The 72,089-nt window shown below is 37.0% G+C and overlaps 4 protein-coding genes across 7 annotated transcripts; 1 reads left to right on the top strand and 3 right to left on the bottom strand.

The window, feature by feature from the left end:
• The first annotated feature begins 22,569 nt into the window (after window positions 1–22,569).
• On the top strand, window positions 22,570–28,753 carry LOC107793768 (uncharacterized). Of its 3 annotated transcripts, none has more exons than XM_016616201.2 (9): window positions 22,570–22,709; window positions 23,681–24,006; window positions 24,820–24,945; window positions 25,025–25,064; window positions 25,154–25,236; window positions 25,835–25,903; window positions 26,014–26,067; window positions 26,308–26,436; window positions 26,590–28,753. In XM_016616201.2, the coding sequence occupies exons 2-9, from the start codon at window positions 23,722–23,724 to the stop codon at window positions 28,213–28,215; spliced, it is 2,412 nt and encodes an 803-aa protein (XP_016471687.1). In that variant the 5' UTR covers window positions 22,570–22,709; window positions 23,681–23,721; the 3' UTR covers window positions 28,216–28,753. The 3 variants fall into 3 exon arrangements, with proteins under 3 accessions (XP_016471687.1, XP_016471688.1, XP_016471689.1); XM_016616202.2 differs by lacking the exon at window positions 22,570–22,709 and adding an exon at window positions 22,743–22,880; XM_016616203.2 differs by lacking the exon at window positions 22,570–22,709 and adding an exon at window positions 23,155–23,292.
• A 1,237-nt stretch (window positions 28,754–29,990) lies between these two features.
• On the bottom strand, window positions 29,991–33,324 carry LOC107793769 (uncharacterized). 2 transcript variants are annotated; one of them, XM_016616204.2, is made up of 4 exons: window positions 32,948–33,324; window positions 31,790–31,858; window positions 30,418–30,590; window positions 29,991–30,330 (listed from the first exon to the last, which is right to left on the bottom strand). In XM_016616204.2, exons 1-4 carry the CDS (start codon window positions 33,255–33,257, stop codon window positions 30,136–30,138), a joined length of 747 nt encoding a protein of 248 aa, XP_016471690.1. In that variant the 5' UTR covers window positions 33,258–33,324; the 3' UTR covers window positions 29,991–30,135. The 2 variants fall into 2 exon arrangements, with proteins under 2 accessions (XP_016471690.1, XP_016471692.1); XM_016616206.2 differs by having other exon boundaries at window positions 33,020–33,324.
• A 1,737-nt stretch (window positions 33,325–35,061) lies between these two features.
• LOC107793770 (E3 ubiquitin-protein ligase BRE1-like 2) lies at window positions 35,062–47,340 on the bottom strand. The gene is made up of 19 exons (XM_016616207.2): window positions 46,896–47,340; window positions 41,951–42,112; window positions 41,765–41,852; window positions 41,413–41,643; window positions 41,067–41,234; window positions 40,410–40,603; window positions 40,251–40,334; window positions 40,014–40,133; window positions 39,747–39,933; window positions 39,507–39,667; window positions 38,837–38,908; window positions 38,674–38,750; window positions 37,996–38,190; window positions 37,470–37,542; window positions 37,303–37,389; window positions 37,051–37,188; window positions 36,765–36,967; window positions 35,915–36,077; window positions 35,062–35,574 (listed from the first exon to the last, which is right to left on the bottom strand). The coding sequence occupies exons 1-19, from the start codon at window positions 47,013–47,015 to the stop codon at window positions 35,443–35,445; spliced, it is 2,655 nt and encodes an 884-aa protein (XP_016471693.1). The 5' UTR covers window positions 47,016–47,340; the 3' UTR covers window positions 35,062–35,442.
• A 19,702-nt stretch (window positions 47,341–67,042) lies between these two features.
• LOC107790791 (uncharacterized) lies at window positions 67,043–68,488 on the bottom strand. Its single transcript, XM_075237559.1, has one exon. It carries the CDS (start codon window positions 68,349–68,351, stop codon window positions 67,398–67,400), a length of 954 nt encoding a protein of 317 aa, XP_075093660.1. The 5' UTR covers window positions 68,352–68,488; the 3' UTR covers window positions 67,043–67,397.
• Between the last annotated feature and the right edge of the window lie 3,601 nt (window positions 68,489–72,089).

Raw genomic sequence — 72,089 nt, 5'->3', positions numbered from 1 at the left:
GGTCGGAGGGGTAGTTTGGGAATTGAACATTTTGAATAATTCTTTATGTTAATCATGGGGGACAAAATGTAATGGGGTATGGGTGATATAATTGTTTAATATAATGGGGGACAAGACATAAGGTAGTGGAGGGGAATATTGTATTTGTTTATGTTAGGCATGGGGAACAAGATGTAATGGGGTGGGGTTGATATATTTGTTTAATGTAGTGGGGGATGAGTGGGAAGATAATGGGTTTGGTAGGAGAAAGTGGTTGATTTATTAATTGATTAAAGGGTTTTGGGATGGGATATAAATAAAAGACTTGAATCATATTTTGAGGGGACAGAAAAAAGAGGAGAGATATAGAGAGAAAAAAAAAGAGCTGAATATTTAAGAGAGAAAGAAATTCCGAAAAAATATTAAAACTTTCAAAAAAAAATACAAATAAAAAAGGAGCTGGAAATTCGAAGAGAGAGTAGTACACACTTGATAAATATTCTGATATACGGGTTTAGAAAAGAAGGGTTAAACATTAATTAGCCTTTCAAAATCTGAAAATTCCCTTGGTTTCTGTCCATTGTTTGTTGTTGGTGTTTCTGGATTTTATTTTGATTTTCAAATCTGTCACTGAGATTTCTGTTGACTGGATTGCTGGTTATTATTGTTTTTGCTGTATTACGTACTACGTGGCTGACTTTCTTCTTCTTATATTGACAATACCAGGTACACAACTGTAATTTTGGCCTTTTGTAAGCTGAAAATGAAGAATGGAAGTTTAAATTTTTAATTTAGTTTTTTTTATTAATTGCATTTAGGTTATTTCATGTATTATTATTCTGTAAATCGCTGTTGTTTTGCATAATTAGGCATATTGTAGCGATGTATTAAATAATATTTTGTTTTAACCTGATTATTAGGTAGTATATATTTAAGCCTGTTCATTACTGATTAAACTGTCAAATAATTAAAATAGAAGAAAATAACGTAAAAATGGCTTTATTAAATCAGTTTGGCAAAATTGATTAAGTTTTTTATTCATAAGGGTTTTAGTATTGCCAACGTTAAGTTAATCGGAATCATGTAGCTAAATTCAGTTAAAACATGAATTAATTTTGCGAATCAAGTATTAGGACAGGATTTGAATTAAAACAAGGTTAGTTAAGATTAAATTATTTAATTTTTAGAAATACGGTTTAGCAATCAAGATTATTTCTAATCTTCAGTATTTGTAAATAATTAATTTCAATAGCTCAAGTCATCTAACAATATGATTTTTAATCCGACTATGGGAAAAAAAATTATTTGACAATTCCATGTTGTATTTATAATTATAATTTTTATTACTTTCCGTTGATATTTGTTTTTCTCTTCTATTTAATATGTTATTTTTAAGAATGTAGAGGTTGATTTTATATTTATAGACAAACTTAGTAATAATAAAATGTAGTCATTAAAGGATATTCTTGAAATAAGGAAGGATTTCGCTAAAAAAAAATAGATGTAAACAATACAAAAATTTGCAGGATTCTCCAATCTCATTTATTTATTTAAAAAAAAATATTTAGAATTTGGGATGGACTGTTTAGTGAATTTCACTTCCTTCCCCAAAGATAATAACGCGCTAGACTCTTTAGGCGCGATTTAATTAATTTTACCTTCTTAAACTCGGATGCGCATTTCATGCAACCCAAATCTAAATCTTAAAACATTGAATAAAAATGTGTTCCGGATTGCGGGTGCATTTCATGTGACGTAATCCAAAGACATGTTTTAAACGATGTTCACATTTTTTTTTAAAAAAAAATATAATAATAAAAGCGGTAAAAAGTTAAAACTTGCACATGAGCTCATAATTGTATAAAATCAGATAAATAAGCCGAATATGACGATTAAGCGACCGTGCTAGAACCACGGAACTCGGGAATGCCTAACACCTTCTCCCGGGTTAACAGAATTCCTTATCCGGATTTCTGGTTCGCAGACTGTAATACAGAGTCATTCTTTTCCTCGATTCGGGATTAAATTGGTGACTTGGGACACCCTAAATCTCCCAAGTGGCGACTCTGAAATAAATAAATCCCGTTTCGATTGTCCTTTAATTGGAAAAACTCCTTGTACCCTCGCGGGGGCGGAAAAAGGAGGTGTGACAGCTCTGGCGACTCCGCTGGGGACAAACCCAGAACCAGCGGTTCAGGGTTAGAAATTCGAGCTCATATAATTGTTGTATTTGGCTTCGTTTGATTTTGTTACATGATCTGTGCTTAATGCGCTAATTGATTGCTTTTACCGCTTTGATTTTATGTGAACTGTATATAAACTGTACTGAAACCCATCTCCTCTCTGAGTCTTCTAAATCATGAAGAAGGGTGCACTTCGTGTGACTTCTTTTCTGTATAGTGTCTAAATTCCCAATTTAGAACGAGGTTGGATAAGTTGCAAAGCCGGTGAAGCTTCTGTGTTCCCGGTACATTGCCTCCCCCTCGGCTCGAGTTGTCCGCTCGGGTAAGCCAGGTCTAGAACAAACACCCAGGTTCTGAACCTAGAATAACTCAGCCTCATGCCGGATCCCTAATAGGAATGCTTATTTGCACCATGTGCATTTTTTCTTAAGGGACTCAACACAGGGGTTGGGTCCGTCTAGGGATAGCAACCTGAAATAAAGACCGTCCTGAGGCATCTTATTTGTTTTATGTGCATTTATTTGCTCAATCTTGCATGTTGACCGGCTTCTGAATCTCGAAAAAAAAAGAGTTTAAAAATTCAAAAAATATTTCTTTAGACGTCTTACTTTTCAAAAAAAAAAAAAAAATCTCTTCGTCCTCAAAAGCCGTATTTGAAAGCCGGGTCATTTGGAATATAGATAGTTTTCGAGTCAAATAAAAGTTTTTCCTTCTTTAATTACTATAATAAATGTGCAGGATGAGCACAAGTCAAAATGAACCGTTCTCAGTCTGTAGCGAGGTCCCTTTGCAACTCCACATGTGGTGGAATGATATGGAAAATGATAGTAAAAAGATAATGGAAAGAGTTTTGGGAGGTTTTGTCGATCTGCTGAATATCAAGCCAAAGACAGATATCATTGAGGCTCTAATACCATTCTGGGACCCGACCCGCACACTTTCACCTACATTAGAGGAAGTCGCCGGATATACGGGGTTGAATGGGAAATTAAGAGGGCAGTATTTACTTTCACCAAGACCAGTATCTCCGCACGCGTTCTTGGATTTGCTAAGCATTAGTCGGAAGGTGCAGAATGATGATTTGTCGAAGGGATGTTGTACTCTCCAATTCTTGTATCAACGGTACGGAATTCCTCAGGGTTTGGAAGAACCAAACCTCGGATTAATTCACATTGGGAACAGAATCAAGTGGGAAGCAAGACGTACTTTGGCATTTATCACAGCATTTCTGGGAGTTGTGGTATGTTCCCGCAAAGATAAAAAAGTAGAGATAGGCCTTGTAGGGATGGCCGATGTTGCAATCAAAAGAACCGACAGTACTGTGGTTCCTTTGATTTTGTCTGAAATCTACCGAGCTTTAACTATATGCCGAGAAGGAGGCAAGTTCTTTCAGGGATGCAATCTGTTACTCTAGCTGTGGATGCAAGAACACCTCCATCACCGAGTGGGATACATGAACCACGGGTTGACTGAGAGAAACTGCATTAGCGGCTTTGAGAAACAAATGACAGGCGTCATATTTCCCGAAGGCGTCGAAGCATGGCTTACACAATTGAGGTCAACAACAGTCGACCAAGTTGAATGGGCATTTGGGTGGCTGAATGATACTGAGGTAATATACATGGCGGCCGAGGAATGTCATGTTCTTTTGATGGGACTTCGCAGCATCCAGCCATATGCTCCTCATCGGGTACTGCACCAACTAGGAAGATTTCAGGTAATTCCTACTGATGAGGATCTAAGCAAGCACGCCATTGAGTTGAGTCCAGGAGTCGTGTTCCCCGAAGGAAAAATTAGAAAGCTGTGGCACGAATGTAGATTTCTTGAGCCCAAGACTATGGTTTGAGAGCTGGCTAAGGGTGAGGTAGACCCAAAGTACGATGTTGGGAAAAGGTTCCAAATTCATCAGAGGCCTGCTAAAAGAGCTCACGTCCAACAATTTGCGGACGATTCGCAGGAACAGTGGGGTTGGTTAGTGAGAGAGGAAGGCTACCGGGCTAAAATCGGGAAGCTGAAGCGACAAATTGAAAGGCTTATGCTTGAAAATAAGATTCATGTAGCCTCGGAGCAGGGTGAAAAGAACAAATTAGCCAAAGAAAACCAGGCACTGAAAGCCCGAATTCGCCAAGTCGGTAAGAGTGATAGCGACCGACAGAAACGTCGCTCTGATGAAAGGTTGATAGCAGAATTGAGAAATCAAGTCAGCAAAAGCCGAGAAGACTTGGAGAGATCCAAGGCTTGTATAACAAGAATGTGGGTCAGGTGGGCCAAAGTTACAGCAGCACGGAGAGAGCACCTATGGCAAGTAAAAAGGGACTACGAAATGAGTGTTGCGACATTGAGAGAGATAAACTCCATTCTCAACAATCGGGTCCTCAAACAAGCCCGGGATGCTAGAACAGTTAGGGAACGCTGCTATGAGTCAATAGCCCAAATGGAAGAACAAATGGAGAGGTTCCAAGATCAGCTCATTGACAATACTCGAATATTGGGACTAAAGAATCAACGGATAGAACAGATGTGCATAGAGAGGGATAGAATCAGGGGTAGGATCAATGAAATAGGGCGCTACATCACCACAAAGTGCCTAACATGTGAAGAGATGCCCCGTGATATCCTTTTTTCCTCAGTCATGGGTTATGTCCACCGGATCATGGAGGAACTAAAAAGCTTGCAAAGGAGCCTGGCACCAAAGCCCGCGGAAAGGCCGAAAGATGCCTCGCGGGCACCAAAATCCAAAGCTTTAATGTATCCCTAGTTCAATCTCGCACTTGTTTGTTTTTCAGAGTCTGTTGTCTACCCTTATGTTCTCTTCAAACATTCTTAAAAAGAAAAATGGAGTCTGTATTTTCGTTTGCTTTTTTTTTCAAATGATGGCTTGTAATAGCATATTTGAGTAATAAAAGGAAAAATTGGGTCTTTATTTTACTTATGGCACGAACTACGCTTGGTCTGATTCGTGCGGGGTCACGATACGTAGGCAATCTCTATAGGATTCGACCGTAATTATGAAAAAAAATAAATAAATATATATATATATATATATCTGTCAGAACAAAATAAGCCGGGATGATGCATGCGGTCAGAGCAAAAGCATGTTAGAAATGATTAACTGCCTAAGAGCATTGCATCCCCCAACGTGCAATTACAATATCTGTTAAGACTCTAACACTGACAAGTTTGTTGTTTTTCCAATCAATATCAGTTAGTTGTTAGAGCGTACTGACACCATACCACTATCAAACAAGATCGAAATGTCCTATACCAGAAAGCATGACTGGATCAGACAACAATGTTGAGTCGGAAAAAACGGCAAATCAGATGCTGAAGGAAGCCATGGAAAAAATGGAAAAGATGAGGCTGAAAATGAATGAAATGCAGATAGCCTTAGCTAGAGCCCAAAAGGGCAGGAACTACCTGTTACTCCTACTCTCCAACCAGGACATACGTCAGAATACCCCTCTCTCGGTCCTTCAACAAGTTTCTCAAGCCATCACTATTATCAGGGAAGAGAGGCTTATGATCCCCAAGCTCCACCACCCAATCAAAACCCTCCTCCACCAAATGTTCCCGTCTTTGTGGCACCTCCCCCAGCCCCATTGCACAGATCATCCAGTGAGCCACTATTTCAGGCTCACGACACACAATATTACCCCCCTGAACTCACATTCAAAGCACCCGAGCCACATACCTATAATCCCCACTTTGAGGTCCCGGCGGAGATTGAAAAGCCGGCTAATAGCCTAGAGCAGGACGAGGTGATGCGGAAATTTAAAAGCCTGGAGCAGTCCTTCAGGAACATACACGGGTTAGGCAACCAGGTCAGCGTGGCCTACAAGGATCTATGCCCTTTCCCTGACGTTCAATTACCAGCAGGGTTCAAAATGCCCAAGTTCGATTTATACGAAGGGCATGGCGATCCTATGGCACATCTACGGGGTTTTTGTAGAAAAATGAGGGGAGCAGGGGGAAAAGATGAGCTGCTGATAGCTTACTTTGGCCAAAGTTTGAGCGGGTCAGCACTGGAGTGGTATACAAGACAAGATCCGAGCAGGTGGTACACCTGGGATGACTTGGCATAGGCTTTCGCAGGACACTTCCAATACAACCTTGATATAGTCCCAGACCGTCTCACATTGCTAAAGCTTGATAAGAAATCCGGGGAAAGCTTCAGGGAATTTGGGTTCCGATGGAGAGAACAGGCAGCCAGAGTTTATCCTCCAATGAGAGAAGGAGAAATGGTAGATTACTTTCTACAAACTCTAGAGCCGACTTACTTCGGTCACTTGGTGACGTCAGTCAGCAAATCCTTCAATGAAGTGGTGAAAATGGGAAGCATGATAGAAGAGGGATTTAAGTCCAATAAGATCCTGAGTTACTCGGCAATTAAGGCAACAACTCAGGCCATTCAGAGCGGCACGGGAGGTGCGCTCGGAAAGAAAAGGAGAGAGGAAGTCACGACAATAAAGGCAGGCAATTGGTCCAGATCTAAAGGCCCTTCCCCTCATTACCAATCCAGACCCCATCATCTAAACTACCCACACAATCCATACAACCCTCCACAACCCTACTACCCGCCACAAGAACAACATTTTTCCATACATCACGCCCAAACTTATACCCAGCCTCCGGTTCATCCGCAATGGCATGTACCGGCTCCCCAACATACATATCTACCTCTACAAAAACATATCCACCACCGAGGGCCTACAGGAATCCTTCAGGGCCGAACTTCCGCAGAAATCAGGCTTTCAGGAACGAAAGGATGCAGAAGCCAAGAACATTCACTCCGTTGGGAGAAACCTATACTACTCTGTTTCACAAGTTGAAACAGATAGGCCTACTGAGCCCTGTTGAAACCAAATTGTCAAATCCCCTTCCCAGAAATCTGGACCATTCAGTGAGCTGCGAATATTGTTCGGGTGCTCCCGAGCACGATACTGAGAAATGTTGGAAGCTAAAGACTGCTATACAAGATCTTATTGACACAAATAGGATCGAGGTTAAGGCACCAGGGGCCCCCAACATCAATGAAAATCCGTTACCGGTGCACCATGAAGCCCACATGATCGAATTAGTGCACGAGAGAGGGAAACCAAAAACACCCTCACAAACAGTAATGATGATTTGCGCCAGTACTAATGAAGAGTCGACCAGTGGAAAGGCAGTGGTACAGTCGGGAAAGGTATATGACAAGCCCTTTGTGATAGCAGGGAAAGGGTCATCTATTACTGAGAAGAGGCCAGAGTTGGTCAAAGCAGTGTTGCAGGGAGTGACAAACAAACCAAGGTTGGTAGTAAAAGGGGTCCATATGGGACCAGTTGTTATCAAGCCGGTCATACAGTTGCCGATAACAAGTGAGAAGGCTATGCCGTGGAGCTACAGTCAAGTGACGGTGACGCATAAGGGGAAGGAGGTTGTAGAAGACGTATGCGAGGCACAAGGGTTAACTCGATCAGGAAGGTGTTTTGCTCCCGCAGAGTTGAGAAAAGTCAATCCTGAAATAATAAAGAAACCTGTAACAGAGGAAGAGGCAGAGGAATTTTTGAAGAAGATGAAGGCACAGGATTACTCAATTATAGAGCAATTGAGAAAGACCCCATCCCAGATTTCATTGTTATCCTTGTTAATCCATTCAAGCGATCACTGTCAGGCCTTAATGAAGATTCTGAATGAGGCCTATGTCCCGGACAAACTCTCAGTGAACCATTTGGAGAAGGTAGCGCACAAGATCTTTGAAGTAAACCGAGTGACATTCTCTGATGATGAGTTACCGGTAGAGGGTACTGAGCACAACAAAAGCACTCTATCTGACGGTAAAATGCGAAGAATCGGTGGTCACTCGAGCATTAATTGATAACGGGTCAAGTGCCAATATCTGTCCTTGGGCCACTCTCAACAAGCTAAAGGTTGCTGATGACAGGATCCGCCAGAACAGTGTCTGTGTCCGAGGTTTTGATGGAGGCGGCATTAACACAGTAGGTGATATCGTACTGGAACTAATCATTGGTCCAGTTGAGTTCACTATGGAATTCCAAGTAATAGATGTGGCAGTGTCGTACAATCTTTTGTTGGGTCGACCATGGATCCATGCAGCTAAGACAGTACCTTCTACACTGCATCAAGTGGTCAAATTTGAATGGGATAGACAAGATATTGTGATACACGGGGATGATGGCACACACGCCATCAGTGATGCTATTGTGCCCTTCATAGAAACCGACGATGATAAGGGCCCATGGGTTTATCAGGTTTTTGATGCAGTCTCTGTAGACAAAATTCCTGAGGGCGAGGGCCTTCCACTTCCCAGAATCACAGCTGCAGCCTTCATGATAGCAGCAGAAATGTTGAATAATGGGTTTGTACCAGGGAAAGGTCTGGGGGTTGATTTGCAGGGAATGATCCAGCCAGTTTCTTTGCCCAAGAACCTGGAAACTTTTGGGTTAGGATTCAAGCCTACCGCAGCGGATGTGAAGCGAGCCCGCAAATTGAAGAAAAGAGTTTGGGTCCTTCCTAAACCAGTCCCACGCCTGTCCAGATCATTTGTCAAAGCAGGATGCAGAAAGTTGCCAGTCCCCGAAGTTCTTGGACCTCTGATGGGGTCAAACGGAGATTTGAATGAATGCTTTGGAAGAATGTTTACCGACGTCAACATGATAGAAGCTGGAGAGGGCTCCAGTAAGGCAGACATACAATTTGTGGGTCCCAAAGTCAAGGTCAACAATTGGACGACTACTCCTCTTCCTACTTGGAGGGAGTCTTGGTAGTTGATTCTGATTTTCCTTTTCTGTTTTCTGGATTATTCCAGGGTTGTAATCCAGATTTCTTTTTTGAATACAGTGTGAAACCTTGTTATCCTATAAATAAAACGAAAAGTTTCTTCTTTAATATTTTCTATTATTTTAATTTTGTTTCTTTCGTTTCTTTTCGGAACAGTTCTTTTCATACTGGTTCTAATGACATGGCATGCACAATGGATCTTCAACCTAATCTAAAAGATCAATCTAATTCCGAGCTAATCATACAAGAGGTCGATTATGATAATGAGTCGGAATACGATGAGGATGAAGCATTCGAGGAGATAAACAGGGAGTTAAGCCAGTTTGAAGAAAAATACAAACCCAACTTAAATAACACAGAAGCCATCAATTTAGGGGATGCCGGCGATATCAGAGAAACTAAAATAAGCATCCACATTGCACCAAATATCAGGGAGGAATTGATCAAAACACTTATTGAATTCAAAGATGTTTTTGCATGGTCATATGATGACATGCCGGGGTTAAGCACAGATTTAGTTGTTCATAAATTGCCCACTGACCCGGCGTGCCCTCCCGTCAAGCAAAAATTGAGGAAGTTCAAAACGGATATGAGTATGAAGATTAAAGAAGAAGTAACCAAGCAGCTGCAAGCAAAGGTTATTCGTGTCACTCGATATCCTGATTTGGTTGGCTAATGTGGTGTCGGTACCAAACAAAGATGGAAAGATCAGGGTGTGTGTCGATTACCGCAATCTGAATAGGGCAAGCCCTAAAGACAACTTTCCTTTACCCAATATCCATATCTTGATCGACAATTGTGCCGGACGTGAGATTGGATCTTTTGTGGATTGCTATGCTGGGTATCATCAGATTCTGATGGATGAGGAAGATGCAGAAAAGACAGCCTTCATTATGCCATGGGGAACTTATTGCTACCGGGTAATGCCATTTGGTTTGAAGAATGTTGGGGCAACGTACATGAGAGCAATGACAACTGTGTTTCATGACATGATCCACAAAGAAATTGAAGTGTACGTAGACGATGTCATCATAAAGTCCAAGCATCAGGAGAACCACATAGCAGACCTAAGGAAGTTTTTCCAAAAACTTCGGAGGTATGATATTAAGCTCAACCCGGCCAAATGCGCATTTAGTGTTCCATCTGGGAAGCTTTTGGGATTCATTGTTAGTCGGCGAGGTATTGAACTGGATCCATCAAAAATCAAATCTATCCAAGAGTTGCCATCGCCAAAGAACAAGACAGAAGTAATGAGTCTGTTGGGAAGATTGAATTACATCAACAGATTTATTGCTCAACTCACAGCAACCTGTGAACCCATTTTTCGGCTGTTAAAGAAGGATGCTGCAATAGGATGGACGTCGGAATGTCAGGAGGCATTCGACCAGATCAAAGAATATTTATCAAATCCACCGGTATTGGTTCCCCTTGAGTCGGGAAGACCGTTAATTCTTTATCTAACGGTCTTGGAGAATTCTTTTGGTTGTGTGTTGGGGCAACACGACATTATAGGAAGAAAAGAGCAAGCCATCTATTATCTCAGCAAGAAGTTTACAGTATATGAGGTTAAGTACACTCAACTCGAGAAGACATGTTGCGCCCTAACCTGGGTGGCCCAGAAGTTGAAACATTATTTATCCGCATATACTACTTATCTCATTTCCCGTCTGGATCCGTTAAAGTATATTTTCCAGAAGTCTATACCCACAGGAAGGTTGGCAAAAAGGCAAATACTACTCATGGAGTTTGACATCGTCTACGTGACGAGGACAGCCATGAAGGCCCAAGCATTGGCAGATCACTTGGCTGAGAATCCGGTTGATTAAGAATATGAGCCGTTGAGGACGTATTTTCCTGACGAGGAGGTAATGAATATAGATGAGTTAGACTTACCTGAGGAACCAGGTTGGAAGTTTTTCTTTGATGGAGTCGCAAACGCGAAGAGAGTTGGAATAGGAGCAGTGCTTATTTCTGAAATAGGACATCATTACCCTGTTACAGCTCAACTGCGTTTCTACTATACCAACAACATGGCTGAGTATGAAGCATGCATTTTGGGTTTGCGATTAGCGGCAGACATGGATGTCCAGGACGTCTTGGTCTTGGGGGACTCGGACCTCCTGGTGCATCAAATTCAGGGTGAATGGGAAACACGGGATTTGAAACTCATACCATATCGAAAATGTTTGCACGATCTGAGCAAACGATTTCGATCAGTGGAGTTCAGATACATCCCAAGAGTTCACAATGAGGTTGCCGATGCATTGGCCACTTTAGTATCAATGTTGCATCACCCAGTCAAAATTCATGTTGACCCGTTACACATCCAGGTTCGTGATCAGCATGCCTACTGCAACATGATAGAGGAAGGAGTGGATGGCGAGCCATGGTTTTATGACGTCAAAGAGTACCTCAGGATGGGGATATACCCGGAGCAGGCCACCGGAGATCAAAAAAGAGCCATTCGGCGATTATCAAATGGTTTCTTCCTCAGTGGAGGAGTGTTGTACAAAAGAACCCCAGATTTGGGATTGCTGAGATGTATAGATGCCAGCCAAGCCACGACAGTTATGACAGAAGTACATGCTGGAGTTTGTGGGCCACATATGAGCGGATATGTATTGGCGAAAAAGATTCTTCGAGAAGGATATTATTGGCTCACTATGGAGCATGATTGTATCATTTTCGTACGAAAATGCCATCAATGTCAGATACACGGAGATCTGATTCATTCTCCACCAACGGAATTGCACACAATATCAGCACCATGGCCATTTGTGGCATGGGGCATGGATGTCGTTGAGCCTATTGAACCGGCAGCTTCGAACGGTCACAGGTTCATTCTGGTGGCCATCGACTATTTTACTAAGTGGGTTGAAGCCAAAACTTTCAAGGCAGTAACCAAGAAGGTAGTAGTGGATTTTGTCCATTCCCATATCATCTGTAGATTTGGGATCCCGAAAGTGATAATCACGTATAATGGTGCTAATCTTAACAGTAATTTGATGAGAGAAGTATGTGAACAGTTTAAGATTACACACCGTAATTCCACACCTTATCGCCCCAAGGCAAATGGAGCTGTTGAAGCGGCCAACAAGAACATTAAGAAGATACTGAGGAAGATGGTAGAAGGATCCAGGCAATGGCATGAAAAATTACCATTTGCATTGTTGGGTTATCGCACTACCGTCCGAACCTCAGTAGGTGCAACCCCTTATTTGTTGGTCTACGGGACTGAAGCAGTAATACCGGCAGAAGTTGAAATTCCCTCCCTTCGGATTGTCGCCGAGGCTAAGATTAATGATGATGAGTGGGTCAAAACCCGTTTGGAGCAGTTGAGCTTGATTGATGAAAAAAGATTGGCAGCTGTGTGTCATGGCCAGTTATATCAAAGGAGAATGGCAAGAGCCTACAACAAGAGGGTGCGCCCCAGAAAATTTGAAGTGGGGCAAAAAGTGTTGAAACGAATCCTGCCACACCAAGCAGAAGCAAAGGGCAAGTTCGCCCCGAATTGGCAAGGACCATTCATTGTAACCAGAATGTTGTCCAATGGCGCTTTATGTTTAACAGATATCGAAGGGAAATGCATCGACATGGCTATCAATTCCGACGCAGTTAAAAGATATTATGTATGATCTCTTTTGATTGTAATTGTCATTTGTTTGTGGTTGGCATTTATCGGAGAATGAAATGACGGAGGCAATTCTTTCTTCTATCCAAACACCTTAACATTTGCTTACCCTTTTTATCCTTATTTATTCTTTCATATCCCTCTTTTGGAGTCAGTAATTAAAATAAAAGATAAAAAGAAAAAAAAATAATAAAGACAAAAGAAAAATCACAAGAAAAACAAAGGATGAGAACTATGTTTGACCTGATTCCTCAAAGAAGGATACGTAGGCGCCTCGCGGCTCGGTCATAGTGTAACAAAAATAATAAGAATCCCCAAGCAAGAAAAACTGGAGCAGAAGTTGTGTTTATAATTTTGGAAAAGAAAGTTTGATTCCAAGAGTTGTAATGTTTTACCCGTCAAAATTATTTTGAGCTTTTTGATAGCCTTTTCTTTTAACCCCACACAAAAATCCCTATTGATGTCCAAAAAAGACCTCCCGATCAATATCCGAGAAGTGCCAACTTCATGCACATGGAAGTTAGGAACAACCCTCTGATCCCCAGCAGAGAAGAGGATCATAAACTAGAAATGAATTGATAGCCGAAAGAATCCCCCAACAAAGAGCGTCGTATCGACACGCTCCAATCCCCAGCTGAAAAATAAAACAAAATGAGAGTCTTTTTGGTGAAAACCTTCACAGGCACCATAAGGCAACGAGAGTTGAGAGAAATGAGAGAGTCTTATTAGTGAAAACCCCTCGAGGGGCACTATGAGGCGACAAGGCGAGGTTGGCGGAAAAGGTCCACCGTTGGAAAAGTTGAGTATTTATTTATCCCCAGCGAGATGAGCCCATCCGAAAGATTGATTGATACAAATAGACTAGGTTGATCGATCTGGAATGTACGACATGATCATTGGGATTGGTTATATCGTTCAGGTAAGTTCTTTTCTTTTCTTTTTCCCCAGCGTTTGCTCAGAAAGACTTCTTTTTCTATCTTTAAAATTATCACTCTTTCATTTCTTAGTTTAAAAGATTTCATTTCCCCAGTAGTTTATTTTTGAAAAGGATTTTCAGAGTTTACTACCAATTGCCAAAATGGTGCAAGGCGAAATGCGAAAAGGACAAGCCAAAGATAAGGCGACAAAATGAAAGGAAGTTTGTCGCAAGACCAAATGATGAATGGGGCTAGATCCTAAGAGGCCCAAATTTCCAAGAGAAGTTATGGATCAAATCCCAAGATGATCCTCAGCAGATTTGCGAAACACAAGGACAACTCCGACAGATTCTCGACCAAGCTCCACAATGGTCGGACGACACGGAGCGGGAAGGAAGAAGAACGACAACCATCCCCAGCAGGAATATCAGCCCCAACAATCAATATTCTCCCTAGCAAGTTTTATAGCAATGAAAGGAAAAGAAGAGGGAAAACCCATCCTCAGCAGAAGTGGCACGACCACTCGCCTCCATTTTAAACTAATAAATTTTTCTTTGATTTGAAACAGGGAAAAGAAATATTATTGACCGCAGGAAGACAGGGTCACAGAGAAGATCATCAAACTGGGGCAGAAATTTTTTTTTTCTCATTACGAAAACTTTTTTAAAATCAGATTGTCATTTGAAAAAAAATAACACAAGTGTTGAAGGAAGGAAAAAATACCCAGTAGTATACGAGAAGGGAGATACAAGTTTTAAGAGAAAAGCAATCTTGGAAGAAGCAAGATAATCAGTATCATCCCCACCATTGTTAAAAGGAGAAAGATAATTCCCCAGCAGTGTTATTCCCGGCAGGTTTCAGGGAAGTGAAAGCACCAGCTTTAAAGGAAATAGTCTTTAAAGGAGGGAAAATGACACATTGATGAAATAAAATATCGGTGTTATCCCCAGCAATTTTCAGAGGAATAAAACACCAATTTTGAAGGAAGTTATTGAAGTCAGGAGCCCTCCTGGAGAATGGAGGTGTTATTTTTAAGGAAGTTGAAGAAGTCAGGAGCCCGCCTGGAGAATGGAGGTGATTAAATTTAAGAAGTTATTGAAGTCAGGAGCCCGCCTGGAGAACGGAGGTTGTTATATTTTTAAATTTGAAGAAGTCAGGAGCCCGCCTGGAGAATGGAGGTGTTAAAATTTTGAGAAAGTTGAAGAAGTCAGGAGCCTACCTGGAGAATGGAGGTGTTATATTTAAGGAAGTTGAAGAAGTCAGGAGCCCGCCTGGAGAATGGATGTGTTATTTTTAACGATTGAAGAAGTCAGGAGCCCGCCTGGAGAATGGAGGTGTTATTTTTAAGGAAGTTGAAGAAGTCAGGAGCCCGCCTGGAGAATGGAGGTGATTAAATTTAAGAAGTTATTGAAGTCAGGAGCCCGCCTGGAGAACGGAGGTTGTTATATTTTTAAATTTGAAGAAGTCAGGAGCCCGCCTGGAGAATGGAGGTGTTAAAATTTTGAGAAAGTTGAAGAAGTCAGGAGCCCGCCTGGAGAATGGAAGTGTTATTTTTAAGGAAGTTGAAGAAGTCAGGAGTCTGCCTGGAGACTGGAGGTGTTATTTTTAACGATTGAAGAAGTCAGGAGCCAGCCTGGAGAATGGAGGTGTTATTTTTAAGGAATTGAAGAAGTCAGGAGCCCGCCTGGAGAATGGAGGTGTTAAAATTTTGAGAAAGTTGAAGAAGTCAGGAGCCCGCATGGAGAATGGAGGTGATAAAATGCAAGAATTTGAAGAAGTCAGGAGCCCGCCTGGAGAATAGAGGTGATAGAATTTAAGAAGTTGTTGAAGTCAGGAGCCCGCCTGGAGAACGGAGGTTGATATATTTTAAGTTGAAGAAGTCAGGAGCCCGCCTGGAGAATGGAGGTGATAAAATTTTAAGGAATTGAAGAAGTCAGGAGCCCGCCTGGAGAACGGAGGTGATAAAATTAAAGAAGTTATTGAAGTCAGGAGCCCGCCTGGAGAACGGAGGTTGTTATATTTTTAAAGTTGTTGAAGTCAGGAGCCCGCCTGGAGAATTGAGGTTGTGTCATCTTTCAAAAGTTAAGATTGAAGTCAGGAGCCTGCCTGCAGAACAGAGGAACGCATTTCCAGATCAAACAGAGAAATCAGTAATGAGAAGGATACAACAAAAATCCCCAGCATAACACGCTTTAATGAAGGAATAGTGTCCCCAGCAGACAGAACGGAATAATAAAACTTATGTTCAAGAAGGAAAAAGGCAAGTGTCATCCCAGCAGTTTTTGAAAGAAAGGCACCAGAGGAAACACAAGCCGACAAGAAAGCAAGGCAACCAGAGTAAGGGGAAGACAGATAAGATTCTGTAATTTCTAGCTTAGTCTAGCTTCGTATTTTCTTTTAAAGCATGGTGTAATAAGGAGGTCAACAAACAGTAAAAGTAGCATGCAACAGCAGTAACATTGCAGTCCCATGGTAGTCCCAGCTACCAAAACTTCCCGAACTACATTGACCTGATTCCTGTTCAGCCCAAGATATGTAGGAAATCTCTGAAGCAAAGGTTCGTTCAAATCTTTTTCAAAAACTGCTTCACACGGAGTACTCGGATGGGCAAAAATCGCTCACTTTATCTTTGCACGAAAACCCTTCGTGTCTTCGGGCAAAGAGGGGCAGCTGTAAGCACGTGATTTTTGCCCTATATGAGAATTACTCCCAAAAAAAAATTCAAAATAAAATGATTTTCCTTGGTGTGCAATTTTGAGAATTTTTGTGATATTTTTGGATAATTATTTGTATTTGTTTGTGCATGTTTATTTGTTAAATTAATAAAAAAATACAAAAATATGTCGCATTTTTGCATATAGGATTTAATTCTATAATTATTAGTAATTAAGTTTGTTTTACAAAAATTAAAAAATTACAAAAAATAGGCATCTTTTGCATTTTTAGCATTTAATGTCCAAATACACAATTTTATGCTTAATTATTACTTAATTATGCGTTAATTGTTATTGGGAATTAATATGCGCTTTTATAACTTAATTTAGTTCTTAATAATAATTTAAGTATTTTTATAATTTAGTTCTAGAAAAATAAAAGAAGAAAAAGAGCAAAAATACAAAGAAAAATCGGATTGGGCCACTTCTTCAAATTTCAACCCCAGGCCCAAACAATTGTCCAACCTTCCCCACGACACGGTCCATTTCAAACCGGGTCGACCCGGTCCATAACCCAAATATCCCAACACCCCCTCCCCTATATTACATTTTCACAAAAAAAAAAAAAAACTAAAAAACCCAAAAAAAAAAAAACCTAAAAACTACCCATCCCCCCCCTCTCTTACCTTCTTCTTCTTCAAACCTCCAACTCCTCTCCTATGGCTGCCTTTCCCCTCACCCAACGACCACCCCCTCCAGCCCTTCCCCCTCACCCCGTCACACTCACACACACGCACCAACAACTCCATAGCTGCCCTCCTCCATCGAGCTTCGTCATCGTCGAGTTTGAGCTCATCCATGGCTTCCCCTACTGCATCGTCTGCTCCTTCTTGCTGCGTTCCAGCTGCTTCTCCTTCTTGCTGCGTTCCAGCTGCTTCTGCTTCTTGCTGCGTCGAGCTGCTTCAGCTGTCGTTGCTGCGCTGCTACTGCTGCTGCCGTTGCTGCGCCGCTGCTGCTGCTGCCTTTCCAGCTGCTTCTGCTTCTTGCTGCGTTCTTCTTCATCTTTCACCTCGACTGATGCTTGTTGCTTCGTCGTCTTCAAGTCCGTTTATGTCCAAGTTTCGTTGGTTTCGTTTAGAGTTCGTTAGATGTTCGTCGTTGGTCATTTACGGTTAGTTGTTCTAAGTTTTATTTCGTCCATAATTTGTTTGATATTTTCAGATTTTGAATTAGCATAAGTTTGCTTTATTTTTCTTATTTATTTTCAGATAAAAATTGTTAGTTTAATTATATTGTTGTTAGATTTAAGTTGAAGATTCAATTATATTATTTTTCAGTTTGTTTTATTAATTTTAAGAGGATTTAGTTTTAATATAGAAAGGTATTAGTTTAAATCGTTTAAATCCGTTGTTTGTTGTTAATATAGATTTAATTCGTATTCATTTTTTGAAGTTCGTTTTTAATTCAGTGATTTAATGTGAAGTTATGTTTTGGTTTTAATTTTTGAATCATGTATCTTTGTTATAATTTTTGTTGGATTTAATTAAGAAAGATTAATTGATTATTTGAAGATTAGTGATTTGAATATGTTTATTTGTTTTGTTTAAGTTTAATTCGAAGTTTGAATAAAGTTTGTTTGTTATTGTTGTTGAATCTTTTCATTTATGTTCGTACTTTGTTTGGTTGATCTTGAATCCGAAATTTGTATAGTTTGATTTTCTTGTTTGTTGTTTATCATTTATGATTATTTCTTCAGCTTGCTTCATGATCTTGTTTAGTTTTAATATAGAAATTGTTGGTTGTAATGTTGTTAGATTTAATTTTAAGTTCAAATGATTATTGAATTTAGAAATCTGAATATACATGTTTGTTGGTGTTGAATCTGAAAGTAGGTTTGTTTGTTGTTAAAGATGTTGTTCAATCAAGATAATTTTAGTTGTTTCTTTGTTGTTCATCATTTAGTTTGAATTTATTGTTGAACATTGTTAGAAATTGGTCATATTTGCTATATTTTGGTTGAGTTTGATTAATTGATTGGTTATAGCTGATGGGGGTAGTTTGGTAAATTGCAGTACGTTCAGGGGTAAATTGGTAATTGCAATAAGGTCGGAGGGGTAGTTTGGGAATTGAACATTTTGAATAATTCTTTATGTTAAGCATAGGGGACAAAATGTAATGGGGTGTGGGTGATATAATTGTTTAATATAATGGGGGACAAGACATAAGGTAGTGGAGGGGAATATTGTATTTGTTTATGTTAGGCATGGGGAACAAGATGTAATGGGGTGGGGTTGATATATTTGTTTAATGTAGTGGGGGATGAGTGGGAAGATAATGAGTTTGGTAGGAGAAAGTGGTTGATTTATTAATTGATTAAAGGGTTTTGGGATGGGATATAAATAAAAGACTTGAATCAGATTTTGAGGGGACAGAAAAAAGAGGAGAGATATATAGAGAAAAAAAAAGAGCTGAATATTTAAGAGAGAAAGAAATTCCGAAAAAATATTAAAACTTTCAAAAAAAAAATACAAATAAAAAAGGAGCTGGAAATTCGAAGAGAGAGTAGTACACACTTGATAAATATTCTGATATACGGGTTTAGAAAAGAAGGGTTAAACATTAATTAGCCTTTCAAAATCTGAAAATTCCCTTGGTTTCTGTCCGTTGTTTGTTGTTGGTGTTTCTGGATTTTATTTTGATTTTGAAATCTGTCACTGGGATTTCTGTTGACTGGATTGCTGGTTATTATTATTGTTGTTGTGTTACGTACTACGTGGTTGACTTTCTTCTTCTTATATTGACAATACCAGGTACACAACTGTAATTTTGGCCTTTTGTAAGCTGAAAATGAAGAATGGAAGTTTAAATTTTTAATTTAGTTTTTTTTATTAATTGCATTTAGGTTATTTCATGTATTATTATTCTGTAAATCACCGTTGTTTTGCATAATTAGTCATATTGTAGCGATGTATTAAATAATGTTTTGTTTTAACCTGATTATTAGGTAGTATATATTTAAGCCTGTTCATTACTGATTAAACTATCAAATAATTAAAATAGAAGAAAATAACGTAAAAATGGCTTTATTAAATCAGTTTGGCAAAATTGATTAAGTTCTTTATTCATAAGGGTTTTAGTATCGTCAACGTTAAGTTAATCGGAATTATGTAGCTAAATTCAGTTAAAACATGAATTAATTTTGCGAATCAAGTATTAGGACATGATTTGAATTAAAACAAGGTTAGTTAAGGTTAAATTATTTAATTTTTAGAAATACGGTTTAGTAATCAAGATTATTTCTAATCTTCAGTATTTGTAAATAATTAATTTCAATAGCTCAAGTCATCTAACAATATGATTTTTAATCCGACTATGGGATAATTAGTTTTTTTTTAAAAAAAAAATTATTTGACAATTTCAAGTTGTATTTATAATTATAATTTTTATTACTTTCCGTTGATATTTGTTTTTCTCTTCTATTTAATATGTTATTTTTCAGAATGTAGAGATTGATTTTATATTTATAGACAAACTTAGTAATAATAAAAATGTAGTCATTAAAGGATATTCTTGAAATAAGGAAGGATTTCGCTAAAAATAAATAGATGTAAACAATACAAAAATTTGCAGGATTCTCCAATCTCATTTATTTATTTATTTATTTAAAAAAAATACTTAGAATTTGGGATGGATTGTTTAGTGAATTTCACTTCCTTCCCCAAAGATAATAACGCGCTAGACTCTTTAGGCGCGATTTAATTAATTTTACCTTCTTAAACTCGGATGCGCATTTCATGCGACCCAAATCTAAATCCTAAAACATTGAATAAAAATGTGTTCCGGATTGCGGGTGCATTTCATGTGACGTAATCCAAAGACATGTTTTAAACGATGTTCACATTTTTTTTAAAAAAATAAATAAATATAATAATAAAAGCGGTAAAGAGTTAAAACTTGCACATGAGCTCATAATTTTATAAAATCAGATAAATAAGCCGAATATGACGATTAAGCGACCGTTCTAGAACCACGGAAATCGGGAATGTCTAACACCTTCTCCCGGGTTAACAGAATTCCTTATCCGGATTTCTGGTTCGCAGACTGTAATACAGAGTCATTCTTTTCCTCGATTCGGGATTAAATTGGTGACTTGGGACACCCTAAATCTCCCAAGTGGCGACTCTGAAATAAATAAACAAATCCCGTTTCGATTGTCCTTTAACTGAAAAAACTCCCTTGTACCCTCGCGGTGCCGGAAAAAGGAGGCGTGACAGCGTCCAATCGGCAAAAAAATAATTAGAAAAATAAATATTGATTATGTATAGATATGTATAATTTATATTAATATCCGAAAAAGTAGAGTTGATTATTATTTTGAGACGGTTAAATTGTGCAAACTTTTCAAAAAAATAAATAAACAAGACGTGCAATATAGTGATTGGGCTCATGCATGGGCATCCTTTACTAGTACAGAGAAGGCCAAATACATCAACAAACCCTTAAAGTTATCCGCTTTTTTCGCTTAAACATTCTATCTTAAGTCTGTTTCATTTGAACACCTCAAATATGTCAGTTAGACACAATTTTGGTGTGGCATAGTGTAAACTGCCCACCTCTTTAAAGAGCGTGACATTTCATATAATGATATTGTCATGGGTCTCAAAGAACAAGCGTTAATAGGAAAAAAAAATAGAAAAAATAAAGTAGTAACTTTTTTTCTCTCACATCTCTATCTACCTACGAAGAACACCTACAGTTCTCCATTCTTCTTCCTCACGTTTAGCTATAGCATTCCGGCGAAAATCAAAGAGCTCCATCATGTGAGCACTTCTCAGCCAAAATCTTGTCAGGTTAGCAAATATTAAGTTGAAGAATCAAAGAGCACCACCACGTGAGCTTTACCTAGCTTCTCAGCCCAAAAACAACAAAGTCTTACCAGATTAGCAAAAGTTAAGTTCAAGAATCAAAGAGCTCCACCATGTGAGCTTTACCAAGAGAGAAAAGCCTTGTTACCTCCATCTTCTCTTGTCAACATTTGGATATGTCAAAAGTAACAAAATTAACAATTAGGCCATCTCCAACCTTGCCCCCATCTCCAACCTTGCCCCCATCTCCCATAATGGGAAAATTTTTTGGGAGAATTTAGCTCCAACCCTCCCCATTTTTGTCCCCAAAATGGGGGATGAATAGTGTTCCCTCAAATATGGGATACACTATTCATTTCACCATTACTATTCATTTTATCATTATTTTATTATTTAATCTTTTAATTTATCTCTTTATATATACCTAATTATGTTTATGCAATGTCTTTATAATATTAATATTATATCTTAACTTTGGTGTATAATTTTGATAAATTAATTTTCGTGCATTTATTATTTTTATGTAAAATTATAAGTTAATTTTATTGTAGAATTGTTTTAATTATGGAAATTACAAATTAATAAAAATAAAAGATGGAATTTGTTTAATGGAAATTAACAAATGAAATTGAAATGAAAGATAATAATAATATAGAAGAGAGAGAAGAATATAAAAAAGTTTGGGGAATAGTTGGAGTAAGTTATTCCCAAAAATGGGTAAATCTCCATTTTGGGACCAAAAATAGGGTAAAGGTTGGAGATGCCCTTGGAAGAAGAAAAATCTGAACAGTAATATTTTCCGGCGAAACTTCATTTTTCCCGATAAAATTTTGTTTTTTCAACAAAATTAAAATTGTGAATTAAATCTAAAGAAAAATCAGATTTACATCTCAAAATATTTCGGCGAAACTTTAATTTTTTCGGCGAAGTTTCGTGAATCTAAAGAAGAAGAAATCATATTTGGATCTTTCAAACAAATTCAGGCGAAAGCTACTACGTGAAGAAAGAGGAAAAAAAAATTGGAGAAGAAGGATATCGTTGGAAAGAAATGACCAGAAATTGATTTCTCTAGCAAGGATGGGTCATTTGGGGAAGATGACGATGGTGGGGTGGGGTTCTCGTTTTTACTTTTAATTTTTTTTCCATTTTTTTTTAAAATTTCTTGTTAAATTCATATGTCCTCGTCTTATTCGTCAATTTGGCATGTGAATTACACACACCTATTGTGTTTGACTACCTTCAAATTTTATGTTCAAATGACACATTTGAGCTATGCTTGGAGTATTTAAAAGAAACACACTTAAGATAGAGTGTGTTGAGTGAAAAGGACGGACAACTTTAAAGGTCTGTGAATGAATTTGGCCTATCGAGAAAGGGTTGAGATTGACAAGGGCAAAAAGATATAGAATAGGAGGAGGATAATGTCAATTATTTAAAGTTAAAGGAGCAGTTTGATTTTTAAAGTAAAGTTTGGGACGTAAATGACAAATAAAAAAAAGGATCACTGGAATTATAAACCCTTATTGCATTAACCCTCAAAAAACCTCCACTCTCTTCACTCGACACTCAATCATCCTTTTCACTCTTCAATTCTCACACAAAATCCTAATTTTTTCCCCCATTTTTTGCAATCCAAAATCCCAAATTATCCCCACCATGTTTTTTCTTCTGTAGAGTACACTTCAAGTTATTCAATTAAGGTTCTTCATCTCTCCTTTATAAAAATGTGTTTTTTTTGTGTGTTTAGGTCTGAAATACAAAGTGGGTTTTTGATATTAAGGTTCTTCAATTCCGTGCTTCTTTTCTGATATTATTGTCTATCTGTTGAGCCGAGTGTCTCCCGAAAATAGCCTCTACACTTCGAGTGAGGGGTAAGTCTGGTACATTCTACTCTCCCCAGACCCCAATAGTGAGATTTTACCCAATAGTGAGATTTTACCCAATAGTGAGATTGTTAGTTCTTCAATTCCGTGGATTTCATACTTCTTATTCTTATGATTTTGTCTATGCCATGGAATTTATGTGGTCCATGTAAAGCATATAGGAGATTAGTGAAGGCCAAAAGTGGACTGGATACCCTGCCTCATATTCATTTCCAGTTGCCTTTTCTAAGATTTACGAGCTATGGAATTTGTAAAGAGCTCTTTATGTTGTAAAAGGAAAAAGAAATCCTTATGTTGTAATATCTGAAGGGGAGCCTTGGCGTAACTGGTAAAGTTGCTGCCAGGTGATCAGGAGGTTACGGGTTCAAGCCGTGGAAACAACCTCTTGCAGAAATGTAGGGTAAGGTTGCGTACAATAGATCTTGTGGCCCGGCCCTTCCCCGGACCCCGCACCGGGCTGCTCTTTTATGTTGTAATATCTAAATGCTAATGCTTTTTCTTTATAAGTGTAGTAGTAGCACAAGTAGTAGTTTAGTTAAAATGTGGCTTTTACATACTTAAATTTGGTGGAATTAGGTGGAGTTTTGACTAGCTGCCTCTTTTGTATCAATGAGTGCTTGAACTAATCTCTGTTGATTTAGCTGTCTAATGATTTACATACTTATGGCCAGAATTGAATTCAATATTAGATAGGCAACTTACATTGTTTTTTTTCTTGAATGTATAGTTTGCTTTCAATTGGCTATGATTCCCATTGGATTGATTTCTTGACCACAAACGTAATGCAGGTGTTAGTATACCGAGTACTGGAGTGTGCTTAAAAGGAAACATGAGCGCCAAACTTGAGCAGGCATCTAGCCGCATCCAGACGGCTGCTTCATCTGCAACATCATTGAGCAGCCCAAAGATCTCTATGTTTGCCAATAAAACCGGATTTGTGATACCAAAAAACAAGTTAGCAGGTTCATTGGTTCCGGTATATCGAGGAGGGAAAAAAGGAGGTAGTGATTCTGTTAATGAAGAGAGCAGTAAACAGGTGCAAAGGAAAACCAAGTGGGGCCCTGATCTTACGCAAGATACCACTGTCAGAAAAGCAAGAGCCTTGGCATATCAGGTGCTTTAGAATGCTTTGAAATATATATCTAGTTACACTTTTTATTGGTTTTTACGTTCCTTTTAGTCTTTCTAGCATCAGAAAGAAATAACTTTTATATTCTTCATCAAAAGAATATAAACTGCCATTAATTCCAAACTCAGTATTGTAGGGACGTGTCAAAATTACACTTTTTTTGGTGCTCCTTCAGGCTATGCAGCACAAGTTTCCCATATAGATACAAAAGAATTATAACATTGTCATGCCTTTTCCTGTGAAATCCACAACATGGGCAAAGGGCACTGACTGCCATAAAAGTTCACTTTTACTATGTTATGGAATATGCATAAGTCCACACTTACACACAGTACGTGCAATAAGTCTATCCATTTAATTTATGATGAAGAAGTGTGCACATATTAATTCTCGAAGTGTATATATATTATGTTACATTGATCAATTCAAAACAGTAGATACAACATAACCACACACATATTTATGCGACATGAGGATCATCCTAGATTTGGAATTGATGGTTGTTCCTGTTCTTCTCAAGTGGACCGTTTCTTGAACTTTGTAATTCGATTGACTCTAGCATCCCAACAACACCCCCACCCCCACCCCCACCACCACACACACAAAAAAAATGTTTTGCAGGCATTTAAGGCCTCAATTTTATGGGAAGGAGTTTTATTGCTTGGTGGCAATTAAAGATTTCCCTTTGTTCATTGGTCCTAAGAGTCGGTGCATTCTATGTGAATGGCTTTTATGAATTCCTACTCCAGGTGCCACTAAGTGATATTGCTGCCTTGTAATGGTACAAATTTTGGGCAGAGTCGGGTGGATCAAATAACACAGCTACTGAGTTCTAGGACTTTGGAGGGTGAAGGCAGCAAGGACGCACTGTCAGCCTCCCCTGCTAAAGATCATGAGTCTTCGGACCATCAACCTAATGATGAGGTAAAATAATTTATAAGATCTTTTAGTAGCAAATTTTGCTTGGGTTAGCTTCAAAAGCTGATGTCTTTTGTGGATGTAGAGCGTGAGTTCACTGGAACTTGAAAGACAGGAAGCCATTGGTATGTTGTGATTGATCCCTTGAGTACTGGCTTTTACTCTTCCATTATCAAATATACCATACAAATTACCTGTTTTTATACATTTTCAGGGGAGATTCTAAAACTGAATCCCAGCTATAAGCCACCTGCTGGTTATAAGCCTGTACCCAAGGAGGCAAAGATCCCATTACCTGTAAGTTTAATACAGTTTCTGGCACTTTGTGTTTTTTCTTTTTCTTTTCTCCTTGTAGTAGCTTCCATTTTGGGTTCTGTGAGTTGATTCTTAATTTTTCGAATTCTTATTAACTGCAGCAATTTTAAGGATCGTCTGTATTTTATTGGATAACACTTCTCGGCTTAAAATTACTACTCTAGTAACTACTACTGAAATCTTATAAAATTTGAAAATGCATTAATACCAATAAGCATGATTGCTTGCCTTGCAAAACAAGAAAAACTTTGCACTGTGGGTGATTAATGTAGAAATTGTTGTCCGTCTCCTTGCACCAACTCTTGCTTCCACAACAAAAAGGAGCAGCTTAAATATGAAAAAGCAGATGTACACATTTTTAATTGTCGTATCTTTTGTTTTAGACTGATTGCCAAGAGTTAAGCTTTGCTTTATTGATGTATTAACTTATTTAAGGTCAAGCTGTATGATACAAGTATGGGAATTCAAAAGCATATTAATCAAGAGACATGAAATTAGATTCCTCTAAGACTAAGCATAATTCTCACTAAAGGTGAAGTGGTAGATCTTCATGAGGCATCTCTGCATGTTTTCAATGCAGATCAAAGAACATCCTGGGTACAATTTTATAGGTTTGATTTTTGGCCCTGCTCATAAGCAACTGGAAAAGGTAATTAATTTCTAGCATCCAAGACCTTTGAAGTTCTACTTATTGAGTAGATCGCATAGTAGTCAAAAGAGTTCCTGGTCATTGAGTGCTTTTTTATCACTGAAAACCAGGAAACTGGAGCTCAAGTAAAGGTTTATGGTACCAAAGCAGATACTGGAGAGAAGGTAATGCCCCCAATTTAATCCTTCATTTATATTTTAGACTAGGTAATTCTTCAAATAAATTTTTAGTGGCATTTGAACACCTCCGAACAGGAGCTTTATAAAATCTATGTCCTACTGGCTCCCAGTATGCAATCTATCGTCGTGTTTGGGCTTCAAGTCTCGTATACGAACGGCAACGGCATGTTCTTATTATTCAACATGATATCTTGAAAATTAACTTCTGTGTTACATCTGTCCCAGATAGAAGCTACTTCTGGTGAAAATGATTCTGGTGCTTATGAGGAAATGTATGTCCAAGTATCAGCTGAGACATATGAAAAGGTTGACGCTGCAGTTGCTTTAATTGAACTTCTGGTTACCCCAGCTTCAGTAAGTAAACAGTAGTATGATGTGTTTTACTCGGTATTATTGTCAATGTCAGTTTGGCAGTTCAGATTTTTTTCCTTTTTCCATGCAATAGCGTTTTTCTTGAAACTTCGTTTTGGTTGTGTCATAAAGTGAAGTGTTCCATTTGGCTTTCAGGTTACTCCAGCGTCGACTACCGCAAAATCGTCAGGTGATGGAGAAACTATTTCCGGCGAAGCAACACCAGGCCCAACGACTCCTCCTGTAGTAAATCAAGGGGTGGCTCAACCAGTTGTGGGGACGCAACCTGCTCAATTACAAGGTCATTTTCAGCCATATCAAGGACAATGGTTTCCTGGACCTACATCTCAGAATACAGTAACTCCATTTCCAGGACCCATTAACTCCTGGAGTTCTTCAGCATCCCTGGTCAGCAACCCTCACCAAGTATCTCCATCTCCTACCAACCTGTCAAATGCACCCTCACCCTTTGGCCCACCACAGGGTATGGCAGATGGATTTGGTTCAGTTCCGCGAAACCCTTTTGTTAACTCTAGCCCACAGGCACCACCACTAATGCGGCAGCCTTTCATGCCTTCCACTCATCTCGGACAAATTGGTGGACCTAGACATCTGATACCATCTTTAGGGTCTACACCACCTCAATCCAATATGACTCCACCTCAATTTTCTCAGAGCCAACCAAATCCAACAGGGTTTCCACAGGGGTTGAGATCTGTTATGTCTTCAATGCCTCAGTCTATCCCTCCTATGGCATACCCAGACCGACCATTGACCCCAGGCGGGAGCTCTCCTGGATGGTCACAGTCACCATGGAACACCCAGACGGGTCAAGGAAGTCATCATCTTTCTTCACGACCTATGGGCATCTCTACCGCTCCACATTTAGATGTTTCACATGGCCATAATTTAGCACCCCAGTCATCTGGACCAGCTCCATCTACGAATTCCGTTTTTCAATCTCAAACACGTATGCCGCCTCCAATGCATCCATCTTCAGGATCTAACCCTGCTCATTTCTTGAACCACCCTGTATCTAGCGGACAACAAGTCATGCATAGTCTCTCACCTAATCCAAATCATGGAAGTTCTCTTAATATTAATTCCATGAGACCTCCTTCCTCTGGAGCTCCAAAACCACTGCAGGCCAGTAGTGATTTTACATTCCAGCCTCACCATCCACAGAATCCAGCATCTCAAGTTGTTTCCAGGCCAGCTGGGCAATTTGGTTCTCAGGAATTTTCACCTCCAAACCAGATGATGCGCCCTTATCTACGACCAGCAATAGACAGTACAAATCCCCCACCTGTTAATCAAGGGTTCCCAAGACCTCTATTAAGCAATCAGATTAATCAGCCAGGACCACACATGTCACCTGATTTCGCCCGAGGACCTGCTGGCCCTCTCCCTCAATTTAGGCACCCGGCATTTTCAAATCAGGGTATAGCTTCACCTACCGGCCCTCAAATGCAACCTCTGAACTTTAGGCCAGCTCCGAATCCTGTAGGTTCTTTCTCTCCTAGAGTAGGAAACCCGATGCCTCTTCAGCAAAATAATCCAACTGCCATGCTTCGACCACAAAATTTTGAGGCTCCCAACAATGTCTTCTTTCGACACAGTAGGCCTGTCTCCAGCTCCTCTGGAGCACATCAAATATATGACCCCTTCTCACCCACTTCTGTCCCTCGGCGTCCTCATCCTGGTGGTAATCCGGCAATGGTAGAAAAACAAGAGAGTGATCCTGAATATGAAGACTTGATGGCCTCTGTTGGAGTTAAATGATTCAAAGTTGTTATTTGATCTTCGAGTTCCCCCCCCCCCCCCCCCCCCGCCCCCGCTCCTGCTTTAAGCAAAATTCTATGTTGTCCATGTATCGCTTATAATTCTTAATATGCAATTCTTTTTACTGGGGTTCATAGAGACAGTAACCAACCCCTCCAATTTCCCTTCCCTTGTATTGCAGAAAATGCTTTCTCATAGATATATTTTACAGGAGAAGCAATGTGTTTAGGAAACACTTCTATAAAAGATGCATATCCGTACTTGCTTGGTGCCTACTTGTTGAAGGAATTTGGGTGGATGGTGAATGGTATACTAGCACAGTAGCACTTATTTTGCAGAGATTATAGCGCATGGATTGTTTATGCGGTGAATAATAATATAGAATTATTTTTGCAGCGAATAATAATGCAGTTATTGTTATGTGGTGACTGGTGAGTATTAATACATGGATTGATAATTTGATATAGGAACGGTGTAGGGATTCCCTAATTTATGGGCATTTTACTCTTTACCTTGTATTAAATAATACTTATTTCTCATATACTCCCTCTGTTCACTTTTACTTGTCCGCTGTGGATTTTGAACACCCTTTAAGAAATAATAAATGACGTGCAGAATTTACCATGATATCCATATTAATTTATGCATATTTTTAGTGGATTTGAGAAAATGATCTGAAATGAGTAATTAATATTGTGGATATAACACGAAAAAAGAAATTGTCTTCTCTTGATATGCTAAAAGTGACAAGTAAAAGTGAATTTATTTTTGAAATACTGGACAAGTAAAAGTGAACGGAGGAAATAACTTATAGTACGGGAATTAGTAATATCACGTTTGTTTATGGTATTTAACTTCCCCAAAAACAAAATGATGTATTAATGATACGGGGATTATGTTAATTTATGCAGAAGTTTATACTGAAATATATACTTTGTTGCATACTATTCGATGCCTAAATTGATTTTGAGGATGATGCTCAATGACTTATTGTTTAGTTTTCCAGATTTCTTCCCTTAAGATTTATTTTTATAGAAAGAATAAACTTTACCCAAATCATCTCACGACTTAACTACTTTTTGTTCATTTTTTCTAGTCCGCGGATGCGATAGGCCTCAGAGGAGAGGGGAGGCAACTTGGGATTTTAGGCAAAGTGCTTTTTTTTGTATATAGGATAGGATTTTCATTCCTCCTGCCAAAGCTAGAAAAGAAAGAAGCTCTCTCTTTTTTCCGGCCTTCTTTTTATTTTAAAGGCATATAGTACGTTTTCGCTTTTAAGGGGGAATTCAAGTCAAAATCTAGTACAAGGAAGAAGCGGGTAGCCCAACGAGCTGTATGTTTTTTGCTTTCAAATTGGAAGGAGGTAGGAGACAGTATATAGATCCTTCATTTATTTATTTTTTGTATCTATATGCATATTTTTTTGTACTTCGTTTACTTTTAGTCGGGTATAAAAAGCTTTCACTAGAACAAAGAATCTCTTCATAACAATCTTCACTTTTATAGAAACTGATAATGAGTTCACTAAGGGCTCGTTTGGTACGGGATACGGGATAATTAATCCCAAAATTAAATTCAAGATGAGTTTATCCCATATTTGATTGGAATAAAATCGCAATATAACTAATCCCACCTATGGAAGGGTAGGATAACAATCCCGGAATAAAATCTCGAGATAATTAATCATGGAATAACTTGTTTCCCAACCAAACAACCGCTTAGGCTTCAGGTAATGCAGAAAAAGCTAGTCAACAATCTTCACCTTGCTGGATATCTCATGATCATATACTTTGTACTTCTTTTGTTTAATAATCAAGAAATTGTTGGAAAAGGGGTGTAGGAACATTGCACAAGTTTCTCTTGCTTATGTACAAAGAGAAGAAATACATACGAAAAGGAGTTCAATATGGCTTACTCTAATTAGACAGAAGGACCTGATCTAAGTACCCTCTCTAGTTTTTCAGCTTTTGCATAGTCATTTTCAGTTAGAGGACCAGCAGGGAAAGGGGTGATCTCGACAGTAAGATGTGGCGTGGGGAGCTCATCAAACAACGCTCGCACATTGTTGCAACAGACACTTTCTCCATGAGCACTCTCCCTCCTAATCTGACAACCCTGAAGGATAAAATAAATACTTCTTAGGAAATATTGAACAAAGATTTATGTAGTTCAACACCTAAAAAAATTTGAAGGTCTCGTTACCTTGTGAGAAGTGGCATCTCTGAAGTGGTCATCGTCTGATAACAAGGAAGCAATGGCTTTCAGAAGGCGTCGCCCTTCAGGTTTAGATGGTATCCTGTAATTTCGTCTTAGTGTTCCCTTAGTAGTGGGATGCCATTTGCTCACTAATTTCCTTCTGTCAGAAGCTTCCTTCTCTGGTAAACAAGAATTTCATTAAATTTTTCATTTACCAAGCGGCAGAAAATGTTCAGAGAATAACTGGTCTGCAGATAAGCAGCAACTACATTTACAAATATGTAAATCATATGTAACAAAGAGTGAACAGAACAGATTTATCAATAGCAAGTGGCAAATGTACGACCGCTGGAGGTAGCAAGTGGCATTGTCAAAGCAACTACTTGTTCAAGTAACATCATGTACGACGACAAAAATACATTTTCCATTAACATGAATGTATTAAGAAGATTCAAATTCTTATTGTTGTTATTCCCTTCTCGTTAATCCTCATTTTGTCCACTTCCAACTGCTTTCATCCAAAAGGAGGACAAAGGAGGTGAGAATCAGTGTCCTATGGCAATGTAAGACAGCACAAAGAGCATAGCCCTTTTTTTTGTGCTATAGGTGTTGATGTTTATGTTGATCGATCATAGAAGAAAAGTTATTATTCATTCCGATTAATCTTTCTTCCTATTAATCTGGAAGTTCTTCTCAGATACAAAACCATGAGGCCTTAACAAAGCTCTTAGGAGTCATTTGGTTTGAAGACAAGATATGCTGCGATTAGTTATGCTGGGATTAGTTATGCTAGGATTAGTTATACTGGGATTGGTTATATTGGTATTATTTCTTATTGACTGTTTGGTATGTTGTATTAATCCTGGGTTATTAATTTTACCACTTTATCCTGGGATTATTATTCCATCCTCTGGCATGTGTAAGTTATCCCGGTGCTATTTTTAATTCTGGGATAACTATCCCAGAATTAGTAACCAAACAAGGGATAAGGTGGTACTAGATTTTTATCCCAGGATTATATTTGCTTATCCACCATACCAAACGACCCCTTAAGGATTTAAAGTTGAGCTCAAGACTTAAAACCCCATCAAAATATAGTTTATGTCCAACTACTATGTTGGTTTTTCCTAAGCTAGTCTTGACTTTAGAACATTGATCAAAACAGCTGGTCATGTAAGTAATACTCCTATCAATTGCCACAAGAATTAAAAAGAAGAAAAAAAGAAAGAACCACTCTACTTAGCCAGTATTTTTCTAGAAGTAAGACTAGTGAAGATTGTTGATCAGCATATCAATAGATCAACTCATACAGTACAAATCTTCATTCCTAGAGCACAAATACAAACAAAAGTAGATGTACCAAAGAAACTCCACAAACCTGGTTTGCTTTGTAACTCTTCAAACCATTTGGCAAAACCCAAATCAGCATTCCCATCAGCCTCCAAATCTACAACCAAAACACATCACAAATCAAGCTAAAAGACTCAAAAACCACACTTCCCCAATAAACAAAACAACCCCATTTCTCATTAACACACCAAAAATCAAGCTAAATACATACTCAAATATCATACTTTCCCATACTAAAAAACAACCCCATTTCTCATTATCACACTGTAAATCAAACTTAATACTCAAATAACATACTTTCCCATGTAAAAAAACAACCCCATTTCTCATTATTACACTGTAAATCAAGCTAAATGCTCAAATATCATACTTCCCCATACCAAAAAAAAGCAACCCACTTTCTCACTATCGCACTAAAAGTCAAGCTAAATATCAGATATCACGATTTTCCATATAAAAAAACATCATTTCTCATTAAAAATTTACGAATCAAGCTACAGACTAAACGAACATACTTATCCACATAAAGCAAAATAATCCCATTTCTCATTACACGCTACAAATCAAGCTAAATGCTCAAAAATCACACTTCCCAAGTAAACAAAACAATCCCATTTTTTATTAGCACACTACAAATCAAGCTAAATATCAGATATCATGTTTTTTCCATTTAAGAAACAACCCCAATTCTCATTAACAATTTAGAAAATCAAGCTAAAGACTCAAAAAAACATACTTCTACACATAAAGCAAAATAACCCCATTTCTCATTATCACACTACAAATCAAACTAAATACTCAAAAACCACACTTCCCAAGTAAACAAAGCAGTACCATTTCTCAATATCACACTGTAAATCAAGCTAAATATTCAAATACCATACTTTCCCATATATATATATATATATATAATAAAAATTAAAAAACATCTCTCACTACTACAAATCAAGCTAAATTATCAAAAACCACACTTCCTAAGTAAATGAAAGAACCCCCATTTTTTCATTAACACGCTACAAATCAAGCTAAAGACTCAAAAAAAACACTTCTACACATAAAGCAAAATAACCCCATTTCTCATTATTACACTACAAATCAATCTAAATACTCAAATCCCATACTTTTCATATAAAAAACACAACCCCATTTGCCTATTCTTAATGCTTTTTATCTTTAAAAAAAATACCTGAGACAAGTGGATTAGAAGGAGATCCAGCTAAGCCAGCTTTCAAGAGAGCATAAAAAACACAAACTCTACCTGCCCATATTACAGGAGCTTCAAGCAAAGTAGCATCAATGGTTGTTTTAGTTCTACCACTAGCAACACTAAGTGAGTTCCTTTTGTTACCAAAATAAAACTTGTAATCAAGATTAGGTAAAAAAGATTTGGGTAACAAAGGAGAAGTGAAAAAGGTGAGATTTTTGAAGAAAAGATTGTTTCTTGAAATGGGTTGAGATGAAAATGTGAAGGAATGGGTTGTGGTTTGTAGAATCATTGCTTTTGATTGGATTTGGAAAGTGAAATAAAGTGAGAGAGTGAAGATTTCGGAAGCTCTTTGAGAGATATTTATAGAGATTACTATATAAGAAGTAAATTCTGAGGTGAAACGGTGTCATTTTGATGATTGTTTTGGCTGAGTAGATAGGTCGATATTTTTTTAAGGTATGGAATGTGGATAAACATAAGGTTTGATAATTTACGAATAAATCCAAAAATGAAGTATATAGTGGGACCCATCCAAAGGCTTTGTAGTTATTATCTCACAAAGGAAAATGATGTAAGGCAAATACTTTAATTTTATGAATAAGGAAACAGAATTTAAAAAGATGAGAAGACCATCCTTGTAGTCTATATCTTTTTCAAAATTTTATATATTGAAGATCAGGAAAAATGAGAAAATGAATATTGAACTTGTATACGCTCAAAACTAGGTTCGTCCATTTGTTTGTCCACTCGAGGCTGATATATGGTAGGTCAAAGTTCTAGCTCGGGTTATATCGAATCAAGGCGCAAAAGTAGATCGTCGAGCTCGTGACTCAAAAATCGAGATCGAGCAAGATCAAGACCAAGCAAGATCGAGGAAAACTTACCAAGTCAAATAACGGAAAGCCGAAATATCCGCAATCGATCGAGAATCACGGCAAAAATCTCGGCACGTATCAAGAAGAGGCCAATTAATTAGCATATCATGATATTTTTTAAAGGGGGTTCTGATCATTTGTAACACACCAAAAGAAAGCAATATACTAATCATTTCTAGTTCTTATCATCTTGTTGTTCAGGTCTAAACATTAGTTGAGATATTTCTTGGCTCGGAGGTGATCAAACTCAGAAGCTAAGGCTAGTCAATTTTGTAGTTTGAATTTATTTTATTGTCGTTAATTTCAATATTAATATGTATCAAGTTATATCACGTATCCTTAAAATCGCGTAAAATTCAATCCTTATCCAATTTTAAGGGTAAACATAACTACATATATTATTTTGCTGTAATGATTTTGTTGAGCAAGATCAAAGCAGCAGTATTTTTTTAAAGGAGGAATTCACGTTTGATATACATCAGCTCTGACTGAAATCTTTGAGATGATTCTGTAATATAATTCGGCAAAAAAACTATACGTCATCCTTGAGGTAATGCGCCATGAGTAGCTCTAGAAACTCTCAACGAAGCTGCTAAACTAGAAGTATTGGTGATATCTTCTACTATATGAAAAATATGATTTAAATCCGCTTATTTTCCAATTTTCTCTATGATAACATAACAACCATCAAGGCAGTACGTGTGCAAACTTTACCCCAACCTTGTGAAAATAGTCTACGGATAAAAAATCTCTTTGATTTTTCCTTTGGTTAGTTACAAAGTTAAGATGCTTCCTTTGGACCCTCCCACTGATTTGTACAAAATAAGCAAACTTCTGGAATACAACATTCAACATCAATCAGTTCAACTAAAACCTTTATCTCTGAGAGATGAAACATTTCAGCTCCCTTCACTTCATCAATGCAGTAAACAAAAGACAATGCCCAAAAATCAATGTACCAAAGTCAGGCAAATGTACTATACACAAAGATGGCATAATACATAAACAGACCCTCAAACTTGGCTTCAGCCGGCAAGTATGCCTCCAACTTTAGGGGTGCACAAGTAGTCACCTCAACTTGTATAAAGTTTAACACGTAAACACAAATGCTGACATGACACTGACGTGGCATATAAATTTTGGAACAAAAATGACATGCAGAAACCTGCCATCTCACTAAGCTACATAATAATAATCTCATAGAAGATGCTTCAATACCATTAAGAAAACTCACTACATGATAAAGCTTTACACTGTTTGTAACAAAATACAGTTGAAAGAAGACCTGCTAAATCAAGGATTTAAGGGAGAAAGAGATGTGAAGAAAAAATAAAGAGGACTACATAAAGAGAGACTAAGAGAAGAGATGTGGGTAACAAAAAAAGACTATATAAAGAGGTATTGAGTAAAGAGATGTGGAGAAAGAAAAAAATGGGTGCACCCCTAAGGGGGGAAAAGAAAATTGAAAGGAAAAAATAAAAGGTAGCACTTTCTTCTTCACAAGGGTATGAATTCTGCCCCTAGTAGGCTTCTCGAACGATACCCTCAGAGAACAGCAATAATGTACATGTTCAGCGAGCTGCAACTGACAGAGTTTGGTCAGATTTTCACAAAACGAACATCGTTTTGTCCAAAAGCAGTTCCACAAGCAGGGCACTTGCGATGACGAATCTCTAAATTTCTCTGAATACATGGATTGCAGAAGAGATGATAACATTTTGTGATTACAACCTGCCAAATATTTAAAGGAACAGAATCAGGTTCAAAGCATTGCTAGCGCATAATAAATAATAACCGAACTCTATACCTACAAGAAGCCATTTCTAGATTTACAAAACCGATATGGCGTTTTGAACTTTATAAATATACAAGGTAGCCCTAAGTGGTTCTAGGGGCATTTATACATCAAATATTCACAGAAGAAACCCTGTTCTTGCGGTCAACCTTTACTCTAAAACACAGAAGGGAACCGAGTATCCTGAACTAGAATTGAAAAATATATGCTTGCGGCAAAGTATTCAACCAGATAAGACTACCCACTTCCGGAGCAAAAAGGAACACATGTACACACCTCTTTTGGCCGATCAAGACACACTCCACATTTGAGAATAGCCTTGCAATCATTGATTTCATCCTGCAGTTTTTGTACTGCAGCCTCGCCACTTGCAGAAGTCAACTCATCAACAGTTCTGTTCAACTCCACTGCCTCTTCATCAAGCTTCTTTTTCTCACTCCTAGATTAGCAAAATTTTCATGAACTCTGAATAAAGAAAGAACTCATAGCAGATGCACAAACAGATTATTTTTCTTCATGAGCAAGAACATTTTATAAGATCAGAAACATGCAAATGCTAAATTCCAACACACAGCTGAAGCCATAAGGCTTGAATAGACTATATTCAGGACCCAGTCCAAAAAGTCCTGTGCACAGAGCATTGACCTTTAGACCAGTAATGCATGTTTTATCTATGCTCCAATTAGCTATAATTAACCTCAAGATGTACAACAGAAAGATAAAGCCAGGCAACCAGCAGATTGCTCATTAGCTCACATTCTACAGCAGATATTAGATTAGAACAGCCCGGTGCATTAAGCTCCCACTATGCACGGGGTCCGGTGAAGGGACGGACCACAAGGGTCTATTGTATGCAGTCTTACCCTGCATTTCTGCAGGAGGTTGTTTCCACGGCTCGAGCCCGTAACCTCTTGGTCACATGCCAACAACTTTACCAGTTATGCCAAGGGTCTATTGTACAACAGACATTAGATTAAAGAACATTTATCCACATAAGGCTAAGTCATCTACATCCAACCTCAATTTTGTAAAATAGCAAACTAAACTACTAAGGGTTACCGTACACATGATTTTTGTTTTGGGGGGTGGGGGGGTAATAAAAAGAGTTTGTTGAAAAGAATATCACCTTTCAGTTCCCAGCTCCACCCCTATTTCGGCCAACTTCCTCTTGAGCTGTTCGTATTCCTTATCAGCGGAGGAAGCAGCAGATCTCAGCCACTTCAATTCCTTATCAGCATCTCCCAATTCTCGCTTGGCAGTTTCCAGGGTGACTGCAAGATGTCTATCTTCTTGGATATAACTTAAAGCTTCCGTGATGTGAACTTTCATCTACAACATATTATAATGGTTGAGAAAAGAACAAACAATTCCAACTTAAACCTCTACGTGCCACAAAAGAGGCAAAAGGCTACCTGGTCTTCACTTTGAGCCATCCTCATTTTCAGAGATTCCAGTGATGTTTTAGCCTTTTGAAGTTTACCTGTTGATACCTGCTTCCGAGAGAGAAGCAAGCTTTGTTCCTGCTTTATCTTCACGCTCTCAGATACTAACTGCACTTGAAAAGCAGAAGTAAACATGACTACAGGTCAACTGCATCACTCCCTATGAATGACCACCGGGTGTAGAATATTCATTGCAACAAAGGGAAATATAATAATAGAGACCTTTATGTTATAATCATCTCTCTCTGCCAGCTGCTGGAGAAGATGTTGGTTCTGTGTCTGCATGTCTTCATAGGCTTGACCAATAGTCTAAATGTAAATAGATCAGAAGAAAGGCAACAGAGAGAAAGTGATGCAATAAATTGTAACAAACACATCCAGTTGAGTACCTCAATCTCGGAAATATAAGTTTCTGATTCCCCTTCTTTTATTTTTATCGCTTCTCTTAGCTCTAAAACACCTCTGCAAGGAAACCTTATATGGTTACAGGATAAAGAGGAGTGTCTCTAATAAATTGGTAAGCTTGATCAACATTGGATACACAGAAGAACATTATTAGATTTTAAATAGATGATGGATGCACACCGGATAAAGCAGATATATACATGTGGACATACATTGGTAGCAGGATACCTACTGCTAGTACCTCTTCTTTTTTTTTTTTTGGCTGCTTATTTTTATTTCTAAATAGGTGTTGTCTAAAGCAGATATATTCATGTCTAGGTGGACGCAAGCTGGGCGGACACCACCGTCATCAAAAAAAAGATAAAAGGCATTTGACAGACTGGCCAACTGTTGTTGGTGCATCAAGGTGACACAATTTTCACGCAAGTACATAGACATTCCAGAAAGACACAAATTATGATAACCTGAAAATGCATCATAAGTTTAGAAGCAAGCATCAGAAAAAGGAACCTGTCAGAAGCATCCAGTTCTGCCCTCAATTCTGCAATTTCTGCCTCAGCAGCGGAAAGCCTCTGCTGACAAGCAGCCTCAGCTTCATTAGCAGCTTTCACTCTCAATTCCAAATCATGTTCATTCAAAGCAGCTCTCAAAATTTCAGCTTGTGCGTGAGCTCTTTTCTCCGACTCTCTGATTTCCGTTATGTCTCTAGCAAAGTGGTCAAAGTCTTGTTGTGAATACAGGAGACTACTAATTTAGTGAAAACATACTTCTTTTGCTAACTGAGAAAGTCCCCGAGCGCCTGTTGGCACACGGTTTGAAACTCGATAAATAATGGGCCCACCCCTATACTCTTCTCCAACTAAATACTGCAGGTCGACAAAGTGGAACCAGTCTTTGCAACCTCCACAAATGTTTTTTTTTTAAATTATATCAGTTGCAATCCCCAAACATTTTGATTCTCATATGCGCTTGTGAGATCGTTTATTGCCACTTAATTATTTTCACATCATCTCTAGTAACATATGACAACCAATAGAACACGAGGACATATATTTATTATATACATATAACACATACATACAACACACACACACACATACACGTGTTGTGTCGATTAATAAAATAGAGCCACAGATACTTCTATTTTATCACAGGTTAAATCCCAAGAAGTGAAATAAATTAATCTACCTGTTGTCATAGATTTGCTGGCCAAGCATGTCCAAGAATATTTGACGTTCCTGTTTGTCCCTCTGCATCTTCTCAGCCTGCAAGAAGACTCGGGCATGTAACTTGTAATGACAAGGACAGAACTTGGTAACGAACAAGCAAAGGTCTATGCTAAAGAACTTACAAGTTCCTTTAGCGTTCGGATCTCCCCAGTCTGGTGAGCACATTTATTGATCAAGTTTTTGTGCTCAGTAGCCTACAGCAACAAGTTGAACCATTTCAGAACAAAAAAATGGAGTTACTTGAAATAACATCTGCCTATTTTTCCAAAACGATGGTGTACAAGTCAGCTTACACGCACCTCGATTATTCCCACCAAATACCTGCCATCTCCTACCAGCACAAGTATCGGGTAACACTGGCTAGTGCCCACCAAGGCTCAGAAATAAAAATGGAATCACTTGAAATATAATATGTATGTTCCCTATTCTTTCAGCTCCCTTTTTTATTTTTATTTTGGGTGTTTGTGGGGAAGGGGCAAGGGAAACCAGAGACAAGTGGGGTTTACAACTTTGACCTTTCACTAGGGACACTCTGGTGATAGACCCGCCACCCCCACCCAAAAGAAACCCGAAGAACCCAAAACACAAGATCACAAGGCAAATAATTCCACAAAGATTTAACAGCAGCATTGATGTAACACACTCTCCATTACCTTCTCAAAGAAAAAAGATCTTCCATTAGTTATCTTAATGGACACCCCAATCCCTTTTTTCCTAGTTAAGAAATTGATCTCCTTTTCATTAACTGAGAAGTAATAAGATATAAATCATATTATGGCACCAAGACCAAACCTTTCTTCCTATTGAAGCTTCCAATGACTGTCTTTCTTCACGTAAGGAAACAGCTTCCTTAGCTGTCTCCTTCCAACGATTCAGCTGAGCTTCCATCATTTGTATTTCTTTTGATAAAGCAGAGCCCATCACCTGAAACTCCTCTTTAATGTCTTTTCTTCCTACAAAAGTCTACCTTCAAGTAAGCAGATTATTACATAAACATACCAACAGAAAAATCTGACTCGAAAATACACCGACCTGCATCTTGAATTGCTTCTTCCATTTTGATTTCCAGCTCATTTTTTCCAATAATGCATCTGTGCATGCGATGCTCCAATTCCTCAATCCTTGACTCGGAGTTATCAACTGCTTTCCTTGCTGAATCCATAGCCTCTGCTTTCATAACCAGTTCTTTCTCCTTCCGTACGATGAAAGACCTGTCAGCCTGAATTTAATTATAAGCAAAGACGACAAGCTAGGTACCATCTAAACCACAATGTGAAATGAAGAGTAATGTAGCTTAACCTGAAGAGAGTCTGTCAGAGCTTTGTATCGCTCTGCCTCAGCATTCCAATGGTGACGTTGATCATGGAGTAAGGTATAAGCACGAGATGAAGACACGTATCTGTCATCCTTTAGTTCATTCTGTATGGTCAAGAAAAATCACAATTTAGCCTCACAACATATAAATGCACTTGGCATTTTAATGTCAAATACATTTTAAATTTGAAAAACTGAATCCAGGAAATTCTTGGTGAAAACCTGAAGATCTTGCAACTGCTTCAACAAATGTAGATTATCTTCCTGGGCATCTTGAAGCTCAGAGAGGCGGTCCTCTTTCAGCGCCTGCAATCAAAACATCACATTTAAATGTGCATACATCACGCAGGCAAGACACAGGGTAAGTTATAGTGACGGTACCTTTGCCTCTTCTATAGACTCCTTCAGTTCCCGCACACCTTTTGTTCGGTCTGTAGGCTTCTCTGGTGACATACTACCATTTACCGCACTTGAAACTGTTACCTGCCCCCCAGATGCCAAATCTTTCTGCATTTTCAGAGTAACTAACTTCCTTCTACTATCTTCAAGTTCTGACATGCTTTCCTCCAGCTCACCTTTTACCATTAGCAAAAGAGACATATTCAAGGCACAGTGGCAGCTGCTTAAAAGACGTTAGCCAATACAAATAGATATTCACATCCATGTCACCATATGCAATGCCTGAAGTTAAACGCTACATCTCCAATTTGAAATTCATATACCAAACACCAATCAATTTGATATCAAAGTTGAACTCTAACTCGCAATGCTAATTAATTTTACTGATTGTACTCAATACCTTACATTAGGTACATGTATGAGCTGAAAAATAGACATGCACATCTATGCCATCATACACAATGGTTAAAGCTAAACATTACATATCAATTTGAACAACCACATACATATGCCCCAGAATTTGATATCAATGTTGATCTGTAACTCATAACACTGATTGTACTTAAGAGACTTCACAAATGAATGCGTATGAGCTAAAAACTTGTGTTCACGTGTGGAACAAAGGAATGTTGCAAATACCTTCAAGGCGCTTTAACTCAGATTGATCCACTGAATGGCTTTGATTACAAGCTTCGATTGCATCAGCATATTCTTTGTGTTTCAAATGAAGAACATCAATTACTTGACGGAGATAATTAGCCTCATCTTTCATCATATCATCGATCTTACTTAAAAGAATGATAGCATCTGAAAAATTCCAATGATGGTAAAATAATCAGATTAGACCAGATTCAAGCACCAGTTCTATACATAGTACATAGTAACAAAATAAATTCTGAAGAAAACTAACGCTTGCAAAGTAATCAGAGAATAAAGGGGGAGGGGGGGAAGTAGGACCACATCAAGGTCTTTCCAGGTTCCCAACCTTCTGCTGATGGCTTTCCTTCCAAAACATGAGTAAGATTTTCAGTTTTAATACGCTGAGCATCAATAGCGTTTTCCAACGATTTCATCAACTCAAGAGTAGAAGAATGGCGCAGATCAAGAGCTTCCTTGATATTCACAATGGATCCAGCATTGGCGTCGCCTGGAATATCATTGGTTTTCAACACCCTACACAGGAACATTTCCTCCGCAGGACAAGATGGAACTGAACCTAAATGTTATTAGAAATCAACGAGTTATTCCCAATATAATGCAAAGGAGCTTATCTTTTCTATATTGAGCTTCCAGGATAATAAAGAAACCCAAATTCACTTAAACTTGTAACAGCCAACCTCGAGAATAATCTAGATGATCCAAGCTCTTCAAAGCAATTTGATCTGCCCCACTGGATGCTCCAAGGAGAATCAGATCATCATCTAGCTACATGGAATTATTTAGAAGACCATCAAACCAATGCAAATCACAAGTTAGGCTATTTAGATCAATCACCACACAATTAGGATACCTAACGAAGTTACCTGATTCCAGATTCGATTTAACTTAACCAAGAAGTTATCATAAGAAGCTTGTCTGTCCCTCAATTCTTTCATTTTGGCTTCAAGATCATGCAACTTATGTTTCTGTGCATCTAACTGCTGAACTAGTTTTTGATTTTGATAATGGAGAACTGCAGCATCAACCTGTCAAAAAAAGAAACCCAATCTTTCATCCATCTTTATTAAATTTCATACATGTTTGGGCCCCTAAGACTTTGTTCTAGTTGTAAGAGTGCAGCGAGTAATGTGTGGGTTAGGCGCACATCACGGGTTCGAACCCTGGCGGACAAAAGCATGGCATTTAATTGGAGAAGTGTAGAGGCAGGCCCATCATCCACTGAGTTTCGAACCATGCGCCATTAACCCTAGGGGATTTCTTGGTTATCAAAAAAATTAAACATTTTTGGAACCCAAGCTATACCTTCAATTCATCCACATATAACAAAGAAAATGGAATTTCTCATTAACATTGTTTCCAAATAAAAATATCATGTAATTTTTAAACATCAAGAGTTATTTATTTTCTTAAGCAAAAGCAGAGGAAAACACTGTACATCAGGTTAGAGGAAGATGATTAAAAAAAAATATGTAATTTCACAAAGCCATCTGCAACACTTAACTCTTAAGGATATGTTACTTTACCTCTTAAATTGAGTTATCCCTGCACAATTATGAGCATATATTGACCAGTAGCGCAAATATAAGAATGTTGCTTCTCTGAATTAAAGGAACACACACATATATATATATACATACATGCACTCTTGTATTTTCGCAACAGATGCGTCTAAAGGAAACAAAATTTGTGCAAGATTCTACCAATAAAGTTCTTGCTGATTTTATTTTTAATTTTAATTTTTTTCCTGGTGAGTAATGTTACTTTCTAGGAAGAACTTTTACAAGATAACCATGATAGTCCTGTTAGTGTCACTATCATCACAAGATTTAGTAAGTTTCGTGCTGATAAGGAATTGAGATATGCCCCATAAAAAAATTAACTAAAGAACAAGACGTTCATATACTGACAGAAGGAAACAAAAAAGGTAATCAGATAATTAAGTAACACAGTGAGCAGGATTTTCCCCAAAAGGCAGATATTCAAATCAAAACCAACCTGTCCGCAGATGTCCCAAATTTGAAATTCAAAATAATTTTTACTATTTTAGACAGGGAAAATTTCATATCTAAAATCAGCTCACCTAAAGTTAGACTCATTACAGCCAAAAGCTGTAACCTTCCTTCTTTGGGGACCGATGTCCACTTCCCCCCCTCTCCCAACCTTCAAGACAGCTCTATCAAATCAAAATTCTATTACTTTAAGATGGACGGAATAACTAGTTACCTACATATGTTAACATAAAAAAATGAATAGCACAGGAGATAGCAGTTCCTTTGTCTCAAACCCCTCGAGCTACCAAAAGAACTACATGTTCTGCCATTCACTATGACCAAGAATTTGACCGTTCATACCAGAACTTAATTCTGCCATTCACTAAGACCAGGAATCTGAGTGTTGATACCAGAACTAAATTCAATTCCGCCACATATCCTGCAATCCCATTTTCAACATTACAAAGCCAGGAACTCCCAGTTCACACGATCACAGGCCTTCTTAAGTTCCCATTTCAACAAGATCCCCGGCTCTCCCTGCTTCCTTCTAGAGTCAGCCACTTTGTTTGCCATTAAAGTTGCATTAAGATTTGTCATCCTTCCACGAATACATTCTGAGAGGCACACGCTGTCTCATCCAACGCCTTCTTTATTCTACTAGAAAGCACCTTAGAAATTACCTTGTAGATATTTCCCATTGGACTTAGAGGCTTGTAGTCCTTGATGTTCATAGCTCCCTCCTTTTTTTGGTGTGATGGCTACGGAAGACGCATTTGTTTTGAAATGCTAAAAGAGAAAATTTCTTACTCCGAGTACTTGCTACAACTCTCTCGTCAAACTAAATTTGATTTGATCCACAATAAAGGTAAATAAGATGTATGGTGATTTAGTTTCATCCTAAATTTGGTCAAGCCAAACAAAATTGTAATTGTACACAAACTAGAAGTGAATGACGTCCTCCAATTGTTCAGAAGTTTCATTTCTTCATGACCACACAATATTGAACAAGCTTTGTGTTCTTTTACAGTGTCCAAATTCACTTTGCTACTAAAATGATGATTATTGACGATTTCGTCGTTCAACTATTTTGAAGGTTTTATTTTCAGATTTGTTAGGTGCCTAGATATTTTGTTTAAAACTGTGGTGTCCGGGCCAGCTTGCGCACACCTCGACTAATTCCACGGGATACTTGCCAGCTCCCACCAGCAACTGATACCAAGTAACTCTATCCACCAAGGCTTGGATAGATAGGAAGAAATCATCTAGTATTTTTTGCCTCCACTGGGATTTGAACCTGAGACCTCATGGTTCTCACCCACTTCATTGACCACTAGGCCACACCCTTGGATGCTTGTTAAGTGCCTAGATATGTTTGAGCTCTTCTAGTTGAATGGATAATATTTTGCAAAAAATGAAAACCGTGTGAAACATATTCAATGGTGGTTCACATTTTTTAGGCCGGAGAACTGAGGAGAGTATTTGAGAGGATAAGGACAAGGAAGAACATGCCAAAGAGAGGAAGAAGCAACGCAGAAAATCAACCTCCATTTATAGCATCCATCTTTACTTGAAGTTCTTTCCATTCTCTTCCTCTAAGTTGGCAGAATAGTGCAAATTTCTTTTGGCATTTCGCACCTATCGTCGTATTAACTTAGCAACTAGTTAATGAAGGCATAAGCAGTTTAAAAGTGCACCCCCTTAAGGTTCACAATGATCACATCTTATAATAAAGGCTTCCTAATAATTACACAGGAAAAAAAAAAACAATAGCATTTACCTAACTAGAAAAGGGCAGTAATTCATGGCAGGTCCAGTAATATGTAGGATACACAATCATACAAAGGCAAGTGACAAGTTATTTTGGGCAATATACGCTCAGTTATCTGAACCAACTATCACACCATAAGCAAAAGCAAGTGACTGGCACAATGAAATTGGCAAAGTTTTCCACGTGAAGATTAAACAATATGCAATCCTTTATCAGTTATTGCTCTATATTCACCAAACCGCATTAACCAAAGACTACTTGATAATCAGTTGTGTTTAATTGAGAAGAAGTTCTTGCAATAAAGTTAAAATCAATTAGCGAAACAATGAATCAATGATACATTTCACAATTTTCTAACAGAAAGTTACTTTGTGCACTAGTGGATTAGCAGTACATTTATACAAAAGGTGAGGGAAATTAATAGTATGAGATAGATGTGTAATTAATAGCAATCAACAAGGATGCACCTCTAGGGAAATACCACAGTCGCCCAAAAAAGGAATGTCTTAAGATAGACGGTTCTGTACATCCGTAACTTGTACAACTTTTTTCAGTAATGGCACTCTCCAGTCAGCTTGTGTAAACCTCACGTCCTCACCGAATCCAAAGGGGCACCCGTAAAATGCGGGCCTACCAAAAGAATTCCTTAATATAGCCTCTATTGGGGTTCAAACCTTTGTTCCCAAACCTGTTGCTTCATCTTTTGACCATTAGGCCATCCCCTTGAGACTGTAACTTCTATAACTTTAGTCCCACAAAATTTAAAATTTCGAAAGATATATCATTGTTTAAAAGATTTTCACTCTATTAGACAAATAAAAGCGAGGGAGAGAGCCTTTCGCCATTTTACTTATATCAGTTATTCCCCAAGTTATCATAGAACAACAATCACTTGACGTTCAACATTTAGATTAACCAGAACCTTCAAAACATCGAACAAAAAAAAAGCAGCACATGTATAGGACTTAGATAAGGCAACAACTGAGACTAACAGGAGATAAGATAGTATCTGGCAATAAGAACCTCAAGAGAGAGAAAACACCCATGCAGGCACAACCTAATAAAACTCCTTTTTGATATCAAGATCAACTCTTTCCATATAAGTAACTTTAAACCAATAGCTAGGGATGTGCTTTTCTTTTTCTTTCCATTATTTTTTTAAACCTTTGGTATCAGGATCAGTTTGCGCACACCTCGACTATCCCAGTGGGTACCTACGTCCTCCCACCAATACTTGTATAAGGTACCTCTATCCACCTAGACTTGGGGGGGAGGGGGAAGATAAACTTAATTTTTTTACCAAAGTTAGGATTCAAACCTAGCTCGCCATGGTTTACATTCCACCTTCATTGACATTCACCTTTAAGATACAACCCTTGGGTGTGCTTTTCATCACTAGCCCACTACAGCAAATAATACCCTAATGGATCATCCATACAACAAATTGATCATCCTTGAACAAGCTCTCATCAAGATCACAACTTTATCGCAGATAAAGTCCTAACTTTAGGTTTTATAGCAAAAACACAAACATCGATTCTAATGGCATAAACTACCACACTCTATTTCATCCATAAAACTGAAAACTAGTCAGCAACCAAATGAGCTTTTACAGCTCAACAAGCCTTTTCACAAAAAAACTAAAGCTAAAAATCAAACTAATAAAATAAAGTACACCAATTTGTATCTCCTTATACTAAAAAAGATAGAACCACATATGAAAAGGGTTATTCTTTTTCAAACTATGCAACCCTAAAAACATATGTCACTAAGCTAACATACAATACAACCACTTCAATTACAAAAACCATAAAAGCATTAAGCTAAAAATCAACAAACAAAGCAAAGACAAATACTTTTTATCGCCTTAAGCTAAAATAAATTGAACCACATATGAAACATTGAAAAGGGTCATTCTTTTTTAAACTATAGAACCCTAAAAATATATATAACTAAGCTAAAATACAGCAAAAAAATTCAGTTACAGAAATAACCATAAAAACAATAATAACAAATAGTGGCTATTAAAGAATAAGGAAAAAAACTTACAGTTTTATTATCAGAAGAAGCTTTAGAATGGCGAGCCATCGTAGGAGAGGAGATTAAAACAGTGTTGAGATGAGGACGCTTCTTTTGAGGCTCGTCAGATGCAGCAGCAGAATTCTCCATTTAAATCTTTGATATTAATTTCATGAACCCGACTTTAGAATCAAAATTTTCAATTCTAAAGACTTCAAATTTTCCAAATTCTTGAAATTAAAGGTAGGAACTTGTGAGAAAAAAATCAAAGAAAATGATAAAAACTGATAAAACCCAGAAGGGGGAAGTGGGTGGGGATTGTTTTGGGGTGGGTGGGTTAAGGGGGTGGTGGGGTTGAAGAAGAGAATAGTTCACTAAAATGGAGGAACTGTGTGTGTGTGTGTATTTTGTGCTTTTGTGTGCACGCCCGATGTGCTGAGAGAGAAAATAGTTCAGTTGGAGAAACTGAAAATTTGTAATATTTGGGGATTTTTGGGCCATTATATATATTTGATTCGGGCTTTTGAAAATTAATTTTTTGGGCCTTATTTATCATTTTTTCCAAATTTGGTTTTTATTGGATAATTGAAATCTTCATATTTGACTATTTATATGAAAAATATGTGATTTATTGTGGCGTAAAATAGATTATTTTTCGAGTCTGCAAGCATTAAACAATAACGATTTTTTACTTGTTGCATGCTAACGTTCAGTTTAGAGGTATAGTAGGAATGACTCAAGGTACGAATAATGACGATTATATGATGTTGATTCAGAAATAGATGAATATTGACGCAAATTAAATATAGATTGTATATAATCTATAAATTCGATTTTTAGTATTTAATTCATCGGTACGATCTTTTGTACTTTGTAGGATATTGCGATGGCGATAAAGTAATTGTAGAATTTGAAGATTAGTATTTAATTTAGCTAACATACATTAATACCGATTGTTTAAGAAGGATATTAATTGTTTTAATTAATTGATTATGATGAGACTATATTAAGTAATTATAGAAATTATGAAAACTCAGTTTAACAATGATATCTGTTTTGTTGACTAACATATTTGTATAGAAAATTAAGGTCTTTGCTAACTTTGTAAAATCATTAAGTACAAAGAAGAAGAAAAAGAAATCATACATATTTGGTATGTGCGCGTGTAACAGCATTTCTTTTTATGCACATCTTTATATAATTTTCCTTTTGATGCCATATATTTTGCTAATCTAGAATGTACTTAAAGAAAACAAAATTTGAAAAACTTTCCAAACTATTTAGATTGAGGAAAATTTTGACTGGATATTGTTGCTTCATAATATTAGGATAAGAAATCTTTTTTTTTTTTTTTTTTGCGTGTTATTGACCTTATGAAAATCAAGGGAAAAATTTCAATTTTAGGACATTAGTCAATTTTTACCTTTTCTTTTCTCCTTGTAATTATGTTTTCATAATAAACAATCCAAACTATTTAATTAAATTCCAAATCAACTCAATCTCATAGATACGTTTAATTATCTTAAATTTCAATGATTACTTAAGAAAACTATATTTGTTAGATATCAATCACTAGTAATTGCTAATTAGTAAAACATTATTTTCCATCTCTTACCACATCATTAGATATTAGTCTTAGGCACAACTAATCATTTATACTTACCAATTTCCAAATTCTTCTAATGGGCTAAGGAAAAGACATTGAGCTTATTTTGGGCTCGAAAGGTTGGGCTTAATCCGCACCCAACTTTGCAAGAGCTGCCCAAAGAATGTCAATAGGCCCATCTAGGCCCAAGAAGGCATTAACTGTTTAGTTAGGGGCATTTGCATTTATACCCGTTTTTGTGTCACGTTTTAACTTGTGTCCGCTTTGTAAAAAAATTTGCAAACGTACCCCTTTTTTCGCGTAACTTCAGCATACGGGGCTGAAGTAGCAAAGACAATCACGCAAAACTTCAGCATTCTAGTAGACGGGCCTGAAGTAGCAAGTGTGCTGAACCAAGTGTGCTGAAGTTTTTGTTTGTAATTGTTGAACTTAAGCATAGTAGCTGAAGTTTTGTTCTCTATTTGCTGAAGTTTTTGTTTGTAATTGCTGAACTTAAGCATAGTAGCTGAAGTTTTGTTCTCTATTTGCTGAAGTTTTTATTTGTAATTGCACTAAATAAGCTGAAGTTTTTTTGTCCTGGATTCATTGGTTTTGTCATTAAGCTTTTTCAAAAACTTCAACAGAAGATGCTGAAGTTATTTAGTTCATTTATAAAAACTTCAGCACTAAATAAGTTGAAATTTTTTTTTGTCCTGGATAAGCTTTTTCAAAAACTTCAGCAGAAGATGCTAAAGTTATTTACTTCATTTGTAAAAACTTCAACACTAAAAGCTGAAGTTTTTTTGTCCTCGATACATTAGTTTTGTCATAAAGCTTTTTCAAAAACTTCAGCAGAAGATGCTGAAGTTATTTAGTTCATTTGTAAAAATTTCGGCACTATATAAGCTGAAGTTTTTGAAAAAACTTTCTAATATACTAGATAAATAATCAGATTGCCAACAGTATCTAAATCATAAATTTCTGAAACAATAAACGTGAAAAGAACAGAATTATCATTGTCTACTAACTTATGTATGTGAAAATATTCACAAATTATTGTATACTAACTTACGTAATTATTTATAATTTATTTTTAAATAATCTAATAAACATATCTATGGAAATCATCCCATGAACTGAAGTTTCATAGCAGCACCAATAGTAGCAGAAGAAAGAAGAAGAAGAAAACGAAGGAGGAGAAGGAGGATGAGAAAGGGGGCTGAAGTTGTTTAAAAAGTGGGTACAAATTAAAAAATTTAAAAATGGGTATAAGTTAAATAGGGGCGACCAAATAGGGCGCCCCGTGCAATTTTTACTGTTTAGTTTTAGAGGCCCATCAAATGGTCACTCATAAATGAATGAAGGGATCTTTACACAAATAGCCGGTTAAATTCATTGTCTACTTCTTTAAATGCAAGAAATACTCCACAGACTATATATATATATATATATATATATATATATATATATAATACAACGATTATATATATTATATATCTATCGCTTATTTCTAATTTAATCGATTAGATGGACGACTATTTAGATTAAATTATCTAATGAAAAAGTCATTGTTGTAGAATTGTTGTTTTCACAGTTTTTCGTCGCAAAGCGTAATAACAAAACCTAACAAGTTAGTAATTGTTAGTAAACTGTATTTGTAAAATAATTCTGGAAATATAAATGAACATAAACAGAAATGAACATAAACAGGAATGAACAACGAAATAACAGAAAACCAATTTGAGCCCACTGAATTCACAGTGTTTTCTTAAGGAATTTAATCCCCTCCTAGTACCCAAGGTTATGGATTATTTCCTCATAGGATAGAACAAATTACACACTGGTGTAGTGGTACTTCAAACCCAGTGTTTTATTGAACACAAAATTCGGTAGCAAATCACACTTACTGTTGCTTTCTTTGAAGTTAAAATATGTAGAAGAACTCAGAAAATTCGTATGGAAATTCTGAGCAGAATAGCCTTGTATTTATAGCCAAAGTTGGGCTGAAATCTGAAGAGGTGCAACTCTTCAGAATGGTTGTTTATGCAAAATGGCCACAACATAAATGTCATAACATAAATGGCTATTTACTCAACAATAAAGAGGGAAAATTGAAGAGGGTAGTTAATTTTTCTGTTACCAAAATAGAAAAACGGATTGGATAATATTAATATTTAATATTAATATTCCGTTATTAAGACAAATATTTAATAACATTTCTGTTAATATTTTACTATTAACAAATAAATTTGGTCCAAAAAATTAATCAAGCAATCGATCATTTGACCAAATCCAAATCCAAATCCAAAGCCGAGCGAGCGACGACGACGACGGCGTGAGGCTTGCCTTCTTATCAACTCTTTAAGAGCTAGAGAAAAGCAATTGCTTATATACCCATAAAAAACCTCTTCATCTTCCAATATGGGATAATGTCCCTTTGCTAATGGGGGAAACAAGGCGCGAGGCTTGCCTTCTTCTCAACCTTTTAAGAGCTAGAAGAAGAGCAATTGCTTATATACTCACAAAAAACCTCTTCCTCTTCCAATATGGGACAATGTCCCTTTGCCAAGGGGGGGGGAAAACTTAAAATTTCACTCAAAAATTTCATTTTCCTCCATTTCCCATTCACCCTCTTTTAAGTATTTAATATATTAAATACATAAAAACCCAACAATCCCCCACATGAATGGGGAATGGCTATATCACGAAAGTATACATAAAAACTGTGTGATTCGCAAGCAAGGATTAATTGCATCTGGATAAGTAGGTTTCCCTTTAAACTTTCCGTAGTGAACATATGTCAGATATACTCGATCAATCTGTAGATTTGATATCTTTGAACCGTCGAACTTTGGTGTATACCTAGGCAACCACAAGTCACACAACCAACCCTTAACCGTCTTTGGTTCTCATTATTGTGTTCGTTTCAGGCATGAACACCGCCTAGTTTCATAAGTGCGTAGAGAACTGGCCTTACAAAGTTCTCCTAGAAGCGGCTAACACTTCACACTTACATAGGTGATTCCTAAATGTGTCATCCCATATATACACTATTTGATATACCCCGTATCAAATTTAGAAATCACTAAAAGGCCTTAATATTTTATCTTTGATACTGAACATTGTTTCATCACGAGAATGGACCAAAAGTTTAGTTGACAATATTGAACCGTCATTAATGACTTTGTTTGATCTTCTTGAACCTAGATCTTGGGATCTCCAGTCTTCTAGGTAGAGTTATCGCCACTATGACTTGTTCACGGCCATAGTCCCATTCCCCTTGATGATTTCTCAACTACCTCTCTAGTTAGGCCTTTTGTAAGTGGATCCGACACATTATCACTTGACTTTACATAGTCAATCGTGATAATTCCTCTAGAGAGTAATTGTCTAACGGTTTTATGTCTTTGTCGTATATGACGAGATTTACCATTATACATAATGCTCCCAGCCTTTCCAATTGCCGCTTGACTATCGCAATGTGCGCATATTGGTGCCAACGGTTTGGGCCAAAATGGAATATCTTCCAAGAAATTGCGGAGCCATTCAGCTTCTTCACCGACTTTATCCAAGGCTATGAATTCAGCCTCCATTGTAGAGCGGGCAATACAAGTTTGTTTGGATGACTTCCAAGATACCGCTCCTCCACCAATAGTGAACACATATCCACTTATGGACTTAGAATAAGTTGAACCAGTGATCCATTTTGCATCATAGTATCCCTCTATCACTGCAGGATATTTACTGTAGTGCAAAGCAAAGCCCTGGGTATGTTCTAAATATCCCAAAACTCGTTTTATTGCCATCCAATAAGATTGACCTGGATTACTCGTGTATCGACTCAATTTACTTATAGCACAAGCTATATCTGGTCGTGTACAATTCATGATGTACATTAAGCATCCCAACACACGACCATAATCCAATTGTGATATGATTTGGCCTTTGTTCTTTGCTAATGCAAGATTCACATCAATTGGAGTCTTTGCAACTTTAAACCTTAAGTGCTTGCACTTTCTTAATATAATGAGATTGTGACAATGCCAGACCTTGAGGAGTCTTATGGATCTTAATCCCCATAATTAAATCAGCAACTCCCAAGTCTTTCATATCAAACTTGCTAGTTAGCATACGCTTAGTAGCATTTATGTTGGCAATGTCATTACTCATTATGAGCATATCATCCACATATAAGCAAACAATGACTATGTGATTTGGAACATTTTTAATGTACACACATTTATCACATTCATTTATCTTAAACCTATTTGACAACATTGTTTGGTCAAATTTCACATGCCATTATTTGGGTGCTTGTTTTAGTCCGTAAAGGGACTTAACAAGTCTACAGACCTTCTTTTCTTTACCTGGAACCACAAACCCTTCAGGTTGTTCCATGTAGATTTCTTCCTCCAACTCTCCATTTAAGAAGATTGTCTTAACATCTATTTGATGAATTTTACGACCATAAACTGCAGCTAACGCTACTAACGTTCGTATGAACGTAATTCTTGTAACTGGAGAGTATGTATCAAAATAGTCAAGACCTTTTCGTTATCTATACCCTTTGACCACAATTATTGCCTTATATTTGTCGATAGTGTCATCATCTTTCATTTTCCTCATAAAGATCCATTTAGAACCCAACGGTTTATTTCCAGGAGGAAGATCAACCAACTCCCATGTATGGTTGTTCAGTATGGATTCTATTTCACTATTGACTGCCTCTTTCCATAACAATGATTTCGAAGAAGACAAAGCTTCTTTAAATGTTTGAGGCTCATTTTCTAATAAGAAAGTCACAAAATCTGGTCCAAATGAAGTAGACGTTCTTTGACGTTTACTACGTCTTGGATCCTCCTGGTTAAGTGTACTTTCTTTTGTTTCTTCCCGAGGTCATTTAGATCCTTCACCAATCGACTCACATTCCTTTTTATACGGATATATATTTTCAAAGAACTCAGCATTATCTGATTCTATAACCGTATTATTATGAATATCGAGATTTTCTGATTTATGAACCAGAAATCGATATGTTTTACTATTAGTCGCATATCCTATGAAAACACAATCAACAGTTTTCGGTCCTTTTTTACCCTTTTGGGTTTAGGAACTTGCACTTTTGCCAAATACCTCCATACTTTAAAATAATTCAAGTTGGGATTCCTTCCTTTCCATTTTTCATATGGAATGAATTTTGTTTTGATATGGGGTACTCGATTTAGTATTCGGCCAGCCACAAGAATGGCTCCCCCCCAAGTTATGTGGTAAACCAGAACTTATCAATAATGCGTTCATCATCTCCTTTAATGAACAATTCTTTCTTTCTGCAATCCCATTAGTTTGGGGCATGTAAGGGGTCGTTGTTTGATAAATAATTCCATATTCTAAACGTATTTGTTCAAAAGGAGATTCATATTCACTACCCCTATCACTTCTTATCATTTTGAATTTCTTATTAAGTTGTGTTTCAACTTCATTTTTGTATTGCTTGAATGCGTCTATTGCTTTATCTTTACTATTAAGTAAGTAAACATAGCAATATCGAGTACTATCGTCAATAAAAATTATGAAATACTTCTTTCCACTGCGAGATGGTATTGACTTCATGTCACAAATATCTATGTGAACTAAGTCTAAAGGATTTGAATTCCTTTCAAATGACTTATAAGGATGTTTAACATACTTAGATTCCACACATACTTGACATTTTGATTTGTCACATTCAAACTTAGGCAATACTTTCAAATTAATCATTTTTTGTAAGGTTTTATAATTAATACGACCCAAACATATATGCCATAATTCATTTGACTCAAGTAAGTAAGACGAAGCTGAAATTTTATTATTATTTTCAACAACCATTACATTCAGCTTGAAAAGGCCCTCAGTGAGGTAACCTTTTCTTACAAACATCTCGTTCTTACTTATTACAACCTTATCGGATACAGAAACACATTTAAAACCGTTCTTAACAAGAAGCCCAGTAGAGACTAAATTCTTCCAAATCTCAGAAACATGAAGGACGTTGTTCAAAGTCACCACTTTGCTGGAAGTCATTTTGAGAAATATCTTCTCACATCCTTCAATCTTGGCCTTTGCAGCATTTCCCATAGAAATCGTCTCATCGGGTCCAATAGGAGCATAAGTAGAAAAATCTTCTCTAACAGCACAAACATGGCGAGTGACTCCATAATCAATCCACCACTCTTTAGGATTGCCCACCAAGTTGCATTCGGAAAGCATGTCACATAAGTCATCAACATCATCATGCTTTTCAACCATGTTTGCTTGACCCTTCTTCTTGTATTTTTTCGGAGCACGACACTCCGTAGATTTGTGTCCGATTTTTCCACAGCTGCAGCAGTTCCACTGAACCGCTTCTTGCTTGGGTTGTATTTCAGTCTAGAAGCCTTCTTCCTCTTTTTGTTCTCTTCAACAATATTTGCTCCCATTAGTGTTGAGTTTCCACGGCCTCTCTTTTCAACAGCTTTGTTGTCCTCTTCGATTCTCAACCGAACAATGAGATCTTCAAGGGACATCTCCTTGCGTTTGTGTTTCAAGTAGTTTTTGAAGTCCTTCCACAAAGGAGGCAAGTTCTCAATCATCGCTGTTACTTGGAATACTTCATTGATGACAAGATCTTTAGTGAATTTTTTGTTAGTAAAAATACTAAGATTACTACTTTCAACATTAATATTAATTTGATTTATACCTTCAGCAAGGAGATCGTGAATAATCACTTGCAATTCCTGAACTTGGGTAATAACACTTGCTATCCACCATTTTGTAGTCCAAAAACTTTGCAGCAACGAACTTCTTCAACCTGGCATCTTCGGTTTTGTATTTCTTTTCAAGCGCAGTCCACAGTTCTTTTGACGTTTTCACGCCACTGTAGACGTTATACAAAGCATCCTCCAGCCCATTTAGAATATAATTCCTGTACAGAAAATTTGAATGTTTCCACGCCTCAATCACGAGAAAGCGTTCAGTTTCTCGAGTTTCATCAGACATCACAGGAACATCTTCCTTTATGAACTTCTGGAGACTTAGAGTAGTTAAATAAAAGAATATCTTTTGCTGCCAGCGCTTGAAATCAATCCCGAAATTTTTTTCGGGTTTCTCCGCCGGTGCCAATAATGCCGGTGTTGTTCAGCTTGTTGAGGCATTGGCAGTCACTGTTGGAACAACTTGGTTCACATTATCATTAGTTATTTCTGTAAAAGAATGACACAAACGTTAAAATCACGTAGATTTTAATATAATACAAAACCACAAAGGTTTTACTCTCCAGAAATAGTGAGTACAAATACAGAAAATATTTTAAATTCCTTAAGCTTGTTAGTAAACTGTATTTGTAAAATAATTCTGGAAATATAAATGAACATAAATAGGAATGAACAATGAAATAACAGAAAACCAATTCGAGCCCACTGAATTCATAGTGTTTCCTTAAGGAATTTAATCCCCTACTAACCCAAGGTTATGGATTATTTCCTCCTAGGATAGAACGAATTACACACTGGTGTAGTGGTACTTCAAACCCAGTGTTTCAATGAACACAAAGTTCGGTAGCAAATCACACTTACTGTTGCTTTGTTTGATACTAAAAGTATGCATAAGAAGGAGGAGAAACTCAGAAAATCGTATAGAAATTCTGAGCAGAATAGCCTTGTATTTATAGCTAAAGTTGGGCTGAAATCTGAAGAGGTGCAACTCTTCAGAATGGTTGTTTATGCAAAAACGGCCACAACATAAATGACATAAGATAAATGGCTATTTACTCAACATTAAAGAGGGAAAATAAAGAGGGTAGTTAATTTTCTGTTACCAAAATAGAAAAACGGATTGGATTTAATATTAATATGTTGTTATTAAGACAAATATTTAATAAATTTGGTCAAAAAAATCAATCAATCAATCAATCGATCATTTGACCAAATCTGAATCCGAAGCCGAGCCGAGCGAGCGAGCAATGACGACGGCGCGAGGCTTGCCTTCTTCTCAACTCTTTAAGAGTTAGAAGAAGAGCAATTGCTTATATACCCATAAAAAACCTGTTAGCGGAAACGTAAAAGAAAGAACACAAGATTTAACGTGGTTCGAATCAAAATAATCCTACGTCCACCAGAGAACAGTTGCCTTTTTAATATTAACAAGGGAAGGGGAGAGTTCCCAATTACACTTAAGAGAAATTCTCTCTTAACTCTCTACTCACTACAATGTGTTGTATTATTTTTGGGATGGTTTCTATAAATGAAGGAGTGCATCTATTTATAGAGGTAAAGACCTCCTCTTGATGTCATTGGTGACATCAAACTACCTCCTATTGATGTCATGGGTGACATCAAAGGAGGAAGCTTCCTCCTAGCATCCACACCAACTCTTTCCACCAACTCTTCCAATTGGCATGCCATTGTTGACTAAACATAAACCAACACCTTCAATCTCCACCTTGGTTTGCGTTTCAATCGTGCGCGTGAACAACTCTGGCCAAAACTTCTAAGCTTACTAGGCAACCCCGTTGTAAGAAACAAGAAGAATCAAACCATTGTTGAACATACCACATCCACCTAACAACTATTCTCTTCGAAGTTGCATCAATTGATGCATACCCCCGCCAAGTCCTTGTAGTGTGCGAACTTAGCGAGTGGGACTATCTTGGTCAACATATCTGCAGCATTATCGTCTGTGATAAACTTCACGACCTTGATAGTTTCCTCTTCAACAACATCTCAAATAAAATGAAATCTGACATTAATGTGTTTAGTCCGCTCATAAAATCTCTGATTTTTCATTAGATGAATAACACTCTGACTATCACATCTAAGAGTTGATTCCAGCTGAACCAAACTCAATTCCACTACTAAACCTTTCAACCAGATAGCTTCCTTCACCGCTTCCGCTGCTGCCATGTATTCTGCTTCTGTCGTAGACAAAGTGACAATCGACTGTAGAGTCGACTTCCAACTAACGACACTGCCAACGAGGGTAAAGATGTATCCAGTTGTGGACCTTCTTCTGTCAAGATCTCCTGCATAGTCAGAATCTACATAACCAAGAATTGAAATACCTCCACCACTTTTTCGAAAGGTCAGACCAACACCAGAAGCTCCTTTGAGATATCTCAATATCCACTTGACAGCTTCCCAATGCCTCTTTCCTGGGCTGGACATGTATCTACTTACCACACTTACATATTGAGCAATATCTGGGTGTGTGCATACCATAGCATACATAATGCTACCAACTGCACTGGCATAAGTAATCTTTGACATATGCTCCACCTCATCCTCGGACTGAGGCATTTGTAACTCTGAAAGTTTAAAATGAGGAGCTAATGGTGTACTTACAGGCTTGCACGTATGCATATTGAATCTCTTGAGAACCCTTTCAATATACCTCTTCTGAGAAAGATGTACAACACCATCTTCTCTTGAAATCTCCATACCAAGGATTTTCTTTGCAGCTCCTAAATCCTTCATGTCAAATTCCTTACTCAACAGTTTCTTCAAAGCATTTATCTCTGTAATGTTGTTAGCAGCAATAAGCATATCATCAACATACAACAGTAAATAAATTATTGAGTTACCAGACATCTTCTTGTGATACACACAGCTATCAAATGCACTCCTTGAGAATTCATGTGTAGTCATGAATGCATCAAACCTCTTGTACCACTGTCTAGGGGATTGTTTCAAACCATACAAAGACTTCTTTAGTTGGCATACGTGGTCTTCTTTTCCCTTAGCTAGGAAACCTTCAGGCTGATCCATATAGGTTGTCTCTTCTAGATCACCGTGTAAGAAAGCAGTTTTGACATCAAGCTGTTGAAGCTCCAAGTCAAATTGGGCAACCAATGCTAGTAGCACGCGAATTGAGCTATGCTTCACGACTGGAGAGAAATCTCATTGTAGTAAATTCCCTCCTTCTGACTGAATCCTTTTGCAACCAATCTCGCCTTGAACCTAGCATCTTCCACTCCAGGAATTCCCTCTTTCTTTCGGTAGACCCACTTGCATCCAACTGTCCTCTTCCCCTTTTGTCTTTTCACTAAGACCCATGTCTGATTCTTGTGAAGAGACTCCATCTCTTCAGTCATGGCTAACCGTCATTGTACAACATCCTTGCAAGAAGTTGCTTCAATATACGAGGAGGGCTCCAGATCCTTAATCTCTTCTTGTACAGCTACGAACGCATATGCAATCAAATTTGCTTGATCTATAAGGCGTTCCGGTTCTCGTGTTTGCCTCTTCCCCCCCCTGCAATTGTGTATGGTTCATTGATAGCAAGTTCTTCAAGGTCTACATCTTTTTACTCACCTTTAACCTGAGTCTCTTGATCCTTTTCCTTGGCAAGCTCCACCTACTTGTCGTTCTTGTTTCCTGACCATACCTCATTCGGAGTCTTAAAGTCAATTGCCGATGCTGGAGATCGATTGACAATATGAGCAGTAGTGTGAACTACTTCAGCCCAAAATACTTTGGACATTTTTGGCTTGTAGGAGCATACAATGAGCCTTTTCAAGAAGAGTTCTGTTCATTCTCTCGGCAACTCCATTCTGCTGTGGGGTATGCCTGACAGTCCTATGTCTTGAGATCCCATGAACCTTGCAGAATTTATTAATCTTTTCATTGCAAAACTCCAAGCCATTGTTTGTGCGAAGATACTTGATTTTCCGCTCCATTTGATTTTCAACCAAAATCTTCCACTCTTTAAATGCTTCCAAAGCATCACTTTTTGCCTTCAAAAAGTGTACCCAAACCTTTCGTGAGAAATCATCAATAAAAGTGAGAAGATACCTCTTTTTGCCCTTCGATGGAAGTTTAGAGGGACCCCATAAATCTGAATGGATGTAGTCTAGCACTCCTCTTGTCTTGTGTTTGACAGTGCTGAAGCTAACTTTCTTTTGCTTCCATGGAACGCAGTGCTCACAGAAGTCAAGTGTGTTGATCTTCTCACCTTCCAAAAGGTTACGATTGCTCAACATCTCCAGTCCACGTGCGCTCATATGACCCAGTCTCATGTGCCATAGTCTTGCCTTGTCATCATTAGATAACTACACTGTAGATGCATTTGCAGAGCCAACAATGGTGCTTCCGGCCAATGTGTAAAGGCCGTTCTCCAGCTTGCCTTTCAGCATGACTAAAGAACCTTTAGTCACCTTTATAGTTCCTGCTTCGCTCATGTACCTGTAGCGTTGTTCATCCAGAGTACTCAGGGAGATCAAATTCTTCTTCAGATCAGGAACATGACAGACTTGTGTAATAGTCCTCACGACTCCATCATGGAAGCGAACCTGAACTGAGCCAGTGCCAACTATTGCACAAGTTGCATTATTGCCCATTACTACGGTTCCTCCACTTTTCTCATAGTTGCTAAACCAGTCTTTTCGGAACGTCATATACAGAGTGCAAGCAGAGTCTAACACCCATTTGTTTCCATAACTACTATTATTATTACACGATGTTGTTAGTACATAATCATTATCAAAATCATGTACCTGTTCAACTGTGGATGCACTCGCCTTTTCCTTGGACTTTGACATTGGGCAGTCTCGTTCAAAGTGCCCCTTCTTGCCACAACCCCAACACTCTGTATTCTTCTTGTTCACACGAGACTTTGATCTGTGCTTTGATTTGCTCTTTCCCTGTTGGCTAGTCCGGCCTCTCACAAAGAGCCCACTTGCCTGGTCATCTCTATCTCCTCCAATGTGCCTCCGCACATCACTAGAGTTAAGTGTCTGCCGCACTTGCTCAAGCTTGATAGGCTCCTTGCTATACATCATTGAATTCTCAATATCACGATATCCTGAAGTCAATGAAAATAGAAAAGCACATGCAAGTGTCTTCTCCTCCTTTTTAATTCCTGCAATCTGTAAGTCCATGACAAGTTTATTGAACGCATCTAAATGATCTTGTAACGAAGTACCTGACCCCATCTTAAATGTGTGAAGATGTTGTTGTAACAACATCCTTGTTGTCACTGATCGGTCTTGGTATAGCCCTTCTAGATTTTTCCATAACTATTTGGCCGTCTCTTCGGTACCCGTACTCACTTCACAAAGCACGTTAGGTGCAAGGGATAGTTGGATTGCACTCAATGCATCCCCTTCAATCTTCTCCTTGTCGGGAGTTGATATATCCTTAGGATACTTTCCGTCAATAGCATGGATTGAACCTTCCCTCCGCAGTAACACCATCATCTGGATCTTCCAGATATTGAAGTTGTTGCGTTCACTGAATCTATCAATTTCAAACTTCATGGAACTCATCTTTGCTTGTTCTTCCTCCTTGGATCGTTAAAGAATCATGTTGCTCTGATACCAATTGTTAGCGGAAACGTAAAAGAAAGAACACAAGATTTAACGTGGTTCGGATCAAAATAATCATACGTCCACCAGAGAAAAGTTGACTTTTTAATATTAATAATGGAAGGGGAGAGTTCCCAATTACACTTAAGAGAATTTCTCTCTTAACTCTCTACTCACTACAATGTGTTGTATTATTTTTGGGATGGTTTCTACAAATGAAGGAGTGCATCTATTTATAGAGGTAAAGACCTCCTCTTGATGTCATTGGTGACATCAAACTACCTCTTCTTGATGTCATGAGTGACATCAAAGGAAGAAGCTTCCTCCTAGCATCCACATCAACTCTTTCCACCAACTCTTCCAATTGGCATGCCATTGTTGACTAAACATAAACCAACACCTTCAAAACCTCTTCCTCTTCCAATATGGGACAATGTCTCATTGCCAAGGGGGGAAACACAAGACGAGGCTTTCCTTCTTCTCAACTCTTTAAGAGTTAGAAGAAGAGCAATTGCTTATATACCCATAAAAAACTTCTTACTCTTCCTATATGGGACAATGTCCCTTTGTCAAGGGGGAAACTTAAAATTTCACTCAAAAATTTCATTTCACATTCACCCTTTTTTAAGTGTTTAATATATTAAATACATAAAAACAAAACAGTAATCGCATTCACGCTTGTAGTGTACAAGACTGTTATTAGAATTATTAGACTATGACTAAGGGTGGTCAGCTGAATACCTTTTGTTAAAAAATTATAGAGAGCATGTGAATCAAATATTTCTTTTTGTGGAAATATCATATATTTTGAACACCTCTGACACAAATGAGATAGGTAGCCCAACGATGAAGGGTGTTTAAGTTAATTTTAAGGTATTGAGTTAAATCCTCACATCCAATTATGATTAGTGTTTGTGTCTTTTTACTGCTTTAGACTGATTGCTAAAGCTCCTTTTTGTCTCTTTTTTTTTTAATTTTTTTTCACAAATAGAAGAAAATGTCTTCAACATGTTATGGAAAACCACGTAAAAAGATGACAGTAGGTAGCCACTCTAAACGCTACTATTTAGAAATTAATCAATGCGTTTTGAATTTGAGTTTTCAGTTCAATCTTTCGGGACAAAAACGTCCTGAATTCTTCTGAAATTAAGATTGTTAGTTTAAAATTTCAGGACAAAATAAATACTAACTAATTTCTAAATAGCATTCCTGAAAATGGCTATTTGTGCACTTGCCCCGAAAACAACTCACGCCAAACTAAAAAAGAAAATTCTCATGTACAGTCAGACCTCTTTATAACAACATCCTTATATAACAACACTTCATTATAAAAAGTCATTTTTTTCGGAACTAAATGTCATGTTTTGTTATAAATATATGTTCTTTATAACATTAAAAAATATCCGAAACAAACAAGACTGTTATAGAGAGGTTTGATTGTATTTGGATTTATTTATCGGAAAAGGGCCAAAACTGCCCCTAACCTATTCGCTTAAGTTTAAAAATAACCCCCGTCCACCTATTTTGTAAAAATTATCCTTACTATTAAAAATCTGGCCCATTCATGCCTCTAACGTCAACTTTTCAGCCCACTCATACCCTAAAAACTAACTGTCCTATTTTGATTAAGAAAAAAAATTATTATTTATTATGTGTTAATTTCTTATTGGCTTAAATTAAAATCTCACCCTATATCCACTTATTAGCCTACTCCGTCTTAGATTTCACCCTTCAACACCCACAAATCTCCCTCTCCATCTTAGATTTTTCGGCCTTAATTTTATTTTTAAATTAACATTTTTTATTAAATTAATTTTTTGAGTGAAATCAGGTACTCTTTGAAATTAATGTTTCATTGTAAGATTTTATGGTTTAATTAGTTATCTTTCTGCCTACATTATATTTGTTGTGCCACCATGTAGCTTTTAAGAGTTAATTGAAATCATATGAGCAAATTAGCTTCACAATTCATCAGTATTGATTTGGTTGGGAAACGGTAGGCGATAATTAAGTTGGGGAAGATAAACAAGGAAAGGGACCAAATAATAAATTAATAAAAAGAAAAATATGAAATTTTAACAAATGAAACCTAAATAACGATTAGATCATGAGTCGGGTATGAAATCGAGTGGTTGAGGGACTAAAAAGAGTTTAACGGACTGAAACGACTAAGATGGATCATTGTTGGTTATATATAAATAAGATATGAGTTAGAATTAGATTTTTAATTTTGACCAATATGCAATTGTCACGTCATATATAATAAAATAATTTTTTTGTTTCAGCAAATGTCCGTCTGAAATAAGGGCATGAATGGGCCAGCTTTTTAACGGTGAGGGTAATTTTTACAAAATATGTAGACGGAGAATATTTTTAAACTTAAGTGAATACGTCAGGGACAATTTTGACCCTTTTCCGTTTATTTATTCGTTGTATGGCTGTTAGCAGACACAATTTTCTCCTATGGGAGATAACTTTCACGCAATTGTAGATTCATTTAACATTGACGTCTTTTTCCCTTTATAGACATTTGTTTGAAGATTTTAGAAATTGACTTTATAAACTCAAAATTTTAAGTTTGTAAAAGTTTATATGTTTAAGTTAACTTTTGCATAAAAATGGTAATGTTAAACTCTTAAGGAAATTGTTGAAAATTACTACATGGGATGGAAATGTAAAAAGTCAAATTGATTAATTAAATCCACTAATGACACGTGGGAGCTTTAAAATGGAATTTGGTCTTTATCTTAATGGGAAGATTAGAACCTAATCCAAATATTTTAATTTGTTGAGTAAACTTAAAATTTCAGTCACTGATCACATCATTATTAGCTTGCAGATTCCAATAGGATCAGAACAAACCTAAATATATTCAATAACTTGTTCTAGTTGATTGTAAAATGACCTTGAAAAATAAAATAAAATAAAATAAGTAGTTATTCTATTCTCATTTTCCTGTCACTATCGGTTATTAGGGCTGGGCATATATCGGGTATAATCGATAGCCCGAACCGATAAAATGCTATTGGATTATCGGTATCGGATTATTGGGTAAATAGTTTGATAACGGTTTAATGTTATTTAACTAATGAGTTATCGGTTCGGGTATCGGTTTGTCCAATTTTATTATCGGTTTAACCGATAACCCAATAAACTTTAACAAAATTATAATTTTACCTACTAAGTATATAAAATCACCTTATGACTTCATTCTCTCCATTCTCTCAGTAGTTACTCTTCATCTTCTGACCTTAATCCTTAGAGTAAATTTTAAACTTTTCTGAATTTCTTATTTAAATTCTTTAGTTAAGATTTTTAGCTTTAATCTTTAAAGAATTAATTGAGATTTTTAGTTTATCTATTGGTTTCTTTTGTTGCACTGGTTCTTTAGTATTTACAAGATTAAGATTTTATTATCTTCCTGTGAATTATGCTCGGCCGCAGTGAGATAGTAACTAAAATTAGATTGTTGAATGTCTTATCCCTTATTCCTATTAACTTATAACTTTGAAAATTGAGATCATTCATTGGGATTTTCAAATGCAAAGAAAGTTTTTTTTTCTAAGTTAAAATTTAATCCCTATTTTCTTAAGAGCAAAAATTCAATTCCTTTCTCTTAATAGTATGATCACGATTTTTTATAACAAAAACATGAATTTTTTGGATAGTTTTTATTCTAATCGGGTAAACCGATAACCGAACCGATAAAGATCGACAACCGACTAACCGATACCCGATACCTTATCGGTTTGGTTATCGGTTTAGTATATTTATAAACCGATAACCGATATTACGAACCGATAACATTCACAACCGACCCGAACCGACCGATGCCCACCCCTATCAGTTATCCTTCATCATCTGAAAAGCTTTATTTTCTGATCCCTTTACTGAGTAGTTTTCTTCAAAAATGAAGTTGAAAAATACCATATATAATAGCCTGTTTGGCCAAGTTTTTTTTGGCCAAAAATGCTTTTTTTTTTTGCCAAAAGCACTTTTGGCCAAAAATTGTGGTGTTTGGCCAAGCTTTTGAAAGGAAAAAAAATGTTTTTAAGGAGAAACAAAAGCAGTTTTGGAGAAGCATAAAAAAATAGCTTCTTTCCAAAAGCACTTTTTTGAGAAGCACTTTTAAGAAAAATACACTTAAAAAGCAGTTTTTTAAAGCTTGGCCAAACACTAATTGCTGCTCAGAAGTGCTTTCAAATTAATGAGCCAAACACAAGCTGCTTCTGACCAAAAGTACTTTTGAGAAAAACACTTTTGAAAAAAAACACTTCTCAAAATAAGTTGATTTTTGAAGCTTGGCCAAACGGGCTATAAGTGTCTCAAGTTAAATGACTAACAAAATTTGCCTACGAGTATGAATTAGCATTTTCAAATATGTTAGTTTCTAAATAGGGAAAAAGGTCAAATATATCCATCTACTATGAGAAAAGAGTCAAGTTTACCCTCCGTTATATTTTTGGTCTAAAGATATCCCTACAAAAATACAATTGACTCAAATATGCCCCTCATCCGTTAAAATTGTCCAAGATGGATACCCAATCTCACGTGGCATTGAAATTTTGGCCAAGTGGCATACCACCTCACTGCCCCAGCCAATTTTACCCCTCTCCTTTGCTTCTTCTTCCACCACTAGCACCTCCTACCCCTTCACCACTAGTGCCACCATCAACACCACTTCACCACTAGTTCCACCATCAACACCACTATGACCACTATTTTCACTATCTCCACCTCCACGAAAAAACAAAAATTCGAAAATTTTAAAAAAATTTAAAAAAAAAAAAACTTTTTTTGTGCGGGGTTAGGGGAGGGAGTGCAAAAAAATGAAAAACAGAAATTTAAAAATTATAAAAAAAGTAATTTTTTTGTGCGGGGTGGGGCAATGGGGGTGGGATTTGGCAGGGAGGGGGGATGGGTAGTGCAGAAAAATGAAAAAACAAAAATTTAAAATTATAAAAAAAAGTAAATAAAAATAATTTTTTATAGAGGCGGTAGCAGTGTGGGTGGTGACGGAAAAAAAATTGAAATTTAAAAAAAAAAATTGGAGAGAGAAGGTGGGTTGGGTTGGGTGGGTGGGTGTGGGATGGGTTAATGAAGGTAGGGAATAGGGTGGGGAAGGTTGAGAAGGAGTTTTGGAAAAAAAAATTCCTTTTCTTGATAAGGCAATCATATGTCTTAATATATCCTTCCTTTAGTAATATTATTCGCTTTAGATCTAAACTTGTTCGCTTAAAAGTACATTTTTTCTTAAATATACAATATCTCACGTTCTTTACCAATTTGGAATTTACCTAAATTGTTACAACTGAATATTTCAATTCCTTAATTCCGATATTATTAAATCTAAAGTCAAAATCTGGAATTTACAATTGCAAACTTTGCTCAATATTCAATCATCTTATCCTATTGGATCCTTCAAATTTTTATGTTGAACAATCCAATTATGACTATTTATTAGTATATTGAACAAAATACAATCTTATCTGATATGAAGAGAGAAAGCGATTTTGAAAACGAGCTCATCAATTTAGCTAGGTACTCTACATTATTTAAAAATAAAAAAAAAACAATAATAACAAAATAGTACAATGTTGTTGGTTGCTTCATCAATTTACCTAAGTATTCTACATTATTTTGTGGGTTAAAAAATGATCCAAAGAAAGTTGGTTCGAATTTAACATGTCATTCAATTTCGAAGTCAAAAAGTAGTGGTCTCAAATATTTAAACGGAAAAGGGCCGAATATATCCCTGTAAAATCAAAAAAGGTTTAAATGTATTCCTCGTTATACTTTGAGTCTATATATACCACTATCATTATATTATTGGTTTAAATATACCTTTTTGTCTTTAAATTTGTCCAAAGTAGATATCCAGTCCTACGTGGCATTGACATTTGATGAGGCGGATGCCACATAATTTGCCACCTCAACGCCCTTAACCTATTTTGCCCCCCCTTTCTATTTTTTTCCACCACTAAAATTTTCTTACTCTCTACCACTATTGTCATCATTACCGTTATCATGAAAAATATTGTATTTCAAAATTTAGTCTTTTATATATGGATTAGGGGAGCTGAGGTGGCGTGCCATGTGGCGACCTCATCAAATATCAGTGCCACGTAGGATTGAACGTCCACCTTGGACAAACTTAACAGAAAATGGTATATTTGAACTAATAGTATTACGACGAGGTATATTTGGACGCAAAATATAACGAAGAATATATTTAGCCCTTTGCCGATATTTAAAACCATGTAAATATTAGTACATAAGTAAAAACAAAATACATGTACGTGATGTCCATAATAAATAAACTGAATAAAGAGACCTTTACAAATTACAACTTTCAAATAACATTGGAGAAGAAGATTCCACCTATACTAAATTTATCTTTCATTTATGCCCCCTTTTACAAGCATCCCTTAAACTAAAAACCAACAAATACAAACCACACAAATCTTGAACCAAATTCCCTCTTTTTTGTTTTTTTTCTTTTCTTTTTTAATTTCAAAGCCTACAATTATTTTATTGTGAGCTTAATTAAAACCAAAAATAAACAAACACCCCCACCTAACCCTAGTCTTATTTTTGTACACATACCTTTTTTCAATTATCATTTCTTTCCTTTTCACCTTTCCATATCTGATGGTGATGCAAATATTTTCCCCATTTCAAGAAACCTATTTGACTCAACATTATTTTTGCTTGTTTTCTGAGCTTCAACATCCTCCAAATCATCTTCTTGTTCCTCAAATTTGCTATTCAAAGATTGATACTCAACTTTCTCTTGGAAACTCTTGATCATAACTAAGTAAAGTGTGACACAAAAAATTGTGATCCCAACTAAATACCAACTAAATTGAATATTTACTAAAGATTTTGCTCTTTCAAGATCTTCATGATTATGGCACCTAACCACTTTATGACCTTCTTCTAAGTTTATAAAACAGCCTTTTGGGATAAATTTAGGTGTCCAAAGCATAAATCCCATGACCATAAGCCAAATTCCTTGAAACATAATACTATAAGATCTCACAAAACTATTCAAGAAACTTTTAGGAAAAGGAATTCCCAAAAGTGTAGTGGCTAAAGATACAAAAATAACAATTTGGAGTAGCCAATGGTATTGTCCTTCAACTCCCATATGGTCAGTAGAATGAAGATGGAAAAGAAGAAGTTGTTGACCAAAAGCAATAGCTCCAAGAAATTGTGTGAGCTCATATTTTGCATGGGGTGAAGGTGTAATTTTGTCAAAGATTATGGTAAAAAGTGCGTAAACAAAGAAAGTTAGGGAAATATTTGAATGTTCAAAATTGTGTAGATGGTTAGAAGGGATAGTTCCATCAAAATCTAGAGGTTGGTGTTTTTTAGGACCAATAAAAAGTTCCATAGATATAGAGGCTAAGCAACTACCCATAATCAAGAAAAGTTCCAAGTACCTAGTTCTTGGAGTTGGAAACCATGGCAAAGAAATGTAGGATTTTGGGTGCAAAGCATGTAACCTAATATGGTTAATCAAATGCCAAATACCAAGTAAAAAGAAGCCAAATCCTGGTGCTACATGCCCTACCAAAGTACCCATTTTTTGCTTGTTTTCTTGGTCTAGCAAAAGTTGCAAAAATAGCCCTTTTTAATTCTTCTTCGTTTTGGAGATAGTTAGAGGTATATGGTAAAGAAGGGGGAAAGTCGTTGTACAAAGTGGAGTGATGGAAAAGAGAGGGAAATGAAAGGGGGGTTATATAAAGGGTAGGTTTGTACAAAAGTTAAGAGAATTGTGAAGGTCTAGAGACTTCTATTAGGGGTTGAAAGTTGAAAATTTTGGACTTCTTTTGGTTGGGGTGGGGGTGGGGGTGGGTTAAGACTTAAGATGGGTTTTTTTAGGTGGCTTGAGGAATAAGAGTACAATTAAAATTTGGCATTAAGAAGAGTTGACCAAAGATTTATCAAGTTTTTAGCAGTTGGCCATGAGGCTGAGGTGGCTATTTTGTTTTCTAGAAGGGCTAGTTTTCTAATGTTCCAGTAATTTAAAAAATAGTCTCTTTTATCACGTTTCTTCTTCCATTTTCATCCAAGTGCTAGAATTTTTCTTTCTGTCACTATCAGAGATTTATTTTGTGTTTTTATAGCATCTAGTTTTGTTATGAAGATTGGGGCAGTAATTATTAATTGAAAAACTGCTCCAAAGTTTATCTAAACATTTATGAAAATATTAAATGTATGTTATCATCTTTCCATGGTTGTGAATATAACCAAATTGTTCAGGATTCATGTGTTTGGTTTTGAGGAAGCATTTTTATTCTATATGAATAAAATAACGTATAAAACACTTATAATATAATATTGTATTCTTTTAACAATAATTTCAACTATTTTTGCCCCCCCTCCCCCCACCAAAACCCCCCAAACCCACAATCATATATGTTTTGTTCAGGATTCATGTGTTTGGTTTGGGGAAGTATTTTTATTCTATATGAAAAAAATAACGTTTAAGCACATAATAAAATACTTATAATATAGTGTATTCTTCTATGAGTTATTTTAACTATCTTCGCTTTCCCCCCCTTCAATAATATATATTTAGTTGAAATTTATACTTACATTAATTGGTTATAGCAAGAAAGGATAGTCATGCGAGAAATTTATAAATAAAAGAACAGATTAGTGTTTGTATGCGGATAAACAAGGCTCGGTAGCTATTGGCCTGAAATTATTCCAACGTCTATATAAGCATTTATGAAAACATTTAATATACATTTTAGTCTTTCCATGACTGTGATCATAAGTATATTGTTCAGGATTCATGTGTTTGGTTTTGGGATATATCATATCATATCATACTATATTATAAGCACGGACACTTTTAGGTGAAGTTAGTTTACTAAAATATCCTTCAAAAGTTGAAAGACCATTTTACCCTTCACTAAACACTACTCCTATAAAATTATGTTTTTGTTAAATTATTTTTTTCCCAACTATTAAATAACAAATCTAGTTACAATGAACATGGCTAGAATCCTACTACTAAATGCTTCTATTGCTAAAGTGAATGCAGTAAAAAAAACATATGTATTCAGTAAAGATTTTTGGGTTTTATTTGTCATTATGTCTTCTCTATCTCATCCGTTAAGAAAATCGTATGTTACAAATTTAAAATTATAATTAATTCTCTTATCTACTAAACAAAATATATTATTAACCTATTCTCCTAAAATTCCTCTATTTTTCTTCTTTTACATTATGTTTCTCGGGTTTCCTGCAATGACCCGACCTGTCGTTATAAGAACTAGCGTCTCGTACAATAGCTTAAGACCTCGAGGAGCTTCGTAATATGCATTATGGCCTGCATGTATGGTCAAGTTTGATTTTTCGTAAGATTCAGAGTTAAATATAAAGAAAATCAAAATTTATTTTTGAAGCAAATGGAAAGAGTTGACTGAAGAGTTGACTTTTGAGGAAAAGACCCCAAATTAGAATTTTAATGATGTCAATAGCTTCATATGGTGTTTTCAGACTTCGACGTGTGTCCGAATTTGGATTTGGAAGTCCACAGGACAATTCGGCGCATTTTGGCGAAATAAGAAAGTTGACGTGTTCTAATTATATTATTTTATATGCGGAAGAGGTCTATTACCATTATGAATACCAATTGGATATGATAGCAAGTTACGAGGCGTACTATAAGATATATGGGGTCTAAGGAAAGTCCTAAGTCTAAGCCAAGTTGGAAAAATTCATAATATACTAAAGTTGCAAATGAGTACGCACAAGATCTCACTTTGAATGAGCATATCTACATGTATATAAGGATTTGTGTGATGCACAACCTATCAAATTAAAGCTCTTTGGGTCTAGTTTCCAAAACATCAAACTGTTCGTCATTTGGAGGTGCATACAGAAAGTTATGACCAATTTACCGGACCTGTATCATAAGCGCGCCCAGGCGCGCAGCCGCCGATTCGAAAGTTTTCTGCCTGTGAGCGCGCCGGGAGCGCGGCAAGGCACGTAAAATCCCTATAATACCCCCGGGCAGTGTAAAAACCGAAGGGGTCCGAAATTTCTTCCATTTTTGGTCATTCAAGCTTGGATTTGGGCGATTTCAAAGGGGATTTTTTCATGATTTCGACTTGGGTAAGTGTTCTATATCCGGAAGTGATTATATTTCATAAATCCATATCAATATTAATTGTTTATTTCGGATTTGGATGAAAGAAATTGTAGTTTTTGTAAAACTTTCCAAAAATGAAAATTTAGGATTTGAAGGTCCATTTGACATCGGAATTCGATAATTTTTGTATGATTGAACTCGTATCGGAATGGGTTGTTGGATTTTATGAGTTTTGTCGGATTCCGAGACGTGGGACCCATGGGCAATTTTGAGCTAAATTTCGGATTTTAATTCGGAAAATGTGTAAATTCATATGGAATTAGTTCCTACGATTCGTGTTGAGTATTTTGAATTATTTATGACTAGATTTGAGAATTCCGGGCACGAATTCGCGAGGCAAAGGCTTGTTGGAATCTTGAATTGGTTGCAAAGCGAGGTAAGTATCTTGCCTAACCTTGTGGGGGGGGGGGGGACTTCCCCTTAGGATTTGAGTCTTTTGTGTTGATTGTAGTTCGTGTACACGAGGTGACGAGTGCGTACTCGGACTTAATTATGGAGAATTGGAATTTTAGGGTTCTTAGGTTCTTATATTCACTATGGATGGAGTTATTCTTGATATGACCGAGTTCCTACTTATTAGTTTCGTCTCTACATGCTTAATTGAAATTAATTGTTTCACGATTTACTCTTATTACCTAATTGACTCCTATTTGACTTAAATCAAGAGTTTTGTCTCTCCTATTGTCATGTTATATTTTCATAACTACTTGACTCGTGTTGATTTCCTTATTATTGACTTGTATATTGTGGGATCGTTGCTACATGTTTGTTTTTTCGTTGTTGAATTGTTCCATTTATGCCAGTATTCTTTTCTGTGGTTATTCCTTTGAGCTAGTTCTACCATTTTCTCGTGATTTATAGCCCCTGAGTTAATTTACTTGTCTTACCTTGTATTATTGTCATTTGTTGTTGTTATATGTATTGCGGTGATGTTCGATCCTTCTGTTGTGATGTAACTGTTGATTCCGTTGGTTGCGTTGTGTATTTATTTGGGACTACGGATGTGAGATTTTTGGTAGATCCCCCTTGTCTGTTTATTTGGGACTACAGATGTGAGATTCCGGTAGATCTCCCTTGTCTGTTTATTTGGGACTACGGATGTGAAATTCCGGTAGATCCCCCTTGTCTGTTTATTTGGGACTACAGATGTGGGAT

Source organism: Nicotiana tabacum, chromosome 18 (genome assembly GCF_000715075.1).
Source record: "Nicotiana tabacum cultivar K326 chromosome 18, ASM71507v2, whole genome shotgun sequence".
NCBI lineage: Eukaryota > Viridiplantae > Streptophyta > Magnoliopsida > Solanales > Solanaceae > Nicotiana > Nicotiana tabacum.
Note: the sequence above shows the minus strand (reverse complement) of the source record. Positions and strands in the feature narration are given on the sequence as shown.

Bases quoted from the DNA above. Each gene is read 5' to 3' on its own strand.
- LOC107793769 (XM_016616204.2), bottom strand. From the start codon at position 33,257: ATGATTCTACAAACCACAACCCATTCCTTCACATTTTCATCTCAACCC. The intron at 31,859-32,947 runs GTATTTTTTTTA...TTTTGGTTGTAG, and splicing joins TTCTAATCCACTTGTCTCAG to ATTTGGAGGCTGATGGGAAT. The intron at 30,331-30,417 runs GTAACGAGACCT...TTTATCCTTCAG, and splicing joins GAGATGCCACTTCTCACAAG to GGTTGTCAGATTAGGAGGGA.
- LOC107793770 (XM_016616207.2), bottom strand. From the start codon at position 47,015: ATGGAGAATTCTGCTGCTGCATCTGACGAGCCTCAAAAGAAGCGTCCT. The intron at 37,543-37,995 runs GTTCCTTTTTCT...GTTTCCTTGCAG, and splicing joins GAACTGGATGCTTCTGACAG to AGGTGTTTTAGAGCTAAGAG. The intron at 35,575-35,914 runs GTGTGTACATGT...AATATTTGGCAG, and splicing joins GTCTTGATCGGCCAAAAGAG to GTTGTAATCACAAAATGTTA.
- LOC107793768 (XM_016616201.2), top strand. From the start codon at position 23,722: ATGAGCGCCAAACTTGAGCAGGCATCTAGCCGCATCCAGACGGCTGCT. The intron at 25,237-25,834 runs GTAAGTTTAATA...TTTTCAATGCAG, and splicing joins AGGCAAAGATCCCATTACCT to ATCAAAGAACATCCTGGGTA. The intron at 25,904-26,013 runs GTAATTAATTTC...ACTGAAAACCAG, and splicing joins CTCATAAGCAACTGGAAAAG to GAAACTGGAGCTCAAGTAAA.
- LOC107790791 (XM_075237559.1), bottom strand. From the start codon at position 68,351: ATGGGTACTTTGGTAGGGCATGTAGCACCAGGATTTGGCTTCTTTTTA.